Here is a 66,225-nt window from a genome sequence, read left to right as displayed (position 1 = left end):
CTCTGTGTGCTGCCCATTGCCTCCTACGTAGGGTATCCATACATCCCATTTTGGCCAGGACAGTCCCCCTTTTAAGCCCTGTCCTGGATGTCCTGTCTTTTTTGGCAAAACGGGGCATTTGTCGCATATTGCTCTTGCCAACTGCTCATCAGTTGCCAAAGGAAAAAGTGCACACTTTGCCAAAAAGTGGGGTGTGTCCCCAGGGTGGGAGGGCAAGGTGTCGGAGAGTCGGCCCCAGCCCTAGCCCCAGGCGGTGTGGGGTTCAGCCATGCGGTGATGCCAGGCGGGTCAGGCCAGCCCTGCGCTGTGTCCCATTTTTTAACTTTGGGAAATATGGTCACCTTACTCCGATGCCTATTACAGGGCCTCTCCTTTTTCTTTTCCCTTTCTGCCCCCTGCTGGCTGGTGCTCTCTCTCTCGCTTTCCCTCACCCTGAAGCAGGTTTTGTGGAGGCAGCGTGCTGGAAGGAGAAAGACAAAAAGCTGCCTTGCCTCTCTTCGCCCTCGGGCTACTTGGGCTGGTTTTGGTCTTAGCTACACTATAGAATTTTGTTGACAAAAGATATGCCGATGTAACCCACACACCTCCTGGGTGTGGTGCTTTATTCCCCTCTAGTGGCACCTCTAGGGGCTTATGCATTTAGCTCCAGAAGTCCCACGTTCAATCCTGCCTGCCAACGACTGGGGTCTATCTGTGTTACAGTGACATATAGCAACTGTTTAAATTAAACCGCTGTTGAATGTCCACACTACGCTCCTTGTGTCAGCAGAGCACATCCACACTAGGAGCTCGTGCATTCACACAGCGAGCAGGGCACTGTGTGTAGCTATCCCACTGTGCAACTGGCCGTAGGGCGCTTCGGGAAGGGTTTGCAATGCTTCCTGGGGCAGGTACAACGTCCCAGGATGCAGGTTTTTCAATCCCATCATTCCATGGACATCCTACTAGACTGCCAACCGCTTTTCAACTGAAGGGGGTGGGGGAGGAAGAGTGTGTGAACTGGGACAGTGTGTGTGTATGGGGAAGTGTGTATGTGAGACAGACTGTATGCTGGGGGAATGTGTGTGCTGGGGGGGAGGGGCATGCTGTCTCTAAGGTCAGACAGACGCTGGAACAAACCAATCCTGAGGCAGGAGGAGGGGGACACCCCCTCCCCCATCAACCCACCTCAGCTCAGCAGTATCTCCTCTGTGTCCCCCCCTGCAGCAGTGCCTGCCCCTGTGTTCCTGGGGCGGGAGAGCAGGATTCCGAGTCTGGGCTTCCCTCCCCGTTCTCCCACAGACCAATGAGCCGCACCCGCCGCCGGTGGCAATAGTGGATTAGCCACTGGGCCAATGGGGCCCTGCCCAACTGGGAGGCCCTGGAAAAAAAGCCACCACTTGGTGCCCCGCCCACTGGGCAAAGCCCCCGCACCCCTGCTCTGCTCCCCAGCAGAAGTGGTGGGACAGGGGAAGACCCCCCTGCTCCCACCCCACCCCTGGAAGAAGCCTGGCAGAAGCTGTGTGACGGGTGGAAAACCAAATGCCGCTCCCCCCCCCCCCCCCCCCCCCCCCCCCCGTCCCTTGCAGAAGTCATGGGGCAGCAGGAGACGCCCCCCGCCCCCCCCCCCAGCGCCCTGACTTCATCCCCGACACATGCGCTGGGTGGGCGGGAGATGCCCCAGCACCCCATTCCCCGGTCCCCACAGAAGCGCAGGGAGTGGCAGGGAAGCCTTAGCACACGGACCCTTGCTGGGGCCCTGGGCCTGGAGGAGCGCTCACCCCCTGGCTCGGCCCTGGCAGGGCGCAGGGACAGGGTATCTCCAATCTTGGGGCTGGGGAGGCCACGGGGGGGGGGGGGGGAGGGCAAACATCTTTGACCCACCCCTGCCCCTTCTCCGGGACCTCACGCCCCTGCTCACTCCATCCCCCCCTCCCTCCATTGTTTGCTCTCCCCCACCCTCATGTTCAGTGGTTAGGGCAGGGGGTGAGTGTCCAGGTGTGTGTGTGTCGGGGGGGTGAGGATGAGGCATATGGGGGGGGCGAGGGGTTTGGAGTGTGGGAGGGGGCTCTGAGCTGGGGCAGTGGATTGGAGTGCAGGGGGGCGGGGGTGAGGGCTCCAGCAGGGATGCAGGTTCGGGGTGGGGGGCGTGGGGCTGAGTGGTTTGGGGTGCAGGAATAAGCTCCAGGCTGGAACCAAGGAGTTTGGAGTGCAGAAGGGGGCTCAGGGCTGGGGCAGGAGGTTGGGGGTGCAGGCTCTGGGAGAGAATTTGGGTGCAGGAAGGGGTTCTGAGCTGGGGCGGGGGATTGGGGGCACAGGAGAGGGGTACAGGGAGGTATGGGCTCTGGGTTAGGGGCTTGGGGTGGGAACAGCAATGACAGGTTCAGGGTGCAGGAGAGGGCTCTGGGCTGAGGCAGGGGGTTGGGTGCTGCGGGAGGACTCCGGCTAGGGGTTCAGGCTCTGGGGTGGGGCCAGGGATGAGGGAGGCATTTGGGGTGAAGGAGGGGGCCGCCAGGTTCCCTGCAGCCCCTAGGCGGATGGGTGGCTACGGAGGCTTTGTGCGCTGCCCTCAGACCCGCAGGTGCCACTCCTGCAGCTCCCATTAGTTGTGGTTCCTGGCCAGTGGGAGCTGTGGAGCCGGCACACAGGGTGGAGGCAGATGTGCAGCGCCTCCCTGGCCACCGATGCGCCTAGGGACTGCAAGGACCTGGCGACCGCTTCTGGGGGCCACGCAGTGCTAGGGCAGGCAGGGAGCCTGCCTTCGCCCGGGTAGCTGCTGCACCACCGACCGGACTTTTAACGGCCCGGTCGGCGATGCCGAATGCAGCTGCCAGGGTCCCTTTTCGACCGGGCGGTCCCGTCAAAAACCGGACGCCTGGCAACCCTAGGCAGGTGCCTATGTAGTTGGAATGGAGGGCAGCAGCGTTCAAAACAGTGAGCAGAGTGGTGACGGTGGGCATTATGGGATACTGGGGTAGGCCAGTTATGGCTACATAACAAACGGCAACATCTACATTAACACATTGTTGCTTTAACTTTCCAGCAAACAGCCCTATGCCCTCTTGCCGACAAAACTGTAGTGTAGAGAGGGCTTGAGACTGCACTCCACAGCTGATAAGAAGCTCTCAGCAGGGAGACCAAAGAGCAATTTTTCAAGTGCCATGGGGTTCAGCCCATGGGTGCCTGGCCCAATCCCTGCAACTCTGGAATTGCTTCGAAATGGGGCTCAAAGGCTCTCACTTTACATCCAGGCAGAGAAATGTGATTCAGGTTGAATGTAGAGCGTCTCTTCAGTCAGCCAACTATATGCTTAGCTTCCAGGGGTGGGGTTTTGAGGCTGAGTGACGGGCTAACTCCCATTATTACTGTTAGTAATGGCTGAAGGAAGGTTTGAACGGGTGCTCTGAGGGCTGGGTTTTGGTCCGTTTACAACATGCTGGTATCATGGCAAAAACGACTCTCGAAAGTGAACTGGGCATTTGCTACTAAGAGACAAGTGCCTTTCACATTCCTTTACTGGAAAAAGCTCATTCTATCCCTGCCCGAGGCAATCCGTGTTTTTCACTGTTCTTACAAGAAAGGCTTAAAAATTGAGAGAAAAGTGGACTCTCCCCCTTCCGCCTTTTAAAATTGGATACTAGATTCATCTAAATGCAGGCTCCCATGGCTTTTCATGGAGTTACTCCTAGTTCTGGGACCCTGAAGTCCCCGTGCTCTAGGCAAAGAATTTCCACTTAAGCCAAGAGGATTTTTATGCCTGGAACAGTTGCAGGTCTGCGTTTTTGGGGCTTGTTTCCCCACTGCACTAAGCTTTGTATTACAATATCGTTGCAAAAAACGCTACCACCGCAGAATGGTAGAAAATCCACTTTGCACAGATCTGAAAGACAACACAAAGAGCAAGATACAGAGAATCAGGACCTCTGGCAGTGATAAATCCCAGAAATGAGTTAAGAATTTAGCACCGAGCTCAGGTCTGTATCACAAAGGGACTTGCTTGTATTTTCCCCACATTGAGGCCCATTTTCAAATTTGGTCACATGCACATCAGTCTACTTACCTGCTGGTTTAGGACTAAAGCTTAAGTCTTGTTATAGAGGCTCTTTTGAAATAAGGTCTTATATATAGATATAGATAGATATATATATAGAGAGAGAAAAAACAGGTTTAGAGGACAAATAAATGTCCCTTTAATATGCACTTTAAAAAGCCCCTTGTACAGAAACCATTTTCTCCTGTTTTCAGCGGTTCTCAAACTTCATTGCACCACAACCCCCTTCTGACAATAAAAATGACTAAATGACCCCAGGCGGGGGCGTGGAGGAGCAGGGCCAGAACCAGAGCCCTGCTGGCCCTGGCGACGCCGTTAAAATGGGATCAGAACCCACTTTGGGGTCCTGCTCAACAGTTTGAGAACTGCTATGTTATATCATATCTCTGGAGGATAGAAAAGAACCACTTATAAGTCCTAACTCTGTTCCTTCCAATACAGCAACAGAATTATTTTGCTGCTTGGCCAAACATCAAGAGTTTCAGTACAGCCAGACCTTAGCAAGCAGCCCCTCTACCAGTGCCATTTAGGTCCCAGGCATACTGGCCTCAGCCACCGAGACACATCTGGGATTGCCAAACCCTCCTGCACAAAAACACGCCAGCCAAAAGGTATAACATTTGCTTGACAATCATGCCCATTTTACATAAATAGGACACAGCTGGGACTGATTACATGTTCCAGCCCAAGGACACTGTCAATATTTACAATCAGAAAAAGCTGGTCATTAAGAAATATTGTTAAATAAAAAAAATTAAAGCAATAATTCACTCTTCTAAATTCTAAGAGCGACCATATGTCATTTACTGGGAATCATAAATCAGGAGAGTTACTGGCCCACAGTCACTAGGGGTAAAATTCAACCCCGTGCAGAGAGCCAGCACCAAATAAGTTCTCAACATGGGTGCAGTAGGCTTGTGCTGGCCCTTTGCACCAGCCTGAATTTCCGCAGGTGACTATCTGTAGGGAAAACTGCTGTAGGGTCGGATGATGGGAGCAACCACCTATTTAGTGCTCCTCTTAAAACAGGGAAAGATTTCTCATTAGGATCCCACCTGTAGGTTCTTTTTTGCCCTGCTGGACTGTGCTAACACACTAGGAAGAAGCTAGCAAAGACAACTTGGGAGTCCTTAGACAGTCTGCACGGGAAATTTGCCCGGCTGCTGCCCATGCTGTACCTGTTCTCTGGTGAGAGGACTTTGTTCTGTAGGGGCTCTCAAGCCAGCATCACAGTCACCTCTTAAAAATAATTGGTTATAGGCTTCAGCTCTGCAAACTCCTAGACTTCACGGCGCCCCCTTCCCCACACATCTGTAATTGCTCAGGATAATTTGAATGCAAATAACCCGTCTTCCTGTCTACGCTGCTGCAATTACCACAGGTCCGCTCGTGGTTGAAACTGAATTGTGCTGACTTCACGCAGATGGTTAGATAACGCATAAAGGGCTGTGATTAGAGGGCAATGTGACGTGAATGCTGAAATGCAACCATCCAGGAAGCTAACGTACCATTCAACCTGCGCTGTAGCACTTGCAGTTGTGAACGAACAAGGGGTCACCGGAGCTATGTTTTCAGACAGAACATGGCCTCAGGCAGTACCGCAGAACTGAACAGCCCAGGATTTTAGGGGTGTTCACAAACTAAACTGGGATCTGAATTTTGCAAATACCTTTCTTTATAATGGTCTGTCATAGGAAGATCCAGGCAGCACTGAGGCTGGGATGTGCAACAGGGCCTAACAGAGTTAGGCACCCAAATCTGTTCATATTCAATGGAGCTGGTTGCCTAATTCTCAGTCTAAAACTTTAGGGTGCTCAAAAGCCAGATCAGAAGTTTAGGGTTTGATTCAATCTTTAAGCCACTGAAACTCAGTTTGCAATCTCTCCAGCTGCTGCATCCGTTAACTGTCTCGCAGACAAAGCACCTAGGCACTTCTGAAAATCCCCTGGGCTGCCTACCTGCATCTTTGGGTGCCTACATTTCTTTAAAAATCTGGCCCCACATAATTTACCTAAGGTCACAGAGGAGGGCTGTAGCAGAGTAAGGAACTGAACTGTGGTTTTAGACTCCCAAGCTAGTGCTCTCAACCCCTGTTCCACACTTCCTCTCTTAGGGCTGGGGAACACGACCAACCAAAGACTTCTATAGAAATCAACAACCATCAACAGTGTGACCTAGTGGACGCTTTTAGAATAGGTTGGACAAACACCTGCCACGGATGGTCTAGGTTTACTTAGTCCTGCCTCAGCATGGGGGGCTGGACTAGAGGGCCTCTAAAGGTCCCACCCTGTCCTACATTTCTATGCTATATGGTATTTTTTTAAAGAGGTGGCTGGATTATGTATCCTAGCTGAAATGTGGCCCAAGCTGTGAAGGGTCCATACTGTGCAGTACTAGGTGCTAGTGCTCTAACAGTTCCTTAGTCCGGTGCCAATAAACAGTGATTAGCAGCAACAAAATAATGGCAATAATCCGCCCCAAATTATGAAATGGTTTAAATTTTATTTGTGTGTTTCGATACACCATAAAAACTACTGAACAGATGTTCCTTAAACTGTCAAACAAAGAATAATCCACCTTGTCAGTTAGAGATGTTTGTTTAGGCAGGCCCTGCCCTGGATGATTTTTCAGTGAGTTGCAATCCAATGGGGAACATGCTCTTTGAGACCCTGAATACAGAAATTATGGAGAGAGAATTTTAAGGTCCTTATTGATTCTCCCCCGCCGGGGATGTGGTGGGGAGGGAGGGGGCAAGAAAATATTACTTGGGCTCTAACTGCTGATCAGAGACATTGCAACATCCTCATCTAGGATCTGATCCAAAGACTAACTGAAGACAATGGAAAGACTCCCACTGACTTCAATGGGGTGTGCATTAGTCTCCTACTTACCAGGTGGTTACAGTCATACATTTTTAAGCCAATCAAAATGCAGATTTCCCAAGATATGACCTGTGTTCCTTAACGCCTGGTTTTCTAGATGCACACACGGACAGAGTATACGGTTTTAAGATGGGTAGGTCGCTTTCAAAGCTGGATAAGTCCAGACAGGTTCTGCTTCTTTTGATCTGAATTCGACAGCTGTAAGGCACTGCAGTGGTCAATAGGGGTGGGCAAGGATAGCAGACCCGTTCAGTTTAAAGACTTAGTCTGAGATGTAGTCTCTAACGATCTTGTTGGACCATGTTAAAGCACCATACTGAAAGACTTGCTTGGTGGAGCAGCAATGGGCCAATGCTGCAGCAGATGTCCTGTTAGTTTCCCAGTTTCATCTCAGTCCCATTGACGAGCCAAACCAAGCGGAAGCAAAGTGCCAGGAATCCCGTGCCTAGGAGGTCGCCCAGGGCAGTGAGGTAGGGGATGGAGAAGTTGTCTGGATCCAGGGCCTTCCTCCACACCAGTCGCACAATTAGATCAGCCATGTACAGCAGGATTCCCACCTGCCCAGAGAGAAGACAGACCCAGCTGTCAGTGAGTGACAGGCATGCAGCAGGGATACGGTACCTATTGCTAGAATACAGTCATTGTGATGGAGGGATGGAGTTCCTGCCGCCAATTAAGACAATGGGAGATGTAACTGTGAGCAGGATTGGGCCTAAAAAAAATGTAGGGAAAAACAATCAGCCAACCCATAGAAGGTAACTTCTGTAGGCAGAGGTTTTATGCTTCTCTTTTACATTAGCGATTCAGGTCTTGTCTGCCTCGTTTTTCTTGGCAGTCTCCCTGGTCAACTGGAGAACTAGTAGGTTTTTATCACATCGAAGATACCAAGCAAGTGAACCCTGAGTCATTGAAAAGAGAAGTGATTTTTTTAATCTAGACTACTTAAAAATCTGTGTGATTTTTTTCTGTTTTTCATTCACATTTAACTCAAGATCCCGATAACCAGCTGGAGGAAAAGCTTTTGTTAAAGATTAAAGACTGACTTTTTAATTCAATTAAATATTGAGAGTTCTCCCACTCCGTATCTCTCAGTCCTCCAAGGGACATCTCAGTACATCATGGACCACAAGACTGTGCATTTCTAAAGGGAATAAACCAAGCAGAAAAAATACCAAGCGCAAATTCCCTCCCCGCATCATTTCATAGATCATAATGCAACCAAAACGAGCACAAGCCTAGTGTTTTCTTCTCTACTGGGTCCCCTAGAAATCAGCTGTGATGTTGCTGAGGTTGTGTTACGGGTGCTGTAATTTATTGCATGTATTTTCATATTTGGCTCTGACTGTGGGAGTGGTTTTGCCATGGTGCATATGTAGAACTTTTTTTTTTTTTTTTAATTAAAACAACTTCAACTGTGGTGCCAGGGTTGTGGGTCATATAAACACAGGCTGAGGATGGCAAGGCCAAGCCAACTGTTCACACGGGCACAGAATTCACACACAGCTGCAAGCCTGATTGTAAAGGGAAGCAAAAAGAGGAACAAAATCTTTTACCCTGCAAGGTAATGAACTTGTAGAATGGTCAATTTAAAAGGCAAAACCGATCGAACTGGTGGTCTGAGGTTTATGTGTGGCTGTTATTTTTGAATGTGGGACCTCTCGCTATCTCAGGCCTCTTGGTGCTGGGTTTTCTCCTTACTGAATGTAGCTCTGACCCACAAAGTCCAGTTCCCCCACCCCACAGATTTCCACTTTGGCATGTGAAATCAGCCTTGCAGAATTATCATGGATATTTAACCAGCCTAGCACAAAATCTGCTCGCTCCCCTTTGGCTGTGATGACCAGCAATAATGGGGGTGAGGGGGAGCAAACAAACTAGAGACCACTAAATATATTCTATTACTGCTGCAGTGGGACAAAGAGAACTACATGAGCTATGATGTAGCCAACATCTGGCACAGGGATGCTCCTGCCACTAATAATTCCTGGGATTATGGAGACTGGGAGAGGGTGTCAGTGGGAAGTGACCAGAACTAAGGGACAGCGATTGGGCTTTTCATTGCTGGCTGATAGATTCACCCTCCGCTCAGCCGGGCTCTTTTTATTACCTGCAGCAAAGCAGCAGTCAGATAAAACATCACAAAAGTGAAGGTGATGGCTGTGTGCCCGCCCTGCAGGAGGCGAATGGTATACAGGAACACCAGGTGTCCGGGGATAACAAGCAGGAACAGGACGCGGGCTGACTTGGAATTCACCCCTGCAGAGAACACATGGATTAAAATGAATCAGAGCAGGTCATTGCTTGAGGGGGAAAGCAGCATAAAGTTGTACATCTTTCAATGACCACAGACATATTTGTGGATGTTAAATACCACTGCCAGGGGAGTAGGAGAGAGACATGGACTGTTGACAACTCCTTTCTGAATGATACTCAGTTCCTTAATATAACATTAGGGATTATGAGTAACTATCTACTTGTTTTATCCATCCCTCTGGATCCCACTCATATCACCATATGAAGTATTTCTGGGACTGCCCCCAGCAGCTTTTTCTGGCATTAACCTTATAATAAAACCATGTTCTACGTACATACTCAGCTCCATGATTCTCTCCTGATCTCTTGCTTCGCTTCCCACAGCTGTTCCATTCAGCTGTCCTACGCAGCTCCGGTCCCCACTTAGCTCCTGCTATGAATCACTTTGATCCACTTTCCTAGCTCTGACTTTGCCCTATCATCAGTGCACAAACTTCCAGCGGAAAAGCAACATGAGCCAGTCCTCTAAAAGTAACAGACCAGGTTCAGAGTTTGCTTGTGCCAGTGCATCTCCATTGCCCTGATTTTCCCAGCATCAGCGAGATCAGAATCGGCCCCACTATGTGCTACAGTCTGCTACTAATTCATGCACTGGGGTATCTAGGACAGCCCCAGTTACAATGGGCGACTCTCCAGGAGAGTGAATTTGAAGTTTCTTTTCAAATTATTTGTTGCCAGTGACAGATACTCCGGAGGCCAATGTTCCCTGTCCACTCACAGAGCAAGTACCGCACGGGCAGTAGGAACAAGCTTCCCTCAACCTGCCCCTTGCCAAGGTACCTCAACCCTGCCCTGGAGGTTCCACTCTACGGAAGGAAGAGGCGCTCACTCGCCACAACCCATTCGGTCCTTAGCCAACCAGGATGACGGGTTTTGCAATGTGCACACCTGGAGTTCATTGTCTACCTGACGTGAAGAACGTAGTGCATGGATTAGGCCAGTTCTGCCTCATCTTGTAGGGCAGGACTCCAGGCGTGCTCCAGAAGTGCAGGAAAGTGGAGATGCGGCTGGCTTGGATGGCTACCAGATTCCCACCAACACCTGCAAGTGCAAAATGCAACAATCCCATAAGCCTCTCTCCTAGTGGCAGCAAGAAGCACACACGATGCATTGGTCTCTAGGGACTTAGCAGAAGGTTGGCCAACCTGCATCTGCTCAGATGCGCAGTGGGAGTGGTGGTTAAGGAAAGATCAACCCAAACCCATGTGTCATTGTGGTGCTGTTTTATTCACATGCTAGGAACACACAAAAATCACAGCAAGAGGAAAGTTCAGATGAATGTCTCTTTTTGGTGGTTTTATATAAAACATCTCCCCCGGACCTTCTGCTTGCTATGACAAGTCAAACGTTGCATGATCTCCAGCGATGATGTAAGTCCAGCCGGCATGAACTGATCTCTGGGGAACACATGGTGCAAACAGCCGGTGCAAAGGCAGCTGCTGCTCTCAGTTCTGCTTCTCGGAGGGACTTAGCTAGAGAGACTTTATTGTTTAAATCACAAGTGAAACAGACAGTGATCATCCTGTTCATTTGGAGGCACCTGACACACTTATTAAGTGAGAAAGCATCAGATGAGAATGAATCAGCCCTAACCATGTTGGTTAATTAAAAGGCAATTAGTTCCTTCCCAATTGTTTAATTCTGGCAAACATGAAATAACAGCTACATTCTCCATTAGACCACTGACTATATTCTAGTGAGCAATCCTGCATTGCCTATGGGTCTATATGTACACGTGTGTGGTGGAGGGAATGGGATGCACTGGATAAAATAATAATGAGCTAAATCCTGCAGCCTTTACTTGTTTCTTTTCTCAGGCACCCTCTCTCTCTCTCTCTCTCTCTCTCTCTCTGAACATAAGAGCATAAGAACGGCCATACTGAGTCAGACCAAAGGTCCATCTAGCCCAGTATCCTGTCTACCGAGAGTGGCCAATGCCAGGTTCACTCCCTCTGGGGCACCTAACAAGTAATGATCAAGTGATCTCTCTCCTGCCATCCATCTCCACCCTCTGACAAACAGAGGCTAGGGACACCATTCCTTACCCATCCTGGCTAATAGCCATTAGTGGACTTAACCTCCATGAATTTATCCAGTTCTCTGTTAAACCCTATTATAGTCCTAGCCTTCACAACCTTCTCAGGCAAGGAGTTCCACAAGGTGAAAGGTGAAGGTGAAATTTGCCAGAATTAAAACCAAGTAAAGTCTTCAGGACTTGATCCAACAATAATATGACTGAAAGGGTGATATTTGCAAACTGACTCCCCGAAAGGGAACCCTCAAACTGTTCATGGGCACCTTTGCCCATGCAAACAGGGAGTGCACAAAAACAGGGGCACGCTTAATTCTGCAGATGATTTTGGGACAATAAATTTTCGCTCTGAATTAGCAGTCTGTGTTAGCTTTTATGAACTCTGATCAATGGAATAGCTTTGATTTGATTTCCTAATATAGCTTTTTGGCTGATAGCACTGGAAAAAGTTTGTCATAAAAGGTGCGTCTACACTGCAAAGTAAGATCAGGGTTAATAGAACCTGAGTTAGCAGACCTTGGGTTTGTTAATCTAGGGCTTGAACGTCTACACTCATTTGTAACCCCAGGTTAGGAATTGCTGAACCCTGGGTCCCAGCCTGGAGCTCCAACATCTACACTGCATTATGCAGCCCCGAGTCCAACCACCCATTTCCCAGGCCTTGTCTACACTATGTGGGAAAGTTGATCTAAGCTACACAATTTGAATTATGTTAGTAGCATAACTCAAGTTCACGTAGCTTAGATCTACTTACCAGGGGGTCCACACTACGCTATGTCGACGGTTACTCTTCTCGTTCCGGTGGAGTACAGAAGTTGACGGGAGAGTGATCTGCAGTCGATTTAGCGGATCTTTACTAGACCTACTAAAATCGACCACCGTTGCATTGATCGCCACAGCGTTGATTCCCCAGTAAGTGTAGATGAGCCTCCAGACTTCCTAGTACCCTCCCAAAAGATGGCCGCTCTAGCTCTTTGTGTAGCATGGGAAAAGCTGATTGTCCACCAAACTTGACTGTCTGACGGACAAAGAAGGTTGGCCCATGGGACAGTGGAATACTTTTGGTGCACTCCCAGAGCACAAGTCCAGTAGGGCAGCATCTGCACTGCAAAGCAACAGGGTTTGAACCCTGGGTCCCAGCTTGACTCAGGCTTGGACCCGTCACCCCCGTGAGGTCATGGGACCTGGGTCAGTGCGATTAGTGTGTAGTCTGAAGAGGGGTTAGGCTTGAGCCTAAGTTCGAACCCTGGGCTTACACTGCAGGTAGACAGGTTTAGCAAGACATCTTGCGGGTGTTAGAATCACTGCAGCTTAAAGAACCGCTAGATGACAAAATGCTTCGCAGCTGGAACAATGCTGTAATTTCTTAATGAACGTTGGTTTCCTCTAGCATGAGCCTGACTTGCACTAAACATTATATCAGAAATCAACCAATCCAAAAGCCCGGGTTGTTTCCACAGTGAGCTAATCTTGAGCATCACCGTGTATCAGAAGCTTGGACTGATTGCACAGCTCAGAATGTCGATTTGGGATTGGAAGGAAATGGATTTTATTGTGATATTTTTGCAGTGATTTAATGCTCATGAAGCTCAGGGTATGCCCACAGTGCAAATAAAAACCCACAGCTGCCCCTGTGCCAGCTGACTTGGGCTCTTGGGGCTCGACTAAGGGGCTGTTTAATTGCAGTGTAGATGTTCGGGCCAAGGCTGCAGCCCAAGCCCTGGGACCCTCCCACCTCACAGGGACCCAGAGCCTGGACTCCAACCTGAGCCCAAATGTCTACACTGCAATTAAACAGCCCCTTAGTCGAGCCCCAGGAGCCCAAGTCAGCTGCCATGGCCCGTCGCAGGTGTCTAATTGTGGTGTAGACAGACTTACAGCAACCCCCAGATGTAGTAGGCTGGGGTTATGCCGGCTTCCTCCCCACAGCTCTGCCACCTCAGTCACACCTGCGGTACCTCCTGCTATTCCACTCCAGAGCCTCTCCCAATCTGAGGGCATGTCTACACTGCAAGCAGAGGTATGAGTGCAGCTCAGTTTGGCATACTCGCACTAGTTTTAACCTACCTAGCATGGCTCAAAATAGCAGTGATTGGCACAGACCCCAGTGCAGGCTAGGAGCGCGAGTACATGCCCAGGGTTCTGGGCTTGTACAGCCCACGCCACTGCGTCTTCCCTGCTATTTTTAGCCAAACTATCATGATTACAGCTAGGCTGGGTATGCCTACACAAGCTGCAATCACACCTCTGACTGCACTGCAGACATAGCCTGAAACTGCCAATTGTGCTGCAATGTGTGATGTGGATAAAGAAAAACCCAGACGAGACTATCATGTTCTTTGGTAACGTGAACTGGCATGTGAACCCAGCCCTCTGGGGATGAAAGGACAAAAACATAACCCCCCCTCAACCTACCATTAATCACGGGTGTAAAAACCGCCATGCCTTCGAAGTTCGGGTCAGTTACAGTTTTGTCCAAGATCAGCCCACCAATGCTGTTAAAAATGACACAAAATGAAAGCTTATTACCTATCATCTGTCCAGGTGCAGAATACAGAGACTGAGACAAGGACTAACTGTCCTTTTTGTTCTGTGTTAGTACAGCACCTAGCACAATGGGGTTCTGAGCCACCACTGGCATTCCTAAATGCTACCACAATACCAATAATCATGACAGTTATACAGGTTGCATTTGATGCAGCAGATGTGTATGTTTTATGGAAGACATTGGTCCATCAAAGTGTCTCTAACAATGACAGGTCTTGAGACCAGAGAATTTAAAACCATGTGACTATAAATTATCACTGGAATCTCAGACAGGCAGAATTTTTTGGGGGGGACACTGTCCTGGACCTCGGATTAGGTTGACTGTTATCCCTGAAAGAGAAAGAAAGATCTTCACAGGGTGGAGAGTGGGAAGGGTGGTTCCTAGGTTTACCTGCTGATGCTCATTGCAACAATCACCGGCTGCCATCCAGACTTCAGGACTTCAGCAATAGACGGACTTTGCTTGGCAATAGCAACCCAAAGAGGAATCATGATAACAAACACAGCGCAGATCAGAGGCGAAAGGTATTTCACATCTGGCATGGAAAATAAATTCAAAGTTAAATGCGATTTACATGTCTCTAACTCCATAAGATTGTAAAATCTGACAGGACACCACCATTACATTCTGACTGACTGAAAGAAAGGAAGCAGTGCTTGGGACTGAAGTCTTCATGTTTTCCCCCACAGTCCATAATTCACTTGTGAAACTTAACAGCACAGGACAGTACTGAGGCCAAGAGATTAGGAGGATTCAAATCAAGTTAGGTAGCTAAATGAATCAGGATGTCCACGCCGTTTCATTAGATTGGATAGAAATGTATATGGAATATAAACCCTTTTATTTCAGGGATAAGTCAACCACTAACTCGCTGGGGCTAAGAAGAAACTTTTCCTATTGGCAACTTATGCCATAGATAGATATGAGGGGGTATCTCACCCCTTCCTCTGAACCATCTAGCACTGGCTATTGTTGATGCCAGGGCAGTAGACTAGTTGGACAACTGCTGTTTTCTGATGCTCCATACATCAGACAGCTGAGGGGCAGGATTTTTACTTGCTGGTTTACGTTCATTTCTATTAGCCACATTTCCCTTTGGCAGCAGCATAACCTTGAAACGACCTTCAAAAGCGAATGGTACTTAAAAAATGCTGCCCTACAAGAAAACAAACATGAGACAGCACCAGAAACACCTTCAAGCAACGGGACTTGTGCCAGGTCTTTTGATATGCTAATAATTTGTCTACAGGGCTCTCCATCTGCTCTCTGTATTAAATCCAAAGCGGGGCCTGCTGCAACACAGTTTTTGCAGGTATTCTGATATATAAAGTAAGCTCGATATGTGCATTTTTCCAAAGATATTGTCAGGGCCTTAGGTTAGAAATGTAAGACAGCAGCATTAACTTTCGATAAGAGTAATATCTTATCATTATGAAAGCTTTTTTACACAGGGAGGTACTTATCACAGTGCACTTCACCCACCACTGAAATGCAGCCTCTTCTGGGGTGCAAATGGCAGCTGTTTAACAGCGCACAGCACCCCCTCAAGCTAGCCAGGACAGGAAGCAAAGACGCACGATGGGACATCCAACCGAGTCAGATGCTAAATATCCCCTTGTTCTTTTGGGCATTTGACGATTAGCTTATTTTTAAACCCCACACATACAGAATGTTCACGTCTATAACATACAATCCAACGCCCACTGTAATGATTCCCTTTAGAATCTTTGTGTCAGGCCTTTGGAACCAGTTCTGTCACCCTTCCTAGGAGTAGTATCTTACTCAGCAAGCAGTCCACTGATTATTACTTGTTGAGTGAAATACTACTCAGTGCGAGGAAGGGTGGTCTAATCAGCCCCGAAGTATTTAGAACTGGAAGGAGACATGTTGATTTTAAAAGATTATAAAATGCTCTACTGGAACGAGAGCATTATACCTCAGGGGGAAAATGTAACTTTCAAAGGCATGTAACATTCTGGGCCTTCTAGGATTCATCAGTATCCTTAAGGGAATATATTTCTCTGTGATCAAGGCAGGGTCACACGCCCTGTCCCACTTCCCTCTCACCTCCATTGAAATACAGAAGACTTTGGAAAACTGGGAATTATGAAAACCCACCAATTGGGTGATGTCACACTAGTGACTGACGCAATGTAACCAATCCCCTGCCAGAGCACTGCTGAATAAAACTCCACCAGAATTTCCAGCCAGACTACTTGGCTGCAATGATAGTCTCCTAAATTCACAGCTGCTCATTACTGTATTTGTATACTATGGAATAAGGTGATAACATATACCATAATGCAGTCCCTGAGAGATATTACTGGAGATGGAGATGCTGAAGGCCAAGCCCGTTTTGTGTAGGCAGATGCCACGGCATCTTGGGAAACTGCACATTGAATAAATACATTTCTGAAGTATAGGAGAACTAGAACGAAATGACTATTGGACCTCCCCCAACCTCTCTCTCTCTCTGGGATATGGATTCAATTGTTCCCCTATTTGTAGGCATGTGGAATAAATTATTGTAATAGGAAACAGCTGTCTCACTCACCATTTCTGCTCTCAGTTTTCAGTGAAACTTTGGGTTTAGTTGTTATAAACTTTTTATTTTTTTAAAACAACCCAACCCTGAACATTTTCTCTTTCTAGGTCAGGCCCATGGTACTTTGCTTAGTAATTTCCAAACATCAATTAAAGCATAAATCACATTTATCCTCTGCTCCAAAAATGTATTGTGCATTTTCCAGGCTCATGTAGGAGAAGCAGTTCAGGTGCCAAGGTTTTTAGCCAATTTGTCACCTCTAGGATTATGTCTACACAGCAAAGAAAAACCTGTGGCTGGCCTGGGCCAGCCGACTCATGCTTGCAAAGATTGGGCTGTGGGGCTGTTTCATTGCTGTATAGACTCCCTCCCACCTTGCAGGGTCCTAGAGCCTGGGCAAGTCTGAGCCCAGACGTCTATACAGCAGTGAAACAGCCATGCAGCCCGAGCTGGCAGGCATGGATCAGCCATGGGTGTCTAGCTGCTGTGTAGACATACCCCCAGGGCATGGTTAACACAGCAGTCACAGCACCGGCCTAGAGCGGGTCTCTTAGGAGAATATATTCTCTCCCCCATTCCAAGATGATGATAATGCTTTGTGCTCCCACAGGATCTGAGACATCAGCTAAGTCTCACAATAGTTTTATGAGGTGGGGAGCATTATTATTCCCATTTACACGTGGGGGTGCAAAGGCAAAGAGAGCATAAGTGACTTGGCCAGTGTTGCAATGAGTTAGTGACAGAATCCCGGTCTTCTGCTCTAACCACATTATCCACTGAATGGTCCCAAAACCCTTACAATAAACTGGACAGTCATAGGACTTACCCACAAAGCCTCTTCCATCTCTACCTCCACGGCCTATGAGACCACTCCCTGTTGTAATGCTGTGTCCAGTCTAGCTTTAACATTCCCAGGAATGTAGATGCTTCCCTTCCACAACTGAACAGCTCTCCCTATCAGGAGGCTTCCCCGACAGCTGAGCCGCAAGGCCTCTGCTATGTACCTTACCTATGTATTTAAAGAGGGTGCTGCTGATTCCTGCTAGCAGAGAAAGGGTTATCAAATCTCCAAGGCTCGCTGCTATGGGAGTGGCGACGTTGTCTGGATTTATCCCCACCTTCCTCGCACCAATGATCACGCCGATCATCACCAGACCTAGGGGAGACACAGACCAGGGGTTCAGACTCAGAGGATAATGCTGTTTGTTGTGTTGGCACCACTGCTCCACACTGTGCCAAGGGCTGCCCTGGTTCCGGGATGGCCCATGGTGGCTTAAAGTTGCTTTTGCCCATACTTGGATGTTGCACCAAGTGGAGTTTGGTCGCACTCAGGAAATGGGCCCAGTGTTCTCACTGTACTGAAGAACACAGCTCTTCCACGGGCCCATACACAGCAAAGCAAACACCACAGCTCAGTGCAGATGCCACTGAATGACCCAAATGTAGATGCTTTCATCCCTGTCCGATAGTCTCTACTGGCTTGAAGTGGGATCGGGAACAAAGCACATTCATAGATATGCACACAGTAGGTACTCAAGACCAGGCAGCAGAAGCAGGGGACTAGAGTGGTGCCGTTCTCTGGGGTCACATTTAGATTCCACAGCACAAAGGCATTTTCCAGAACAGTATTCTGTATTATTCAGATTTTTTTTTACTTGCTTTTGAAACCCCAAGTGGCATGGGGCTGCCACTGCAGGTCATAAGCCAGCTCCCTGTCCCCAGTGTAAGTATCTTGGCTGGGCATCCGTTTCCCCCAGCGACCCCTGGCTGCCAGAACAGCCGCTTGGGGACCACAGCTCTCTGGGCTGCTCTAATTTACAATGGGCCCAGAAGCTGGGCAGCTTCAAGATCAAGGGGGTATAAAAGCAGCGCCTAGCCACGTGCACTCCCCCGTCCTGAGGTGTGCTAAGCAAAATTCAGCTGCAGTTCAGGATCTGGGGCACAGTCTCCGGCTGGTTAGCGAGGGTGGAATTTTGGCTTATTAATATAAGCTGGTGAGACCAAGACTAAACACCAAAGGCCAGGTGAGCGTCAGACTGTGAGAACAAGAGAGCGCCCTGCTCCAGCAGCCCAAACCGGAACAGAGTGCAGCAAAACGCTTTGGAGAGTCATAGCAGCAACAATAGTTCATTTCACTTTACTTGAGAAAACGAGACCTTGGCAGAGATCAGACAAAACTCTTGTCCGTGGGCAAGTCACCTGACAGACACATTTACCAGCCTGACTCCAGTGTTCTGTGACTGTTTAGGGCAGTAGCTGATCTCCAGCCTCCAAAACAAGCCCAGATCAAATGTCCTTAGAGCTTCCCATGGCATTCTGTCCTCTGCCCCCACCCCAGGCACGATGCTAACCGCTGATGGCATGGTGTTGGGGACACAGGCCAGGAAAGAAGAACACTCTGGCTCAGAAACGTGTGTCTCCTCACAAAGGCCTGCGAGTGCTGAGTCTTCATGCGTGCCTGGAACATACTCCACTCTTCCGAACACCCCCCCCACCCCCAGACAACAGCTCACACACATGCACGCGCTAGCCCCTCCCCTCTAACACGCGCACACAATGCTCCCCCAAAAAGCACATACCCACCCACTATGCCTTCTCCGCATGACACAAATTACCTGGCTCCCCTTTGACGTACAAACATGACCTGTTTCCTTAAGCGCACATGTCCACACAACAGCGACTTGTCACCGTGACTAGGAAAGACCCTAACATTAGCTGAAGGTGTGTCAGCAAAATCCTTCCTTTTTACATCCAGTCAGACCTTTGGGGAAACAGAGGTTAATAAAAGCTGTGAAGTTTTTATAAACTTCTGAGAACTTGTGTAGTGCTCCTCAGCACAAGCACCTCTGTTGTTCTTGGACTCTGGCCTGGGTACATCTGTAGTCTCTGACTTGTCCTCTTCTTAGAAGACTCCATGTGTGCAGAGCTGCTGCATAGGGTTGCCAATTTTAGTTGGACGTATTCCTGGCGGTTTTGTCACATGACATAATCTTTAATTAAAGATTAATCTTTAATTCCTGGAGTCTCCAGGACAATCCTGGAGGGTTGGTAACCCTAGATACACAACAGATTGCTGCCCACTCAGTCACTAATAAGGATGTCACGCTGCCCTCTTGTGGCAGATTCCTACTCTTCCCTTTAACCAGACCCTCCTTACAATGACATCATTGTGGAACGGCCTGCCAAGAACTCAGCTCTGATTATCTTCATCTCACAGATAGAGAAGTGAAGTGATTTGTCCAAGTTCAAAAAGTGAGTCAGAGACGCAGCCAGGAATAGAACTCAAGAGTGCTGACTCCCAGCTCCAGGCTTTAAACACTCGATCATACTAATCTACCCATGACCTTCCATGAGGAAAGGGACAGCTCTGACAGCCACTCCCCATCCCTTGTCAAAAGCATACCGTATTTCCCTAGATCGGCATGCTCCTAGAGAGAAGCGTGTGCGTGAGAGATGCTGTAAAAGAGCAGTGTGCGTAGATGTATAGTACCCTTTATACTTCAGATAACCCAGGGCATTTTGCACGGCGTGGTACCAACTTTACCACACGTCCTGGCAGCAAGGTGATTACAATACCCACTCTGCACTCACACTCAGCTCCGAGTGTTACAGGCTATCTTACTGCAAGATGGAGCACTAGAGCTTTTGGATGGCCACTTTTATGTGTCAATCAGTGATCTGAATTACTGGTTGGATGGAACACCGGGCTTTGGACCTGCTCAACGATCTTCCCTGGGGCCTTCAAAATGATATATGGATTGGCCAACAGGGAGAGACAGGTAGGGGCTCCTCTGAAGGATGGTGCTTTTAACGTAGAGCACCCCTTGGTGCTGCCCTGCAGCGGGAGTGAGCCCCAGCCCTAACTGGTCTGAAGAGAATCCCAGTGGGGGAAGAGTGTCTGAACTTTCAAAGCACTGGAAACACAATGAATTTCTTTTCTTTCTTTAAAACAAATGTGTGTGTGAGTTTATAGTGGATGGATGGTGCCAGATGTTTGAGGACTGGCACTGGGGGCAGAGCAAATGAATGGCCCACTCTTTGGGTGCGGCAGAGGCCACAGAACCCAGAAATCAACAGATCATGGGGAACAAAAATGAACAAACAGGGACGGGGTGCAGGACACAGGCACAAAACAAGGGATTTAAAGGGACATGGAGAGGAGGAGCACAGACAACACCCACCGCTCCAAGAAGGCATTCAAGGAGTCAGTAGACACCACCCTTGAGAATTCTGCGCAGATGTGTGCATGAATGAGGAACCCAAAAAAGGCCCCAAAGTCGCATCCAACGTCCTTCTCTTGGACTGACGGATGGCACCGCCTTGGCCAGTGCCAGGAGGAGGCTGATGAGGAGGTTTTTGGACTTTCCCTGGAGACTGAAGTCTTCTCTTCACAGCACAGGTACAGCGTGGATGAAGCAGGGCAAGCTCCCCCCCCATCACATGCCTCGTCCCCTAACTAGCGATGCTAGGAGAGCACTCTCTCTACAGTGCATTCAGTCCTTGGCCACCCTAGGTGTCAGTTTGTGGTGGTGATTTCAATAATCCAGTAATGTTTTGGGGATGTGGCTACCTGTCCACTGGAAGTTCCACCAAGACCCCAAAATCGTTTCACATCAGCTACTGAACATTGTCCCAGATGGGAAAGGATCAAACAGTTCATGGAGAGCAGGTGTGCATGGAAAGGGCAGTTTCTCACTGGCTCAAGTTACCGGGTGTGGTGGGGTTAACGAGACTCACCTAGGGACAGTGCAGCTATGAATGCTGTTGTCACGCTGCTCGCACAGAGCACTGCGGCCTGATTCAGCTCCACGTGCCCCTTTGAGATCGCTCCCAGGATGACAGCAGCTATGGCAGCCAGCAGCCCCACTACAGTGGCCTGTACCTGTTGGGCAAAAATCAGCTGGTAGGCAGTGTTCCCTGTGGGGTCAGTGACCTTGAACACATACACAGGAGACTGTGATCCCCTTCATCGCCACCAGCATGGCACTAATAAGACATGGGGATAATTCTACCCCACATTCAGGAAACTGCACCCCTGAAAGCCAAACTCCGGCTGACTTCCTCTAAGAGAAAATCCCAATTCCATCAGAACACTCTCTATAGAACATAATGAGCTGGCTAGAGTGTATGTGTTCCATTGCCCTCTACAGGATCCACGGTGTGTCATATGCCTTATATTGTTAATGGAGATTCTCCTTTAGATTAAGTAAAAAGGGCCTGTGCTTCTGAAGCAGGAGGCTCTGAGTTCTGCCCTTGCTGTTGCAATGAAGTTTTGGGTAGGCAGCATAATTATGATGGGATAGGTGACCTCAGATTTGTTACGCTATTTAGGGGCCCTCCTGTAAAGGCTCCATGGGATGCAGGTTCAGAAATCCCAACCAAGTATTTAAAACCCTTACAGAGGCCTGAAAAGTCCAGATGTCAATACAACAGAAGGCATTTACCCATCAGCTGTGGAATCCCCATCTGCAGAAGTGCCACTGATCGCTGTGAGAGGAGACGAGGAAGGGTTGCAGAGGCATAGTGTAGTACAAATGCCACCAGCACAGAAGCACATCCCCTGATCCACCACATACAACCTCTAGGTTAACTGCTGGATTTTAACACATCACTCCTAGAATCAATAGGTTTTTCATAGAGACGGAGTCTGTGCCACTAACAATACATTTCTGACACAGCTGGCAGGAGACGTGAGCTCCACACTCCACCCCAGTACGAATTCCTGAGACTGAACAGCCTGAGAGGGCAGTTTAGCAAAAGAAAGGAGCCTTTTCCAGCTCCAGATGGAGCTGCTTACCTGAATCAGGGCTAAATTGCAGGTGGCCATTTTCCACTGTTCCTGGGTATCATCCATCTGTCCAGTGTTAGCCTGGAAATCAAGAGAGAAAGTGAAAGGCCTGCTGCTCCTGTGGCACTGGCAGCAAGAGGGTTTCACTTGGACCCTCTAGGAGAGAGCAAGCTAAAGTCAGCATGATGACAGATGCTAGCCAGTGTCCCCAGTCTTCCTCACTTCCCCCTTTCTCCTTAATGAGAATCCCCCTGCCCTAGCCTCTGAAGGGCAGCAGAGTTCAGCTCTTGTCTCTTGCAGGGGGGGTAGGATATCAGCAGACACGCTGGGCCAGACTTTCAAAGGCAGGTACCTGAGCTGCGTGCACCGTGTCTGCATGAGCCGATCCCACGCGTGTGCGCCCACCTAGTGCCAACATCCCCGTGCAAGCTCTGCAGGCGCTACAGACGAGTGTGCAAATTCCAGGCTCGCAGCTCAGGCGCCTGCCTTTAAAATGCTGATGTACAGCGTCAGGCGCTCAGGGCTGCCAAGGGACAGGAATACGCTCAGAAAAGCCACATGGTTTAGCCACTTCTTCCAGATACGGGAGGCTGACTGTGGCCTTTGACAGAGCCCATAACCATCTGGGACCATCTCTACTGGTGCTGCTGATGGGAACCACTGGGGTGATTGTGCTGTGCAAACTGAAGAGAAATGACACAATAAAAACAACAACCCACAGTCTTCTTCCCACAAGGGAAAAAAAACACCTTTCAGAATAAGACTCGTGGCAGGAACAGGCTATAGATGCCAAATAGTCTCTTCCATTGTCAGGCTACTCAGATTCCAGTCCAACCCACGTCAGACTCAGCAGAGAACACCTGTCACCTCGCGCACGGAGCACAGCTGGGCCATTTGTTACTATTTATTCCTTACAAACCGTTTTGTGGCCTGGCCTGTCTCAGGGTCATACCCCAAAGCAACAAAAGGACTCCTAAAGGACAGGTCACGCTGCTGCCAGAGGGACTAGATCATGCCATGAGTTGCAGAAGCTACTGAAGGTCTCAAGAAGTCTTGGGGGGACTTACGAACATCCACACGCTGGTCTGCTGGGACAGCTCACTGCCAGGGATGGGAAGAAAGGTTTTGGTATCCATAACAGTCAGCGGCCATAGTGAGGGACATCTCAGTAGTGCAGCTCACAGCTCACCACTGGTAGACACTTTGCGTACAGCCAATATTCTCTTTTGTCTCTCTCAATTTTTGCAACACCCTCCAACGCTGGCAACTGGACACATATGGATGAATCATCCTTTAAGAGCCAACCAGCTGCAGAATAGGGCATGAACCTTATTTAACACTCCCCCCTGCCTGAAACACCTTGTTTCAGCTTAGCAGGGAAGGGGTCTCTGTTTCACACACACATCACAGAGAAGAGGATGGGGTCTTTGTTTCACTCTCTTTCTTGGTCACACACACACACACACACACGCGCGCGCGCAAGTAGGACCTATTGGTCAAAGGATTCCTTCCTGCTCAACCCCACCTCCCCTTACCCCCCAAGCTTTACACTTACAGCCGTAGAGAGTCTGGATGCCAGGGTCATTTCAAGGTTACCCTTCAAGCCAACCAGGGCAGGAACCAGGATAAAAACTTCCGTAATTGTCCGAAACACATCCCAGTGCTAAAAAGGAAGGCAACATGAAGAACGTCAACCTCATCTAATACCATTCTGCCTACTCCTTGTTTTGACCGGATATGGGTTCCCTTCCCACCCCTGACTTCCTGTCCTAAAACATAGGGCATGCACGGTGAACAACTGGCATGCTCCAACCCCAGAGGCAGCTATAATTTGATGGTGGGTGAAACAATTTTTGAGTTTACAAAGTGTTCTCTGATCTCTTGGGCAGATAGTCATTAATAATATCTCATATTTATGTAGTACCTATTATCATTCAGAGTCACAACAGTCAAAACAAAGAGATTTTGAACAGGATATAAAAAATACTTGTGCCTTAGGGCTTAAGATAATCTCTATCTATTAGGAATTAGGATGAGACCTTCCTGGAAGCATCTTCCCACTTTGGGTTTCTGGATACTGAACAGGATGGACTGCAGGTCTAATCCAGTATGGCAATCCCCATATTCCGATGATTGCCTTAGAGTTGAGTTACATGAAGCTGATGTTTCAAACTGTGACGTTTTATACGATCTGAAATCTCAAGTACAGTAGAATCACCAGAGTTTCGAACTGACCAGTCAACCACACACTGCATTTGTAACCAGAAGTATGCAATCAGGCAGTAGCAGAGACCAAAAGAAAGAAAGAAAGAAAAAGAAGCAGATACAGTACTCTGTTAAACGTAAAGTACTAAAAAAAATAAAAGGGAAAGCAGTATTTTTCTTCTGCATAGTAAAGTTTCAAAGCTGTACTAAGTCAATATGCAGTTGTAAACTTTAAAAAGAACAACCAGAATGTTTTGTTTTGTTCAGAGTTCCGAACAACCTCCATTCCCGAGGTGTTCATAACTCTGAGATTCTACTATGGCTTCAATGACTACTGCAGAAATACTGTGAGACTTATTTGAATATACTGCATGGTACCTTCAAAGATAATGCCTGGCCATGCACTGAACTACTGTATGTTCAGGAGGTTAACAGAGTCATGCTGTACCTAGAGGAGATCCTATCAGAGAGAAATGACACACCAGAAAGACTTATCAGAAGTTTCTGAAGTCTGCAGAGCTATTCTGAAACTGATCCAAGATCTGCAGCAAGACCCCTTGTCAATTATTGTGGGAAATCTGATTCTGGGATAAACTGTGAGGTGGACTATCAAAGTTCCTCCTAACGTCGCTTCCAATTGCATTGTTGCCCAATACAGCCAGTTAGGAATACAAGGATCAAATTCAGTCCTGGTGTAAGTGGATGTATCTCCCACTGACACCATCGTACAGAGGTCAGTGGCCTGGCATCTCAGCAGACATTAATCCAGCTGAAGACCCTGGGAGCTGCAGGCGTTCAGCACCTTTGAAAATCAGGCCACAAATAGACCTAATTTAATAAACACCCACAAGTGAGGAAGTGGTGGGCAAAACATCGCTTCTGATTCTTCTGCAGTGATGACCTGGAAAAATAAGCTACAGGATGTTAAGAGCTAACGTGAGAGGGGAAGGCGTACTAGTCATACTACCTGAAAGTCTTTAACTTTTATTTGATTTTGTCAACACCTAATTCAAACAGTTGAAAAACATTTGGGGGGGGGGGGGAAAAAAGGGATCTTTGTTAAAGATTGAAACACCCCTCCACCTCTTTAATTAAGGGCTAAGCAAGCTTCTCTCTAGTACACATTTGATCCTTCCAGTGAGTCTTCCAGAAAAAACAGGAAAGACCAGACTTGATCTTCTTACTATAAAAAAACAGGCATAACTTTACCTCCCGCCACTCCACCTCCCCCAAGCTTGCAGGTTTTATACATAAAAAGGAAGCCAAAAAAGGACAGAAACACAAGAGTTTAATTTCTTTTGCAGGCCAACTTTAAGGAGCATGGTTTTGTCATACCAATATGTTCTTGAGTTTCTATTGTATTCTTCAGATTCCTGTATGGATCTTGCAGGCTTCAAACCACAGTAGGCTAAGTTAATGGAGTGCCTTGTATGACTGGCAATGCTTCGCTTTACATATTGTATCTTTTATATGAATTACTTTGTGGATCCATGGACAATTAATTACAAATGAAAAAAAAGTAAAAAAGAAAAACAATATTCAGGTCACTTCGTTTTTCCCCCATTAGAGAGTCTCATTGGTAACATGCCAGGAATCCAAGGGCAGTATTAATTATTATTATTTGTACTGCAGTAGTGCCTACACTAATGTCGCAAAACTAGGAAGCGAAACTCATGAGAAACCCAAAATAAAACTGACCTCCCTCTTTCACTGTCCAAACTAATCCAAGCAGAAAAAAGTTAAACATAATACATTGCACAAAGCAAATAATTTTATAAAAATCCCTGTCAGTGCTAACAATCTCATGTGCTACTAGCAACAAAAGATGAAGAATACTTCATGCATATGGCCATAATCTGGACAGCATCTCACTGAAGATGAAAGAGAAGCTTTATTCCTGAATTTTCATGCTTGAAATGTAATCCTCCTGGATCAAACTTGATTCCTCACATTAACGGAACATAGTGGGCCAGATACCGACCCGTGGTCTGCAAGGTTTGTGCTTCTCTAGCAGTGCAAAGCCGTCTGCAAGCTGGTTCAACAAGTTGGCTGCGAATTCCTGTGGGATAGGTGGAGATGTCTAGCCAGAGCAGTTCTAAGCCATACTCCACCCGCAGTGCAGGGAGCACATCATGGGCATGACTAGAGCACTAAGCCATTCTGGTTATCCCCAGAGGGAGGAACAGACTCTGGGGGGTTGCTACCAGTCAGGGCATCTTAGAGCAGCCTTGCGGCTACTCATTGGGGATCCATAAAGCTGACTTACCGCCACCTTCCCAGCCCCTCTGGTTGTGTCAAGCACAGCTAAAGATTTGGCCCTCAATACAAATTCTATCTGTTTAAATTAAAGTACAAATAGATTAATTTGCATATATCTCAGATGTGGTATCATTTAACATTCAGAACCCACCACTGTGCCAACGTCAGCCCTGAAATAGGCAGGTGCACAATTCCAGGAAATGTACAATGGGGTGACAGAGTACAGAACAGGTCTCATTGACTCTACAGTCGATTTCAAATTCGAGCGGAGAAGAGTTCATTTCTCCCTTGCCTACACGTTTTAATTCCTCTGTCCCGCTGCTATTACTTAGCTGGTAACCTGGTAAAGCAAATGGGATGCAGTTAAAAAAGCAGTTGCTTTTACTCTTGTTTTTTGCTGGTGTATTAGCCTCTGATTTGGGAGCTGTTCATTTGACTGTATCTGCTTTTCTATAATCTCAAAAGACCCATGGAGTGCATCTGGCAACTTCCTCTCCCAACCTGTTATCACCATGGATCAGCTGATGCTCAGAAGAAACAGTGTGGCCTCTCTCCCTGGCTAAGCTTGCAAAGTGGAATAAAGGAGTTATCTTGAAGAGCAGCCAAAAATAGAAAGCATCGCTTAGTGCAGTTCCCATCCCTATGGCTGCTATAGGAAGCCAAGTAAAACGGAACGCACTTGCAGGCACAATACAGAGGCATTTACTTTCCACCTGCCTTCCTTCTTCCCCTCGCTCATTCACAGCTTGCAAAATATTGGAAGTGACTCCATTGAAATCAGTGGCAAGACTCTCTGGCTATGTCTACACAGCAAGTGGCAGCCCGCAATAGCGAGTCTCAGAGTCATGCTATGGCACTGAAAGTAACTGTGTACACAGTCAGGCACGGGCTCCGAAGCCAAGGGACGGGGTAGGCTTCAGAACCTGAACTGCAACGTGTACACAGCTGTTTTTAGCCCTGTAACACTAGACGCAGCTCTGAGACTCGCTGCCACAAGCCACCACTTGCTGTGTGAATGTACCCTGTTAAGCAACTGCTTGCGGCCCTGTGCTTTTGGGGGTTCCATGCAGATTTATAATCCACGGAGTGGAGTGGCAACTCACCTCTCAATCTTTTGGCAGTAGGAACGGAGAAGGAGGCACGTGCCTCTGCGTATCCCTTTATAGCAAGGTAGGGCCCTGAAAATTATATATAGCCAGTCCCAGTTTCCTGCACAGAGCCACTCCGCTGCTCTTTGGCAAAACAAGAGCAGTGTAAGTAAACCCATGTACACTCACTACACACCATCCACTTCCATTATTGAGATGGTGCTTGTTCGAGAGATGTGAACACACACAGACAAGGGTACATAAGAGGATGCTGGAAAGCACTTTGTTGCAGTAACTGGAAATCCTTTAAAACAGATTTCTGAGAGTCAGACCATCTCCTGCTAAAGGGCGGGGCACAGTGTCAGAGTTATGAGAGCTAGAAAGGGCCGCTGGGGTCCGTGAATCTCAATGTTACCAACTCTCACAATTTCATGGCAAGTCTTGTGATATTTTCCTTAAGACCACAGCTCTTGGGGTCACATGAATACATCAAAATCTCAGCCTGTTTAAAAAGGAAATAAATTTCTAGTCCTCATGGTTATGGAGAAAAGCTAGAAAACATTAATCTTGCTGGCTCAAAGACCAGAACGCAAATAAAAAGCACCCTGAACATATTATTTTTTGAAATCTCATGATTTTTAAGTCATCTCATGATGTTTTAGGGTCCAACTCATGATTTCTGAACGCTTCGGGTTAGAAATTCTGCAATCTATTGCAGAAACGGTCTCCTCTAAGCTATTTTTGATTCTTAGCAGCAATGATGCCTTAACCACCTCCTCTGGGAGTCAATTCCACTGTCCAATGGTTCCTTTTCCTATTAACTTAGAAACTTTCCCCCATTATTTTGCTTAATGCATGGCACCATCCTGTGCAAGTTTCCAAGACCCTAATGTGTAAATAAATTAAGTATATATTAAATACAGAGTCTGGTATTTATATCACATATACAATATGTTGGAATGTGTGCGTCAAGTATGCGTCATATATTTTCTACCTAGACAGATACAAAGGTACAGCAATGTTCTCGAACATGGCCCTGCTTTCCAACAAATCCAGAGGATGCATTCTACATTAAGGGAACGTTTACACTTAAAATACTACAGCTGAGCTGCTACAACACTTCTGTACTCCCTACGCTGACAGGAGAAGCCATCCTGTCGGTGTACATAATCTCCCTCCTTGAGAGGTGGTAGGTAGGTCGACAGAAGAATTTTCCCTAGTGCTTACATAGGGACTTAGGTCGGCTTAAGTGCATCGCTCAGGGGTGTGGATTTTTCGCACCCCTGACCAACGTAGTTAAACCGACTTCATTTTCTAGTGTAGACGAAGCCTATAATTTACCTACTTGACAAGAGCTTGGTGAGGATTAGTATTTTAATGTCTGTATCCTGCTCTGAGAGATAAGGCAGCAGATAAGTAAGTGCTAAGTATTATTATATAGCACAGGGGGAGATGGCTAAGGAGAGGAGCTCCTGTAAGACTAAAAGGTAGGTCTGTGCCTTGGAGCAGAGCACAGGCGGGTTGTTAGGCATAGTACAGCAGCAGTTAGCCATTCTTTCTTTGCTGCTCCTCACATCATAGTCTCTTGAATCAATTCATTCTTTGCACCATTATTGTCCTTGGTCAAGTGACAGGGCAAGACCCCACCCCACCGCCAAAATAAAGCAATGCCCATACTTGGCTCCTGCTGGGGTACAAGTGCCAGAGAATCCTATGAATTCCAGCTTGCTTTTGAGCACCGTAGATAACAGTGGGACACAGTCTGAAAGCAGTGGAAGTTGTGCCAACATTTTGATTTGCAAATCCACCCGCATAAGGTACCCAAACAAGATCAAATTTTGAGTTTCTATTTGTGCCACCAGGACAAAGGAAAGCTAGACGGGCCAGATTCTGATCTCGGGCACAGTAGTGTAAATCCAGCATAACTCCACTGAAGTCAAAGGGAGTGACGATGAATTTACACCCAAGAAAATGAGATCAGAATCTGGCCCAGAAATGTTTAGATTCTAGTCTGATTATTTCTTATTCTGTGCCCATCCCAGAATAGCTGAGTGCCTTCAAGATTAAAGAATAATCAATGAAAATAACCTCTAGTATCCAAGAACTGAAATGATAAACTTGCTTCAAAATGTGAACATGTTAACCACAGCTCTGACCTGGAACTTTCTGGGGGACAGAATGAATATCATACAATAGATGAATATGCTGTAGCATTTGTTTGATCCCAGTACTGTGGCCTGGTGCAGTTTGATACAAGTTGCTCCAAAATGTGTGGCTAGACACAGAATGGGAGGAACTCTTCCTCTACTGTACCTAGGCTACTGTCTGTCCAGCCGCCCATGCCTAAATACAAAGCCAAACACTCTGACTTAAGAAGAACCATTCCTACATATTGACACAAAGATGATGCTCTTTGCCATCGGGTGCTGCCCAGGCTAATCATGCTTATTAGACACACAAATTACAAATGCATATGCAAGGTCACCCAGGCAAATCAGCCCCTTGTTACTAAGCTGCCTGATCACACATACGTACTTGAACAAGATCCATCAACAGGCCAGCAGCCACCATGCCCAAACCAGCCAAGAGGAATGGCACGAAGATCTGGGAGGCAATGGAGAAGGACGTCTCTGGGAGAAATCCATTAGCCGACCTGGTCAGCTTGCAGGTGAAACCTCTCAGTTTCTTCCCATGGAAGCACAGCTCCAGTTGTAGCTGGGTGACCACCATGGTCAAAGGCCGTTAGCCCATATTCAACAGGCAGAGCACGAAAAAAAGCCAGGAGCTCACACACATCGCATGCCCAGCTACTTGCTCCACAGTTTGAAGACACTGCTCCCCAACCTAGCAACGAAGCCACAGTCCTTTAGTTTCCTCTTCTCCTCCTCCCTTCCAGAGAACCACAGCAAACTTATCTTCCCAAATCAGCTTGACTTGGTTAAGCTCAGACTGCGAGGAGCCTCATGGAAGCTCTTTCTCCATGTTACATCCAGAAGAATTTAAAAGAGAAGAAAGGAAGATTGCTGAGATGTTTGTGGATAAATACTGATGATCCCACCCCTGCTCCAGCTTCCCCCAGCTCAGCGAAAACCAGAAAGACCTGCTCCTCAGGCATAAGAGTCCCTGAGCAAAGAGTGACAGGCCATGCAGGAATCCCTCAGTGTTCTCAGAGGCACAGGTGTCCTTTCTCTTCAGGTTACATTTCTTCGCAGAACATGGCTTGCCTTTGATACAATGGTTTAATATATAAGCTGGAGCTGAAGTAGCCCCACCATGTGGGGCATTGAACTTTTCTCACCGTTCCAAGGCCAAGGGGTGGGGCAATTAATATCCAGGTTTTCATTTGGTTTCCCTCAAGGTCGCCGAGAGCAGGAGTCCACGCCTGTTACAACCCCAGCTATTACCCAGCTCCCATCGGGAAAGGCAGCAAAGCTATACTGGCTGTGAGAGAACGTTTGCCTCGCCTGACCCCCTTTTTGCTCCCCCCTCTCCAGTCTCGTCTGTGGTGTACGAGCTCAGGAAGGAATAATCAGCTTATGTCAGCTGTATCTCTGAATGATTGACTTAAAAAAGTTCCACAGAACCAACCAATGAGCTTCGAAGACGAATACCCTTATCTGCTGTCATCACGTCAACTTTCAGCTACCTCTAAAAGACCAAGATAAAAGTCACAGCAGGAGCTTATTTAAGGTAGCTCTATAATCTTACTAGTCCATGGGGAAAAAAGGGAAAAGTTTCCAATAGCTAATATATGCTCTTTCATATAGGGGAGGGATAGCTCAGTGGTTTGAGCAGTGGCCTGCTAAACCTAGGGTTGTGAGCTCAATCCTTGAGGGGGCCACTTAGGGATCTGGGGCAAAAATCAGTACTTGGTCCTGCTAGTGAAGGCAGGGGGCTGGACTTGATGGCCTTTTGGGGTCCCTTCCAGTTCTATGAGATAGGTATATCTCCACTTCCTGTCCTAAAGCTTATTCCTGCATGCTGCTGAATAGCTTTTGCGTTCCACCCCAGAGGTGGCTTCATCTCAGTGCTTCCTGTTTAAAGATACATGGCCAAAGTCACTGGCCTACGCCCATTGACTTCGGTGTGGCTACGCCCATTTATGCTAGTAAATTTGTATCATTCTTGTAGAGATGTGCCTAAATTGTAAAGCTCAAATCCAGATCCAAACTTATCCAAACTTGGGGGTGAGGGTGTTAATGGAACTTGGAAGGTGTTTTGTCAGGGCTCCTCTGTGACAGGATGGATTAATTTAAATCAGCAGACAGGAAGCCTTGGTTTAAATCATCAATTTTAATCATGTTTTGAATTTTTAGTTATTTTCCTGAAGAAAAGTTGATTCTCACTGGTTGATAACTATTAAACCATGTTGATTTGCAACTAAATATAGCCTTTACTCTACATTTGGTGCTTCTTTCTACTAACCAGGAGGGTATACTATAGCTATATACATTATATAGCTTAACGTACAATTATTCAGATTCTTCATTTTTATAATTTTAGAAAATGGCAAATGATTCATTTCTTATTCACTATCTGGTGATTAACTTTTTTACTTGTTATTTGTGTCAAGTCCTATTTGGATGGAAATGTAAATTCAATTAAAATGCTAAAAAACTGCATTTTGCTTGCTTTAATTAAATAAATGTGCTGGAAACACAAGAAAAAAAAAAGCATACCAAAAAGTGTATCAAAACATATTTTGCATTTAAAACTAACCTGTTTATTAAACGAAGGAAGTATTATCTGTAGTTAGTGAATTGAACCGATTATTTCTGATCACTGTGTCCTTCAAGATTTTGGAACTAGTAGATCTCATCCTCTCACACCTAGTTTCTATTTGTAAATTGGAAGAGAAAATAACAAGCTTTCCTGCTTTTTCAACTCCCAATTGGCTTCTTAATTTTGAATGAACTAGTCACTGAACTGAACTAGCTGAATAAACTAAAATGAAGAAAATATTCTCTCTGCAGTCAAAAGCTGGCTTACCACATAACAACTCTGCTCTCAGGTGCTTAGCCAGTGGCTGCCACCAATTCAGTGGCTTTCTTTCTTTCAAAGTTGGCACCAAATATGTACTATTGAACGTAATTTTTTGTATTTAAATGATTTTAATAGATTATAATATTTAAATTTCAAAATTAATTTTAATTTTTTTAAATAAAGTTGTATTTAATTTAAATAATCTGATTTCAATTAAAAAAGTCTGTTTTTTTTAAATCTTCACTTTATACTCATCCTTCTCTGTAATAATTTGGATGGCATGTTAGGGTCTTGGAGTCAAAAGGTTCTATACAAGTTATTTGTAATGAAAGGGGATTTGGACGGCCTGAGGTATTGGAAATTGGATAGTGAGCCTTTCACTGATCAGTTGCTGATTTAAATCCAGCCAGTCAGTAATGATAGAAATTGCTGGCTGTTTGGTGGCCAGTACAAAGAGTCTGCTTGTCTCAGTCCAGTTCCTAGCATTCAAAATCAACATTGAAAAACCCTCATTACTATATTTGGCACTAGCTGGCCTCTGAACAGGCATTCTCAGCAAGGAGATTTAAGGACACATGGGCCACGTAATCTTAACTAATATTTATCCCCAGCACTAAACACACTGGCTGGGAGTGTGAATACTTTCCCCAGCCCTAAATTCACAAACACACACACAATTATCAAGTCTATAGGGTTTGGCTGCACAAGGATCTCCAGGTAAGTGTTACAGGCCACAAAGCAAGAGCCCTGGCTCCAGATTCCTGACTCAGTCCTTTGCTGTTCCCAGAGATGATGCACCAGGAGCAATGCAGGGAGGCAGTATTCTCAAAGCCAGTGGGATTTGAGACTCCATCAATAGCAGCACATGGTGGCTGTCAGGAAGCAAAGAAGGGAGGTCATTTCAAACCTCCCTGCTGGAGGAGAGCTCAAAGGGACAGGAACAGGGGGACTGAACAGAGAAGCTCTCTCCAATGCCTACAAAATGGGTTTTATGACCCAGTCTGCTTCTTCCCACCAACAACTTCAAGGTAATAGGATGAAGCTCTGGTTCCACGCAGAAGTCTGAGGTCAACTGAGTAACGAATGCAGGGCTGGTCCTAGGCAGCAACCTCAGGATTTCAGGGGTTTGTATGCGTGTATGCAGATAATCAATATACACAGTCCTAAAAAGTCACTGTACAGTGTGAATTGCTCGTTCAGAGGCAAAAGCATTAGTATAAGGAAAGTATCAGATTTTTTGAAAGATCCAGGTGCCATAAAGTGACATAATAGCTAGTATGTCCTATATTAAACCTTCGGCAAGCTGGGGTGAATGAGTTTATCACTCTCTGTCACGCTCCATTTCTAAGCAAGCACAATAAAAAGCATTCAACTGGCAAATCGACAGGCAGAAAACATAGTTAACTTAGGCGGCCCATGTTTGCACACTGGCTTTTTTTATTGTACACTTAAGGAACCTCTGACAGAGAGTCATATATCCAGAGCCTCACCCCTTCCAGCACAAACTGTCCCACAAGGTAATATTTTGTTTACACTAAGTTCTTTGGGGCAGGAACCACTTCTGGTTACATGCCTAGACAGCACCTAGCACAGTGGGGCTCTTACCCCTGACCGGGGCCTCTAATGAATAACTTTCAAAAAGAAAATCAGAAGCACTAAGAGGAGCACAGGGAAAGACACAAAATGCCAAAGAACAAGATTTTAAACACATTTTGTTTAGATGTGACTTATCCTTGCTGCAGAATGTAGTAGCACAAGCTGTCCCCAACGGTGTTGTGTATACCATTGTGGCTGGCCACCTTCCTGTCCTCCAAGTTCAAATCACTGGAGGGCAGGGCTGTTAAGCACCAGTGGGGTCTAGGAATAAGAACAGTACAGATACTGCTAGTTCACTGCCAGTTTGGGGCAAATTATTTCATTTTCATTTTTTAATGTATTTATCTCTCTCCCTCTATTTGAACAGCGACAAAAAGGAGAGGGGAGTGTTTATGTCAAGGTGGGCTGGGAGCAGGCAGACCATGAGTGAACAGGGGAGGAGGCCAGAAAGGAGCACCAGGGAAATGCTGAGTTCCTATTCATTCAGCAGAAGCAGCAGCAACAGGTGGTTTGGGATAGGTTAGGCTGGTGAGGAGGCAGAAAAGGGAGGAAGAGTCCAAGCATCAGTGAGTCCATCCGTGCGGGGGTGGCGGGAATGGAAAGAGCCATACATTCACTTGGGCTGTGCACATTGATCAGGCCAAGTGCTAGCACTGCAGCACTTGTCTTTCCACAAAGACTGTGCTGATTTCTTCCCTAATTGGTTAGGAACTCGGCATGAGAGGGAAGGGTACTATGTATTCTTATTCACATGGAATTGTTTGTAATTTCTGTTGGATGGGGGAGTCATTTCACTTCCTGTTCTCAACGACAGAGTGATGTTGCTGTGCAACTGTTTAACAACTGGCACGTGCTTCCCCAGAAGTGACCGCTTTTCAGGAAACACTTCATCTGCCACTGTATACATGATTTGTAAAGCAGTTGTGTGAACATTAGATAAAAGGTAATTTATATTAAACATCAGTTATTAATAAAAAAGGAAAACAATCAAAATAGAGAGAGATTAAAAATTAAAAACCAAACCAAACCCTCTATATGTTAAAACTCCATTAAGGGGGAGACAAAACCAGGATCAGGAAGGACACTAAATTAAGAGGCCCTCTGCTGAGCTACTGACACATAGCATCTTCTGTTCTAGGAGGGTTCTTATAAAAGTGGATAATGTGTGCTGCAGTATCTGGTATCAAGGATACTGTGCCAGTCTTAAGAGGCAATGTCCTTCGCTTCAATGGGTCCTAGTTGATCTCCTTACGCCACAAGAGTAATTGAGGGACTGAAGGGAAATAACTCCAACTTTTTGAAAGTTGTCAATACCAGCATGGGGCTTTCAGTGTCACCATATCAGATAACGAAGGGGCACGCTGACCTGATAGCTTGCTAGTCAAATACACAGGGAGGAAAAAAAGGAATGCAAAGCTGAAAAAGCATTACCCATTAGTAACAACACATTGTGATCTCTTGTTTGTACTACGGATATGAACTGTAACTCTAAATGTAAATGGCCTACAATCAGTTCTTAGTCTAATCAGAACTTAGACTTTAAGTAGTGCCTATCACAGAAAACATGTTACACAGGCTGGAAAGCGACCCAAATCATTCATTAGAAAGCCTTAGAAACAAACATGGAGAGCAACTTGGTGCTCAGCAGGTTGCATTTGGCACTAAAAAGAGCACTAGGGAACTCTGGGGCTTGGAAGCACCATAGTGATGCTTTTAGTCTCCATGGGAGGTGCAGGAGAAGACATTCGACAGGCCTTGCCTAGAGATAGCCAGAGCACTCTGCAGAAGTAGCTGTGTAATGCTGGTTTAAATTTGGGGGTGGGGAAGGAAATTAACATCCAAAATGAAGGGAGACCTTCTCTCCCATATCCACCCAACCTGCTGTAACCCTTTCACTTGTGCATATCCAAGAAGGGAGAAAAGGCAGGACCTCTGACGCCTGGTAACAGCACACCACACACACTCATACCGAGGAGCTTTTCACCCTTACCTGAACATAGTCCAAAACCATCCCAGCCAAGACCATGCCAAGCCCTGCTAACAGGTATGGCAGGAGCACCTGCAGGCCAATTGCAATGGCCGATTCGTCCTGCCGCTTTGCCATGAGCCCTTTCCCCTCGGCTGGCTGCTTCTGCTGTGAGACCAAAGGCACATCCTCTGCTTCCTGGCTGCCAAGTCTGCTGTCTTTGTGTTTACCCTTGCTCTTTGCTTTGTGCCTGGATCGCTCTCCATTTTTCGCCCTGCCCTCCTTCCTCCGCTGCCGAGCTTCCTCCTCCTTCATCGCAAATCAAAGGCTTTCTAAAGATGCAAGACAAGAAACAGGCCAAAGTGAGAGGTGATAAAAGGGAGAATCCCATTAGGTGCTGTTTTCCCCCTGAGAGGTGCCCTTTGTATTCAACCACAGTTACCTCCTTCCCATCAGCTTTAGGGCAAAATGCCACCTACTCCTCCAAGCAGTGACACAGATTACTAGTTGATCCAAGTATTGGTCCTTAGACTTTCATTTAGCCTCTCATTCCAGGCCACTGGTTTTCCCCTCCGTAATCCCATCTCCCCACACTGGCATGGGGTCATGCCACACCTGCTGCCATGCATTCCAGCACTCACTCAGTAAAAGGCCAGGCACTCGCCAAGGAGACTGCAATCCAGTGCTGTGGCCATGGACGTGCCTGTTTCCCACACTCCGTGAGTTTCCCAATGATTATGAGAGGGGGACTCAGAAGTAGGCTCAGCAATTTGTAGGCTCAGGACCTTACCTGGTATAGGAAACAGACATATTATATCCAGTAGGGGGCAGCAGTGCCAATGCTAGCCCATTGGGGGCCCTAGGCAGGAGTATTTTGAGGTCCCCCCCTCCCAACATATACTAATAATTAATATGGGGGCCCTTGACCTACTCAGGGCCCTAAGCAATTGTTTAGTCTGCTTATACCTAGCACCAGCTCTGGGGGGCAATACAGTACAAATGTATATTACAGCAAGTAGTCACTCACTAGCTGATGAGCTGATATTTATTTGACCATGTGTCAGATCTCCATTATACCATTCTTTCACACCTATCCTAATATACAAATATGGGGACCTCAAGGTCAGGGCTGTCCCTAGACATTTGGGTGCCCTACGCAGCTCCCCCGCAGCCTCCCCCCCCCCCCGAGTCTGGGAGGCAGGAGCTGTGGGGGACCACTTTTGGGGGCCCCACAGGCACAGAGTGGCCCAGGGAATTAGCAGGGGGCCGGGAGCAGCCCGCTGCGCTTCCCTCGCGACGGCCCAGCTGTGTCGCTCGAGGGAGGAGGCTCGGGGGAAGGGATCCCCCACTCACCGGCAGTGGCAGGAAGCGGAGTAGCTCAGCCCCAGTCCGCTCCACTCTGCCAGCTCCCAGCCGTGGCGCTCTGCTTCCCGCTGCCGGTGAGAGCCGGGGGTGGTCCTTTCCCCAACCCGAGCGACATGGCTGGGGCCGGGGCAAGGGAAGCGGAGCGGGCTGGGGCTGCGTCTCTCTGCCTCCTGCTGCTGGTGAGTGCAGGGGGATGATCGGGAAGCGGAGCGCTGTGGATGGGAGCTGGAGGAGTAGAGAAAGCTGGGGCCGGGTTGCTCCGCTTCCCGCCGCTGCCGGTGAGTGCGGGATTGCTGGGGGAAGAGGTGGAATGGGGGCGGGCCGAAGGCGGAGGAGGGGGGAAGGGGAAGAGGCAGGGCGGAGGGAGTTGTCTGGGGCCCCACACTCCCCTAGGGATGGCCCTGCCCCTTGATGGGGGGGGCCGGCCGAGGGATAGGGCTGGTCGCCAGGGCTGCCACGTATGCAGCACGCAGCTGCTTAGGGCACCCTGAAAAATGGGGCAATTTGGTGCCCCAAATTTCATGGTGCCCAACGCAGCTGCATATGCTGTGTATGCCTAAGGACGGCCCTGCTCAAGGTCATATCTATCTACAAAGCATCTACCATGATGCCATATTAGTGGCAGATAATAGTGCAAAGTGACATTTATTTAATGGCTCTGTGAAATAGACTGGTCTCAGCCCGGTCCTTGGTCACGTGGCCAGGTCAAAATTGGCACTAACTGGCCCCCATGTTGGCAGGCTCATTATAGAGGCTACGGAGAACTGAATCCCAATCCCACAGGTCTGATCCAGTTCCTGGTCACTGGCTGGCTGATGTTTTGTGATCTGCAGTTCAGAGAGCTGTGGATCGAATGCATGGGATGCAGCAGGCCTCGGACAGATGCATCCTAACCCTCAATTCCTCTAGTCCAGGTAGCACTCAGCTCTCCTCTCAAAAGTCACAGAGTTTAAGGCCAGATGCCTTGGAAGACCAGACCATCTAGTCCAGTGCTGCCCAAACTTTTCCTCTCGTACTCCCCCTTACCAGTAATGGAACGTGTCCGTGCTTCCCCCCTAAACCCCTGGGCCAGGGGCGGAGCAATGGCCAGGAGCGGAGGCCAAGCTGTGCCCAGGGGCCGTGGCTGGGAGTGGGGCTTGGGGCTGTGGCTGGGAGCAGGGACCAGGAGTGGGGGCTTGAGCTGAGGCTGGGAGAGGGGGCTGGGGGCTAGAGCAGAGCGGGACTGGGTAGCACTCCCTCCCCATCCCCCATGGGAGCTAGCCCAGACCCCGCCACACACCCCAGATGTTCCTCCCCCAGTTTGGGGACCACTCTAGTCTGATCCCGTGTATTCCAGGCCACCCCCACCACCCAGCACTCACACTGAACCCATCAAATCAGATTAGACCAAAGCAGCGGTTCTTAACCTGCGGCCCAATCAGCACACAGCTGCAGCCCTTTGACATCCTCAGGTCCATACAGGCAGCATTGGATGCAGCCCACAATAGCAAATAGGTTGAGAACCACTGGCCCAAAGCATGACAGCCCAGAGACAACAGTGGGGAGGAGGGTACCCACGGCTAAGGGATAGGAAATACAGCTGTGGAAAACAGCTGGAGCCAGGGCGCTGGAACAATTTGTGTCGTGGAGATGCTGAGATCCATTGAACCAAACTGTAAACCCTGGATATGATGGAAACCACTTCAAGCCAGGGGGGCGAGAGCCAGCACCCCTTGTTCCAGTGCCCTGGAGCAAGCAGCTGAGGGAGGGAGCACCCTGACCCAGCACTCCCCACCCCCCGTCTCAGGCACTCACCGGCTCTTTGTCCTCGCCTAGCAGGACAGGCCTCTAGCTATCTCCCGCCCCGCGAGGGGGGAGGGGCATCGCGCAGCTGCACAATATGCAAATGAAGGAGGCGAGGGCGCCACATCTGGAGCCGGGCTCCGAGCAGCGGCGGGAGCTGGAGCCCGGGCTGTGCCGCTTTAGAGCCGGAAGCGCCGCGCCGGGGCGAGCGGAAAAGAAAGCGGCAGCAGCGAGGGAAGGCCTGCCCCTGCCCCTCCCCTGCCGAGCGGCGGGCGGTGAGTGACAGGCACGGGGCAAGGGAGGCCCGGTCTCAGCGCCGCGGCCGCAGGCCTCCAGGCAGCTCGCACGTTGCAATTATAGCCCCTGCTTTGCCACGACTGGTGCAAGCTGCGATGGTGCCGCTGGCCCGCCTGCAGCCATCAGTGCAGGCCATGGCACTGGTAGCATCTGCAATGTAGTACAAGCCGTCCCCCACCCCCCCGAACTTCTGCAGCCGGCATTGCAACTTCTGCATTGCCTACTGCTACCCTGCAGTGCTCATCGTCCCCAGACCCCCCTGCCACTGTCCGCAGTGCAGCGCCCAGCCGGGCGTTAGTCCATGCGCTGTCTGCAGTGCACAGCCTCTGGCCCTGCCTCCGCAAAGATGGGTGCATAAATGTCGGTGCTCCAAAAACCATGCCTGGACACCTGAGAAGAGCCCCGATTTTTCAGTTATGCAGCATCCTCAACTTCCACTAACATCAATAGCACCCGCAGGTGCCCAGCACTTCAAAGTCAGGGTGCTTTCATTTAGGTGACAGAGGGCTCAGGAGATCTTCTGTCAGTGTAGTTAATCCACCTCTACCAGAGGCAGTAGCTATGTCAACACTGCCACTGACCTAGCGCTATCTACACCAGGGGTTACGTCAGTATAACTACGTCACTCATAGTGAATCGGCGGGTAGAAATCGACCTCTCGGGGATCGATTTATCGCGTCCCGACGTGACGCGACAATCAATCCCCGAATCGACACTCTTACTCCACCAGCGGAGGTGGGAGTAAGCGCCGTCGACAGGAAGCCGCAGAGGTCGATTTTGCCGCCGTCCTCACAGCGGGGTAAGTCGGCTGCGATACGTCGAATTCAGCTACGCTATTCACGTAGCTGAATTTGCGTATCTTAAATCGACTCCCCCCTGTAGTGTAGATGTAGCCTCAGGAGTGTAGATTTTTCACAGCCCTGAGCAACATAGTTATATTGATATAAGTCTGTAGTGTAGACAGGGCCGATGAGAGGGGGATGAAGCTGGTACAAATTACCAGGGCCCGGCGGTCCAGAAGGGGGCCCGGCTTCTCCCCCCCCCCCCCCCCCCGTCGCCTTACCAGGGCCCAGCGGTCCGGAAAGGGGCCCGGGGTTCGGCTTCCCCCCTCCCCCTAGGCCCTGTTTAGCTGGTCCGCCATTGCTGGGGGGCCCGAAAAAAATTTTTCACCAGGGCCCGAACCTGTTCTCGGCGGCCCTGAGTGTAGACCTGGCCTAAATGTGGAGTTTAGGCATTTACGTTTGAAAAATTTGCCTTAAATGTTTGCCTTAATTGTGACTCAAAACCATAGACTGAGTCCATCGTCAGAACTACGATTAAAACTCCAGGAGTTCTCTTTTCCAAAATCTTATGCTCACACCAGGAGATTTTGCTTCTGATATATTAGCATTATTAGGTGCATCACAAGAGACCGGGCTTTATCTTTCTTTGAAGCATTCTGTCTTGGCCACTGTTGGTGAGAGAACCGCAAACTAAATGGTCTATTTTTCTGCTCTGGTATGGCAGCTATTATTAATTGTTTGTTAATCACTAACAGTGTGCTAGGCCCTGTACAAAACGCAGAGGAGGAGATATGATTCTTGCCTCAAGAAATTTACAGTTGAAGACTCGCATCCTGCAAGTTGTTCAATAGATCCCTGAACCCTTTGGTGCCTCACCGAAGTTAATGGAGGTCTGTGCAGATGCAGAAGGTCCACTCACAGACTGACTTGCAGGGTTAGGGTTTACATAGACAAAACAATTCAGGCCCAGGGTACACTGACTGATCTGTAGAAGCTCTGCAGCTTAAAGCACAGTTAGTATTTGTATTGGTTACGATAGGTGTGCAACAGCTTTTTGACTGTTAACAGTGTGTTCCCAGAAGAAGTGAGTCTTAAGGAGGATTTGAAGGAAAAGGGGGCTTCCCCTGTATATCAGGGGCTGGAAAGGGTTAAAAATCTTGTGTCTTTTTGGCTGTGAAACAAAATGCTTGCTCCTGGCCTTTTTAATGAGAGATAAAGACAAACAGAAAAATAAAAAGTTAAACGTAAAAGGATCTATGTGCATGCAAAAGTCCTACTTGAGGTGAGTAAGGGATGCAGAATGAGTTTCAAAGGAAACAGAGGCATAAGAGAAAAATGGAGAAACATGTAAGGGTTAAAAGACTCACCACAAAATCCCAGCTCCCCAGAAAGCCATCCACAAAACAGGTGAAAACTCAGCAAAATAATGACAACAATTTACAAAACAGCAAGACACAGTGTTTACCCAGTTACTTTGTAATATAAGGGCTTGTGTACACACACACAGAGAGAGAGAGAGAGAGTCATTTACGAGCTGGACCCAGGCCTGTCTTTCCTCACCAGTAACACTTCTCAAGAGACTACCCACGTGCTCTGTCGATTCCTGAAGCTCAGCTGTAAATTGATCAGCATAATGAGAACGACAAGTCTCTCTGTGACTCAGTTCTCTATCCGTGGCATGAGGATAATAGCACTTCCCTACCTCACAGGGGTGCTGTGAGGATAATATAGCCTTTTGTGAGCTGCTCAGATACTACGGTAATGGGGATCATATAAGTACCTAAGATAGATAATAAAAATAGATAGTAGAAAATCTCCATTAAACATAAACTTTGGCCAAGTACAATCAAAAAGGGAACGTGGCAGTTGCTGAAGTTTCTTTCATCCAAAAACATTTCTTCAATCTGTTACTTCAAAGGGGAATTTTTTTCCCCTTAGGACAGTAAAACAGTTGGGTATCAAGAAAAATTACCTGACAGTGAGACCTATCACATTGTGAAAGGAAGTAATCAAAGCCACATTTAAAACTAGACTGGACAAAGCACTGGAAAATATACTGAAGGCAGCAATCGTGTAGCTTAGCCCTTTGGTGGAGAACTAGATGGGATCTAACAGAACTTTTCTCTCCCACAATTCCATGATGGATGTTGTTAAAAGCTAAAACTTTCAGCATTGGCCTGAATGAATGAGAGGCTGCAGTTGTGAAGGGGTGAAAGAAATGTCCTCATTTTTAAAAGTATTTACATACCTCATGTTTAAAGTTTCCTGGGTGAAATCCTGACTTCATTGACTTCAGTGAGAGCAGGTTTTCTCTCCTTGATATTTGTTTCAACCCTCTCTAGAGTCAATGTGCTAGAGATATGTTTTTACTACTCCTGGCATATAAGCACGCAAATCCCATTAAGCATTTTTAATCATGGCACTCATGCAAACTGATTGAAGCATTCAGCTTAAATTTTCAAAATAATTCAGGATTTAGAATCATTACCTCAATGCCAGAACTGTGTTGTATCTGAACGAAGTCCGTCCTGGAGGTTAGGTTGTTATGCTAAAGGTTTCATAAGGACAGAATGGTGTCTCCTGGCCTGGGAGCCCATGGTTTGAACAGGGTAGATTTGAGTGCTGTGAGCCTTTGCAAGTGACAGTAACAAAACCCTGCAGCTGCTTCTGTGCTGGGACCATGCATTACTTCTGAACGTCATTTCTAAAATGATCAGGCTTAAATTTCAGCTCACTGAGCATTATTGTGTGTCTTATCTTCTTCCCAAATGATGCCTCCCTTACAGTGGTCTGAGGAGTTTCTTTTCCCCAGGGGAAGGCTGGGGGATGAGGTGCCAGTTAAAAATAGTGGCCTTGACAAGACATTTTAAGACGTGTAGCTCTTATTATGCTATCAATTTACAGCTGAACCTAAAGAATCTACAGAGCAAGTGGGAAGTCTCTTGAGAAGTTTCACTATGAGGAAAGTCAGAACTGGTTTCAGCAAATCATGACAGCTTCCAGAAATGCTACAACTGTATTATGAATCAATACTATAGGAGACTAGTGTTCTTCTGTGTAAGGGAGTTGTGTGTGGTAGTTTAGATTCTGGGCATAAGGACAAGAAATATATTGTTTGATGGCGGGCAGAGGACTTTATAGGTGCCAAAGTCAGACATCTGTGTGATGGTGTTGACTGCAGCTGACGACAAAGAGATGCAGAGCTGGATATCAGGAGCCAATGGTATCACCACATCTCCAATGAGTTTCATGTATATGTTGAAAAGGGGAACGGGCAACATAGATTCCTACGAGAGTCTATAATGTGGGTCTTGGCATTTGCCAATTATGAATCTCTGGAATCTGAGAAGTATGAGCAGGGCTGTCATAGTGCTGCACCATCTTCTTCAAGGTTTTTTGTGTGCTGATCAGCAACACCCTTCAGCTAACAATATCAAAGGCAGTTTATGTATCCAAGAGGTTTTCCCATTGAAAGAGATGCCCTGCAGGACCTAGAAAGACTCCAGGTGATTGACTCCAGTTTGCTGTGTTGGAGGAGCATATGGAAGCAGCCAGAGCAAGAAAGATGGACTGTTTCAGAGAGGCTCTTCACATCAGCCTGCTAGAGCTCACAACAGTCCCATCTTGCACTGATCAATCTCAAAAAGTCATTGCCACAGTCAGTGCATTCTTCTAAACGCAGACAACACGACTGTGCTGGTGTACAGAGATCACCAAGGAGCAAAGAGCAGACCCCTGCTGAAGAAGGAGACCTTTCTCGTCAAGTAGGGGGAGTTCCACCATCTGTCCATCAAGCTGAAATAAAACCTGAGGGTTAAGCAGAAAACTGATATATACAAGGATCTCAGTAAGTAAACTCTCAGAGGATAGAGTACAGGCAGGGTACACTGCGTATCGGCTTCTATGGAAAACTGAAAAACACAAAAAATTCTGGAGCAGATACAGAGACAGGTGAGACGGGTGGTTTCGGATGCCTTCAGGAGGCATTGGAACTTCCCTCCAGTCTATGCATCCTCTCCGATGCCTCTCATTTGGAGGGTAATAAAGAAAGTCATTTGGGATAGAGCCAAGTTCACCCTCCTAGCTCCCACATGGCCAAGAAGATCATGGTTCATATAAGCTGGCTGGTAGTGGTTGGATTGAGACTTAGTGTGTGTTTATCACAATCCAGTGCAACGTATCTATTGGACTGGCTCCTGTGGGAGCGAGAGCAATCAGAGTTCTACATCATTTGCTCATAGCAGAGCCTGGACAGTGTTCATCTAATGGTGCAAAGACAGGACGCCAATTTGTGCTAAGTTGTTCTCTGTCCCCACCAACCTAGAATTACTGCATGCTGCTTTTCCATAGTCCTACCAGAGTGCGGGTAGCAGCCTTGAGAGCTAAGGAGTTTGAGGATTGTTTCCAGCTAGGATTCCACCCCGTAACATCTCTCTCCTCTGACCTCTTCTATTCTCCCTGCTCCCTCCACAGAGCCTTCACTTAGTGCGTAATAAGCTCTTTATTCCCCCATTCATACTATTCCACTTTTGCTCCTCTCCTGGAAAGTAATTTTCCTGGCAGCTATTACTTTAGCCAGGAGGGGAGAAAGCTATCAGCCCTTTCCTGTATTCTGTTCTGTATTGTTTCCCACCCTGACAAAGGAGGCCCCTTCGGCTCCGCTGTGAAATAATTTTCTTCCCAGGATCACTTCAGGCTCCCATATTACCAAAAACGTTTCTCTCGTTAATCTCTTTTGCCTTAGGCAGTAAAAGTGAAGCCAGCGTTAGCTAGCTAGCCGGAGGCTACTTAAGAGATACCTCAAAAGGCACTTTACAGATAAGATATGTCTTCACGGCAGAATTAACTCAGGTGATCAGCACCCGGGTCTGAGCACCCAGGTTAGCCTAGCTTGCATCTGAGCAGCCACACTGCAAAAACCATACCTGAGTTACTGGGTCCTCACTTCCTCATGTATGTTACTAGGATTTCTGGTGGCCTAGCCTGTGGTTCTTTGTGCTGCACTAAGATGAGCTGTGCTATGATTCTTTCCCAGTGAATTTTGGGAGAATCGGTCTGTCCTTCTGGGAGCACGGGAATTTGTGGGAACATACTGGAGGTCTATCAGCACTTAAGTAATTAGCCTGCATCCTCACTGCAAAGTGGATGGGTTACCAGCCCAGGTGAAAGCAGAATCTAAGCTCTAACCCCACTCAGGCCAGCTAGTCTGGGTTTAAAGCACCAGGAACTTGAGTGTGAGGTTTGTGAGTGGATGGGAGAGAGGTTGGGAAAACACCTGAGTAAGAGCCTGTGTTAACTCTGCAGCGAAGACAGACCTTGGGAGGTGTGAGGCCCCTTTCATTCTTCTGAAAGGTGTAAAGAAAAAGAGCCTGGGGAGGTGGCTAGGTGAGCTGGCAGGAAACCTACCTGGTTTCTGTGAGAATTTCAATAGAATCAACATTTTTTTAAATCTCCTTCCTCTGAAGCATCAGGGATGGCCACGGATGGCGATGGGACATTGGATGGGGGGGCGGGGGGCCCTATGGCTTTGAGGTGTTACTGAGCTTTTTCTGCCTCAGCTTAGCTGGCTGGTTCTTGCTCACATGCTCAGGGTCTAACTGATATCTATACGTAGGGTTAGGAAGGAATTTCCTCCCAGGTCAGATTGGCAGTGACCTTGGGGGTTTTTTTTTTCCCTTTCCTCTGCTGCATTTGGGTGTGGGTCACTTGCCAGGATTATCTGGGTATATCTCACTTATTTCCCTGCCTTTACAGGGGCCTTGGGCACTGGTGCATCTTGGGCCTTCCTGTCCTCTGCCTGTGGCACATAATAGTTCAGTCTCCTGAGGGGTTTAATACTTTGGTCTAATTTCAGTTGTTGGGTTTAGTGTATGGGTGCTGGGTGGTGTTGGTGGCCTGTGATATACAAGAAGTTGAACTAGATGATCTGGGGGGCCCTTCTGGCCTTAAACTCTATGATCCTGTATTTCCATGGAACGTTTAAGTTCTGTCATTTCACCATTTTCCGGTGGAACGCTTTTCAGCGGAAAGTTTCCCCCTGGCTCTGCTCTGAAGTTCCTCACAGCCGTCTCTGTTTTTGACTGACTCAAATGGCTGTATGTCATCAACAAGGTTTGTCACCTCACTGTCACTTTCACAAGAAAGAGAAATTGTGAAATGGACTCTGCGTATACCATAGAAACTGGAAGAGCTGAAAAGGAAGCTTTTATCTGGGTAACTATGTCTGCATCTTAGTGAGCTGCTTGGTTGATCAGGGTTCATTAGAGAAAGAGCCAGACCCAGCACTGAGTAGGTTCCCAGTATTTAATGGTATATCAGACCCTAGGATTCTGTGTAGAGTCATCTGTTGAGATATCTTGTTATCCGGTGCTTGAGTCCTACAAGAAGGAGTAGAGGAATTATTGCTAAATCATGACCAGCATGTGGGCTAGAACAGATGGAACTTGAGACTGGGCCCTAGGAACAGCCAAGTTTGGAGAGAAAGTGTAGGCTGAGGTTTGTGTCTGTGTCACCAACAAGGTCAAAACAGGAAGCGGGTAAAGGTGGATTATGTAGGTATGCTGTCTTCAGAGCAATGTGGCAGCTCCACCTGCTTAAATTGTATTTGTGGTTGAATGGAGCTGGCATGCTGGCTGGCTCAGTTTTCTAGACGTCCCCTTAGAAAATTCTCCCTCCCACCAAAAACAAAATACACTGCAGTGAGCAGGACACTTAAATATTGATCATTATTAGCAACATAGGCCACAGGAATGTGCAGCAACATATATCTGGCTATTGCTTTATATTTCTCATTTCTGATTTTATTTTAGATTTGTAAATTAATTTTAACACAGATAAGGCCCAATACAGGATGATAAGCTCCCTGAGTATTAGTTAAGAAATCCTGTCAATATTGTTTTTACTAATGTAATAATGTACAAAAGACTGTACATCATAAAGCCTATTGTATATCACACATGCATATAATACATTCAGGGCATTAGATTTTAGTGTGATTTCCACCCATTTTGTTGCCCACATGAATTTATTTGCTCTTCTATGATACTCAGGTGAGATGGGAAACTCATACCAACGTGCCACTAGATGGCAGCAGCATAGCGTGACATCATGTTCAATCCCACGCTCAGTGGAATATATTGTCCAGCATGCTTATTTACTGGAAGGCTCATAGTCTTGGGATTCCAAGCCTGTCATTTGTAGGTCAGGGGTTCAAATCTGGCCAAGGTCAGCAGTGGTTAGAAATCTTTACAATCTGACAGCTGTTCAGTGGCCCATGTGAAATGAGTTTGTGGATTTCCATTCCTGTCTCATGGACAGGTGCCCATATGATAATTGGTACTAACTGGCCCCATTGCAATTTGCTAGCAGCATTTGCAGAGAAGCTAAAAGACTGAATGGGCCACAGAGACTAAATTCCCCTCTCACCTCTCTGGCTTGTTCCACAAGGCAAAGGGTTCATCTCTGTGCACAAGCCTTCCCTCTGGAACGACGCCAGAAGAAGAATGCCCTGGCTTTGTTCCTTGTGGGAGAAAACCACTGCCTGAAATGATCTCATTCAGGATAGGGGCACAGAAGATAGGATGGGTGATATGTAGAGTCCGTTAGCAGCTAAACATTAAGATGCTATTAATTTAGTACATGACACTCAGATATTCTAGCAATGGGGCCATTCAATACCATTAAACATGTCAGTAACGTGTGTTGTTGACAGATCAGCATAGCTGCACAGACAGGCTTTACCCAAAGTAGTCCAGCCATAGTGGTGACCTAGCTTTAAAAAAGAAAATGGATCTGAAACCCTTTTCTCATATCGAGAGTCTTCAGGCTTCAAAGATTGTGGGGAGAAGGGTCTTTTTGGATCCCCCGCCCTGGAAGACATTTAGCTGGCCATGCTCCCTACTCACCTCTTTATAATCCCATGTGGGGTTGGAGCAGCTGATACTCTCAGGACACCCCGTGAGATAAGCAATGAGCCTAGCCAGCATGTGACTGTGAAACAGTTCAAGTTTGTGTGTCACATAGCTTGTTCCGTTCAGATTTGAGAAGCATGTTGCTATGCAAATCTCTCTGGGGAGCTGGGCACCTCTCCAGTGCACAGATTTGCCTTGCTGCTAATGAATCAGCCTCTTTTGCTAACTTACCTCCCAAGCTTGTTTACTTGGAAACCAAAAGTTTAAGGAACAGGGCTCTCTCCATGCATAATGACGACCTATTTTAGATAGTCTTCCTCTCTCGGTCATATTTCTGGAGCGGAGGCACAAGTGAGAGTGCCTGTATCCAAGAGGCACTTCCAGGAAACAGTCCCAAACAACATCAGGCCATGTCCACTTTGAGACCTGACATCTCAGGGTGCCAGCACTTCTGCAAAACAGAAAATGTCAGTGAGAGCCTGCGCTGGAATTCATCTGCCTTGTACAAAGGACCCTATGTGGATTCAGACTCTCAGTATACTTTTGTTATTTAGCCATTTCCCTATTTTAGTGAGGAACACAAACAACCTCATATTCCCACACGAGGACTGATCATTCATGACACTGGCACAGCCATGCAAGGGCACAACGAACACGCCGCCCCCAAACCTTCACAGGGCAGGACTGCAAAGGAGATATGGCATCTTGATGGGGAACGCTTGTAAAGGTGAAACTTTCCAGATGCCATCCCATCTACGGGGTGCAGGGTGCTCTCTCAGAACAGCCCATAGAGAAGACAAAAAGAGCTCCCATTTGTGGTTCCCCCATAGGCATCCCTAAGAGAGAACTGGAGACAAAAACACTCAGTGACATTAAGAAAAAAGAAAACCTACCACCACATTTGAAAGGGAGATGGGGCTGAACTAAAACCCCTCACCTCACCAACTCTAAATGTCAGGTTTGGATCCCGTTCTGAAACTTTGGCTTGAGCCATCTCTAGCATAACACTATTCTTAATCAATACATGCAAGGAACATGGGAGTGCGATGACCAGGGCTGGATTAACTCTCCTGTGGGCCCGGGGCTATTAGATTTTGTGGGGCCCCTGTATACAAGTCTTTTTCCTAATTTAAAACAAAATTATCACAATTATGGCATTGAGGCTATTCACGCTATACTAAACTTGCTTTTTATAGCCATTCTGTGGTTACATTTCAGTCCTAAAACACATAGAATATAGTTAAGTTAACTCAAAATAGCCTACTTCTTACCTTAGAACAGCTGTTATATTAGTTTCTCTCTGGGAGGGAGTTTGGGTATAGGAGGGGGCTTCAGCCTGGGGCAGAGTGTTGGGGTGTGAGCTCTCAGAGGGAGTTTGGTGCAGGAGGGAATTCTGACCTGGGGCAGGAGGTTGGGGTGCAGGAGGGGGTGTGAGGTGTAGGCTCAGGTCAGGAGGCGCTTACCACAGGCAGCTCCCAGCCAGCGGCCAATGGGAGCTGCAGGGACGGTGCTGGGGGCGGGGGCAGCGTGCAGAGCCGCCTCTCCCCCTTCTAGGGGCTGCAGAGACGTGCCAGCAGCTGGCTGCTTCCAGGAGTGGCGTGGAGCCATGGCATGCAGGCAGCCTGCCTGAACCCTGCTGCGCCAGGGCCCCCTTTAGCCCAGGGCCCTAGGCTCCAGCCACTAAAGCCCCTGCGTTAATCCAGTCCTGGTGATGACCTGTGTCTATTAGGATTTTCACCATTGATCCATCTAATCTAGTGTCCCCAATAGCTGATGTTTCAAAGTAAAGAGAGAAAGAAATGAACAATATGCCTAGCCATGGAGGGAAGAAATACTATTCAGATTTTATCTAGCATGTTTCACTTTCAAAGTATTTTAGTGATATTAACAAATACATTACATTCAGCTCATAGTCAGTGCTAGCCCATTGGGGTCCCTCAGCAGGAATATTTTTGCACCCCCCAACACATATTAAACAAGTGAATGGGAGTTCCCTTCAGTTGCTCATAGATTCATTGATTCTAGGACTGGAAGGGACCTCGAGAGGTCATCGAGTCCAGTCCCCTGCCCGCATGGCAGGACCAAATACTGTCTAGACCATCCCTGATAGACATTTATCTAACCTACTCTTAAATATCTCCAGAGATGGAGATTCCACAACCTCCCTAGGCAATTTATTCCAGTGTTTAACCACCCTGACAGTTAGGAACTTTTTCCTAATGTCCAACCTAGACCTCCCTTGCTGCAGTTTAAACCCATTGCTTCTTGTTCTATCCTTAGAGGCTAAGGTGAACAAGTTTTCTCCCTCCTCCTTATGACACCCTTTTAAATACTTTTAAACTGCTATCATGTCCCCTCTCAGTCTTCTCTTTTCCAAACTAAACAAACCCAATTCTTTCAGCCTTCCTTCATAGGTCATGTTCTCAAGACCTTTAATCATTCTTGTTGCTCTTCTCTGGACCCTTTCCAATTTCTCCACATCTTTTTTAAAATGCGGTGCCCAGAACTGGACACAATACTCCAGCTGAGGCCTAACCAGAGCAGAGTAGAGCGGAAGAATGACTTCTCGTGTCTTGCTCACAACACACCTGTTAATACATCCCAGAATCATGTTTGCTTTTGCAACAGCATCACACTGTTGACTCATATTTAGGGCTTGGGGCCCTAAGCAATTGCTTAGTCTTCTTATGCCTAGCACCAGCTCTGATTCACCTCATGTGATTAATTAGTTAAAATTCCTTCCTGAGTTGGATATTGCATCATCTGCGGTGTATACATCAGGCATTATTTCTAGACATCCATTAACTGGGCGTTACACACCGTGGAGAGTAAAGGATGCTAGCACCCCGAACTCAGTCTTTCCTGGGCTTCCAGTGGTCTCACATTGCCTTACTATGTAATGGTGTGCGGTGCTGACTGTCTATGCACACAGTAGACCACACAGTGGTAACCATGTGTTTTCAGAGCAGATTTACAAGCTGTTGAGAGGGCTTTAGGAAAGGGGAGAGGGACTCTTTTTGCTGCAACAAAGCAGCTCCAAAGATGGGCAAGGATGGTATCGTTTCTGCTGTTCAGTCCAGTCTGAGAATGATTTCCTATTATAAATACATGGGGCAATGGTTCCGTATCTTTCTACTGCTTTTTTGCACTTGTTAAAATAATCCATCGGTCTAAGGCACTCAGCCCCATGGTATGCTGGGCACCATTAAATACATTTAGAAACACATGATTGCCCTGAAGGAAAACGAACAATGCTGTCTTCCAACCCTCTCCTCCCACAGATTAATGCCTCATACTTAAGAGGAATCGGATCTAGATGTTTATTCCCCAGAGCACATACGTATTAAAGTGATTTTATTAAGTGACTCACAAAATGATTGTTTTGAAGTGTCTTTCCAGTTTGTTAGGCTATTTCCTCGGGCACCTATTTTATCCTTGGGTTTTGGCTGATCTATTTCCTGAACCTTTGCATTTAATTTTAGATTTTGTTGTTGTTTGAAATAAATTGTTCTAATGAATGCTAGGTCTGTCCTGTATTTCACAATCTGTAGTTTTGTGGCAAAAATAGACGTGTTATCCAATTTGATTTTCGAATTATCTGGACTGCATGATTCAGGATTTTGGTTATGAGTGAAAGAGCCTTTCAGCTCCATGTTGCCAGTGCTAGTCTTCCTCAGATCAGTAATGGCTGCACGTTATTACTGTGTGATGATTATTTAGAGGCCTGTGAAATGAATTGTTGGTCTCAGTACAGGAGTCCACAGCCCAGAACCCACCAGCACAGCTGACCTGGCACTAGCTGATGGTGGCAGCAGAGAGGTCAAGGCTTGTCTGGATCATGGAGTCTAAGCATGGATAGAGCCATTATTACAAAGAGGCATTCAAAAATAAAAAGGAAATGATACATAATATGATACGTGGCAGTTAAAGAAATTCAGCATTTGGGTGTCACATTTGCAAAATCAGCTTCTAAAATTGCAGGTTCCGTTTTACTCACCTCCATTTTCACATATCTGAACCTTCCATTCTGTGCATGCAAATTGCATGTGGGTATTATGCAGATGCAGTTTGCACCAGCAAAAACTCAGATGTGAATCATTGCATTTGCAGTTTCAGTGGCCACTTTTGAAATCTTGGAAGGTGCTGAGCTCATCTCAATCCATTGAACTTCCAAGTCCGCACCTCTCAGGATGTGGCTCTAAAATAGGGACAATCAAATCTCAGGGCATAAATTCTTATTGGTTGATTTCACCTTGGTTCAGAAGAGAATTGCGAAGCCCTCCAATTATCGAAGCCCCACAATCGGTACCACCAGCAAATGCCTAATGTCAGAAGGGTTCTGTGCCCTAAGCTCACATGATTTGGCAGAGGGGGGCTACATACATTTACCTGGGTCTGCTCGCTCTGACATCTGAACAAGTGATATGCAGGGGTCTGGCCACTACTCCAGCCTCGGGGCTGAACTAGCAGCTATGGAGCCTGTGCTGCAACTACTCCACTCCCTGGCCCCTGGGTGCGTGCGCGAGTGTATGGATTTCAGTTCCCTTGTACTTCACCCACTAGAAGTATTGTGGACATATGAGCTGTGTAGCACATGAATAATAATAATATTCTATGCTTCTATAGCACTTTCCATCCAAGGATCCCCAAGCAGATCAATTAATGGTGGGATGGCATTTTGGAAAAAAAATAAAATGCAATATAAATGTGTGTTACTGTTATTTTTAGAGAAGGGCAGAATATGGATCCCGATCCAAACTGTCTCAAAGTTCAAGGTTGTTCACGTCCAGAGCTTTAATTTCTTCACATCAATTATTATTAACCGTAACTAGCTATTAACTATCCATTAACTAGCTGTGTCACGAAAACAAGAAACCCCCCCACTTCGTCACATCCTGAGCCTCATAAACCTATCTGACAAAGATCAAAGTTATCACTCCTACAATACAGATAGGGAACTGAGGTACAGAGAAGCTAAGCGACTTGCCTGAGGTTATGCAGCTTGTCATTGGCATGACCGGAAATAGAATCCGAGAGTCCTCCCGCAGCAATTCTTCTGTTCTAACCACTACATACAGCACTCTCTCCCACTGTTCCCATGCAGTCCCTTTTCCGATTTATCTGCTCTCTTTAGGGCCCACTCTTGCTCATGGTTCTGAGCAGTTCGAGATCTACTCATGTGACTAAGGGTTTGAAGAATTGGGCCCTTACTTTGAACACTGTGGCGAAGTTCCTCCTCTATCTTGGTGGGTCCTGCGCTTATTGGCGGATTTTCTTGCCTCAGAGATTCACCATGTGGGTTGGGGAACAGCCCAGCGACCTTCCCCTCTGGAAGAACCCACAGTCCAGGTCAATGGGGAGGTTTGGGGGGAACCCGGGCCCTCCCTCTACTCCGGGTTCCAGCCCAGGGCCCTGTGAACTGCAGCTGTCTATAGCACCTCCTGTAACAGCTGCATGACAGCTACAACTCCCTGGGCTACTTCCCCATGGCCTCCTCCAAACACCTTCCTTAGTCTTACCACAGGACCTTCCTCCTGGTGTCTAGGGTTACCATACGTCCGGTTTTTTCCCGGACATGTCCGGCTTTTCGGCAATCAAACCCCCGTCTGGGGGGAATTGTCAAAAAGCCAAACATGTCCGGGAAAATGCTGGCCGGGCACTTCCCCTCCCTCGGCTGCTCTGCTCCTCCCCTGACTCTTCGGCTCTGTTTAAGAGCTGAGCTGCCCGAGCGCTATGGGCTTCAGGCAGCCCCCTTGCCTCCGGACCCCAGCCGCCGGCCGGGCACTTCCCCTCCCGGGCTCCGGCGGCGCAGGGTCCAGAGGCACAGGGGCTGCCCGAAGCCGGTAGCGCTGGGGCAGCTCGGCTCTTAAACAGAGCCGAAGGGTCAGGGGAGGAGCAGAGCCTCCGGCCGCGGCGGCTTTGCTCCTCCCCGACTCTGTTTAAGAGCCGAGCGCTTCGGGCTTCGGGCAGCCCCCATGCCTCCAGACCCTGTGCCACCGGAGCCCGGGAGGGGAAGTGCCCGGCTGGGGGCGCAGGGTCCAGAGGCATGGGGGCTGCCCGAAGCCGGTAGCGCTCGGGCAGCCCGGCTCTTAAACAGAGCCGAAGAGTCAGGGGAGGAGCAGAGCCTCCGGCTAATGGGCGGGGCCAGGACCCCGTGGAGGGTCCTCTTTTTTTATTTGTTAAGTATGGTAACCCTACTGGTGTCTGATAACGCTTGTGCTCCTCAGTCTTCCAGCAGCACACCCTCTCACTCTCAGCTCCTTACACTCGCATCACAAACTGAAGTGAGCTCCTTTTAAAACCCAGGTGCCCTGATTAGCCTGCCTTAATTGTTTCTAGAAGCTTCTTCTTAATTGGCTCCAGGTGTCCTAATTAGCCTGCCTGTCTGCCTTAACTGGTTCTAGCAGGTTCCTGATTACTTTAGTGCAGCCCCTGCTCTGGTCACTCGGGGAACAGAAAACTACTCATCCAGTGACCAGTATATTTGCCCTCTACCAGACTCCTGTACCCCACTGGTCTGAGTCTGTCACAACACCTAAAGCAATAACTTTAGGCAGCACTTCTAATTGTATTTCATGATTTTCACACTCCCTTTTCCCACCCACAAAGCACTAATTTCCCCTGTTGACTCTCCCATAAATACAGTTTTTTTGTCAGTCCAGAGAGGGTAGGGAGCAAAGACAGAGACAAATGCTCAATGCACAGAGCAGATCTGTTCACTTGGCCTCATTGCCCTCCCCAGAGCTCTGAAAACAATTAGAGGGATCCTCTAATTGGGAAGAGCTAGGTGTCCTGGTCCCCAGCTCACCCACCAGCCTGGCAGGTTGCACACACTACGCTCCCAAGGTTTACAGGCAGGTGTTATTGCTCAGTGCCTGAGGTTGCTCAGTTCAGCTGGGGCCTCGCCAGGCTTTCTGAAGAAAGATGTATTTATTTAGAACTGGCTTATGAGATGGAAAACTGGTTTCTATATTTAACGGGAAGCACCCTCTGCAGATTAACACCAGCAGTATCTTCTTTGGGGACTGCTGCCTTCTTATGGGAAAACGTGTCACTACCCTCTGTGGCCTTTTTAGGCATAGTCCTCCCCAGAGTTGTGATCTGGTAATATACATATTAACCATTTGTTGGTCTTTTTCCCTTTAAAAGCCTTGGACTAAGAATTAAATAGCCTCCTGGGGCACAGGAAGATAGGAATTTTCAGAGCCATTGGAAGATGGTTGTGTAGGATTTGCTGGGAGATTTTTTCATGTTGAGAAACAATCCTTTGAATGAGTATGTGCGTACTCCTCTGTTCGTCAACCTTGGCCATTGTCATAGGCTAAGCGGGCATGGCCACATCACTGCTTGAACGGGAGACCTCCAAGGAACCCCACAATTCTGCAGCAAGAGGTGATTCACTATTACTGGAATCAGTACCGTGCCAGTGCTTCGGTATGGCGTACGGGAGTGCTATGGTGTCGGAGGTACCATCATTTGGACAAAATGTAAACCCACAGCACCTTTTTGTAAGAGTAAAGGTAGCATCCCGCAAACTCCAACCGGGGTGGTTACATTCTATGTACCTACATTTCCACTGCCTGTGCAAATGCATGCAGGCGCTGTCCTCTCTTCTTCTGCTAGCTAAACTCTTGTGTAATGTTGCAGGGCACAACTGTTGTGCCTTTTTATTCCAGAGGCAGGTACATAATTCTTGTATATTCTTTCCAACCTACCCATTTAAGCTTGTTGTGAACATTACTTACTGTTTGAAAAAAGGCATTTGGATCCTTGGATGAAAGGTGCTATAGATGTTTAGACATAATTAATTAGGCCTCACTACACCCTTGTAAGTTAGATGGTATTATCCTTATGTACTATTTAAGGAAACTGGGGCACAAGGAGGTTTAATGACTGGCCTAAGGGTATGTGAATCAGTGGCAGATCCAGGAACAAACTCTCAGCATCCCAGTTCTCCTGCTGTGCCCACAAAACTAATAATTCCCAGAACGTCTCAGGTCCAGTCCCTTCTCCCTTCTAATAACAGCAGTAAAAATATAAGTAAGATCTTTAGGGCTGGGACTGTGTCTTTCTATGTATTAGTACAGCATCCAGCGTAATGGGACCTGATCCTGATTTCGTGACCGGGACGCTATTGCCATATCAATATGAAATAACAGTAAAGCTACATGACATGACAACGTTACCATAGACAGCTATTGTGCAAGGAAATCCTGCATTTGTGTTTGCAAAGTGGACAGCTGTGAGGATCATACTACTCGTTTAATGTGTGCAAATGCTCAGATTATGTATGCAACAGGTACACATGTAGGTTTTGCAAGTTAGATGCCAACATTTGAGAAACCTAGCCTAGTCATCACATTGACTAGCAGGGCCTCAGACAAATATGCATACAAATTCAATTTGTACCGAATTGCCCCAATCATTTCGCAGATTTTGAAAAAGCAAATATTCAGGTTTTACCGATTTTAACACAAATTTTACAAGTGCCAGCACTCGCCAGAGCCAGTTACCCCCACACAGAGTCCCCACAGGACAACTCCACAGAGCAGTCACTGCTGGCTAGTGACTGCTGCTGCATAAGGTGGGAACGAGACGGGCAGGGACCTGGGTGATAGCCCCCACCTGCTTTCCTTGCCAGACAGGGCCCCCTCCTGACCCCTGCCCTTCAGCACAGCCCTGTCTGCTTCCCCTGGGCTGTGAGGGAGTGAGAGAGGCAGCCAGGTCCTGGCAGTTGAGACTGCTCAGCCACTGCTGTGACAGGCCCCAGGGAGTGGAAGGCTCCCACTGCGTCCCTGACAGTACTGGGAACCCCTCACTTTCCACCTTCTGCCCCCCATGAGTACCACGCACCTGCCAGCCGCCCCACCAGCTTAACCCCCATGAGTACCAGAGACCCCACACCCTGACTACTATCCCCTTGGAGTACCAGATGCCACTCATCCTCCTGCCGCCACCCCCCCCCCCCCCCCCCGTGAGTACTGGAACCTCTCAACCCTTCTGGCCCTTCATTTTAGTTTTTTTTAACCTGTTTTCACTCATTTTAAAATTATTTTTTTAAATAAATAAATTCCCAGATTTTTTTTTTTTTAAGCCAGAAACCTAAAGCCAAAGCTTAGAGATCCATCACCTGCACTGGCTTTTCAGAAACCTGCACACTGAATATTAAACAAATCACTGACAGTCCTCTGGCCATAACCAGAGCCTTATTTTCTACTACCAGCAGTGACACGTTTATATTATCTGCAAAGCAGCCAGTTCAGGAACAATGAGGATTTGTAGCTATTAGGACAGGAGACATGCTGAGGTGGCTAATTCAAACTCCTTACTGAAAGCCTTGAACCTGCAGAGAGAGAGAGAGAGAGCTTGACATGTATATGTCCTTGCCAGGCAGCATGGTCTAATGGTTGAAACATGAATCTTGGAGGAAGGAGAGCAAGGTTTTACTCTCAGCTCAGCCACAGAATTGCTGTGTATCCTTGACCAACGTTTAGGCTTTTGGGACAGAGTTTCAAGGATATGTAAGTCCATAAAGATGCAGATAGGCACCTAGTAAGGGTTTCCCAGGAGCCTAGGCAGTTTAGGGGTCTAGGTCCCTTTAGGAGCCTTATCTGCCTAGGCACTTTGGAAAATCCTGCCTATCTGCATCTTTAGGCACCTGAATACTTTTGAAAATCTGGCCCTTTGTGCCTTAGTTTCCCATTCTGTAAAACTTGGCTAACTAAAATTAACCACCCAACATGGGCTACTATAAATCTTAATTTGGGGATGTTTGTAAAGCGTCTTGAGATGCTTACATGGAAGGTGCTATAGAGGTACATATTGTATTTCAGATTTTTATTCCATTAGTAGCATCTTTCTGCCTCAAATAGGATACAAAATAGCTCTGGTATCTTTAAGGAGAGATCTATTTATGTATCTGTGTGCTAAGCAAAAAATCTAAAGTCCTTGGATTGACAGTTAAAGCATACTTCTGAACTGGGTATCTGCACAGATGGGCTAATGGGGGAGAATATGCTTTACACACACCCCCAAAAAATGCAGTACAATAATACAAAAGAAAGAAATTCTTGTGAATAGAACCAGTTCCCTTTTCTGCCTCCTGGAAACTCTGATCTGGCAGTGAGTGTTTAGGAGTAACAAGAGCCATAATAGGTCTGAGACCCTTGTGCTTTCTATATTTGTAATGGTCTGGCCTGTTTGGAAGCAGCTGCATTAGCGGCCGCATGTTATGTCTTGTGATCTGCTCTCTGATAATAAGCATAAAAGGACAGTGACGTTAAGAACTGGCAGAAGCCGTTTTTGGAGTGTGGAGGGGGAGAGGGCAATAGTTTATTGAACTTTTGAAGAATTTGTGCCTTCCCAGGAAACTCTGGCCATGAATCCTCATTGAAACATAATGCTGAGTGAATATTCCTTTAGCTGAATGCCAGATCCTGAAGCTAAAACCCCAATGTGAGACCCATGCAGGTTGAAAAGGATCTGTCTGTCCTTTTATGCTTATTATCAGAGAGCAGGTCACAAGACATAACATGTGGTTTCATCCAGTATCAATTGAGAATTCTTTCAGGATTCTCAGGATCAGCCTGGACCAAAGAGATTGGAGGACAGAAGTGGCTACTGGCTGCTTTTCTAAAAAGGCACAGAGGCACCATAATAGTCCAATCATCGAGAAAGTCACCATCTTGAAAGTAAAAAATAAGGCGCATGGAGATTGTGAACCTGTTTCCCCCAAATTACCTCCCCTTTCCAACTCCACACACACACAAAAATGAAAAATTTCAACCAGCACTATAGTTGTCTGAAAATAGGAGGGACTCCCCCTCCTCCAGAAAAAGTTGTGTCAAAGATGTTTTCCTTTTTTTTTTTAATTTGCATCTACATTTAAAAAAATCCAACCTGCTCTACTTGGAAGATTTAAATGATCTTCAAAATTGTTAACACTTGTGCTGCAAGCAAACTTTTTAAACACAAAACAGAATGGCGCCTCCTTACCTCCCCAAATTAAAAACCTCCGAAGTATTAGAAGGGCTAATTTGTGTCTCGGATAGTTTAGCGGCTCAATATGTAGCAGTTACCAACTCCCAGATGTGTCGGCAGTAAGCCTCCCCCACTTCTATCTTACCATCATTTGAGAGCCTTCGGTGTGTTTCATTGATCATTAATGCATCAGATTAATTATCTACGTTCAACTGCAAAAAAGCAGGGAAGATACATGGAATTGGCTAATTAATAATAACTATCTAGGTAAATACTGACTCATTATCATCCAGCCATCTCTTTAAAGGAACAAACATTACAAGGCAGGTCGTTAGCCTTTTGCTAAAGTGATGGAGTTCAGTTAAACTGAATATTTAGGTAGCTTAAATCAAAACTGAACCCAAATGTCTAATGGAGGAATTCTCCAAATTAAAGCATTGTATATCACCAGGCCCACTTTTACTTCCCATCATTGTTCTTCTTTAGCCACTGACCCTTCTCTAGAGTGTGCTGGCAGCTGAAATAGCTACCAGAGGTTACCTTTCAAACATGGACTTTGCAGAAGTTAGAAACATTGACACAACAAGGCATATAAGCTGATTGTGATGATACATTCAGCAAGGGACAGATGGATATTATGAGTTTGTCTGTCTCTCTTTCACTCTGTCTCTCAAAGTGCAGACAAAGAAGCAGGGACCAAGAGAAGCTATGGGCTTCTGGAGAGATGGCTGGAACTCCAGTTAAGATTGAAAGTGGAAATGAGTTGGCTGATCTCATCCATTCAGTCCACACTACAGAACTACTCTTTTGCACGACTGGTAATGTGAGCTCCAGAGATATCCAGGATCAGAACACAAGGGAGTGCAGCACTCAGAGCTGTTTAAGGAAAGTTTGCCCAGCCTCTGCCCAGACTACAGCCTTATTCCTGCAAGATCATGCATGATCCACAACAGGGTCCCCAAGTCTGTAGGCCAGTGGGTGCCCAGAAAGTTAAGAGCTAAGCATCAATCCTCCATACTTAGCAGTATTAAATCCCAAGTCTCCTGAACGTTTCCTTCCTTCCTCTCAAGACTGCAAGGTTAAAAAATCAACAAGGTGGGGCATGGCCATTACTCTTCTACCTAGGCAGGAGCAGCTTAGTGACCACGCAGCAGCATTCTCACCAATGCAGGAACGGAGTCCCCTGAACCCTTACCCTGCTCCGTACTATTTACCTTGCACTTTTCCAAGCAACATGCTGCACCTACGCGGGATAGGCTCAAGTCCTAGGTCTGATGCCATTGCAATGGTCTGTGCATCGTTTTCATTAGTGCTCACCACAAGGTCACATGTCGCTCATTTCCAGCTACTTACCTCTGTCTTCCATTTCATGTGCATCAAAAGAGAAAAGTGAGAATGATGTCAAAAACTGGATGGGGGCAGGGGCTCCAATGTGAGCCAGCATGGCTGCTGTGTGCCAGTGCCCTTTGGCTGTAGGGGAAGCGCTGGATTTCAGAATCAGTAGCTGGGGTTACAGTGAACGTCATTGCACTGAAATGAGATGTGTAACTCTGCAGTTAGAGCGTGAAACTGCCTCAGGGCAGCCACTGCTCCTCAGCTGGTGCGGTGTTAAATCTCAGGTCCTTATGTTATTGACTGGGCAGCAATAGTGACACAGTTTTGGTAGGCGAATAAGGGCCATATTATGGTTGGCCACAGTGCAGGTACAGAAAGGAATTGTGGGGTGTCAAGAAGTGTCGCTGTCTTTGTAACCCATGAAGGGGCCACACATCATCACAATCCCTGCTCAAGGAGACAATCCTGGCTCACCCATTAGGCTAGGAAATTTCCAGGTTTGCTAAATAAACTGTCTAGAGCCAAGCATAGCGGTGGCTGGTTCTATGCAAGCTCCCTGACTTGGAACTTCTCAGCTGCAACACGCAAAGCTAATCTACTTCTGGGTTTTCTCAAGCAGAGAATAATTGTGTGTTGCTGGTTGGTTAGAAGCATAAATGCCTTCCAAAGAGTGGAGTTCATCTCAGGTTTCCAGAGATGAAAGACTTGTATGCTAACCTCTTCCAGCAACTAACCAAATCATTATCAACTGCTGCTGCACTCCCTTAGTAGACCTACAGTTTCTAAACCCTCAAATACTTTAACAAATGGATGTCCCCTTGGCAGGTCACTTTGTGGGGAGGAATGTGATGCAGAAGACCACCAAGTGTTGCTAAGGATCTGAGAATATGCCCCAGCCGAAGGTGGCTTGAGGATAGCATTTTCACTTAGCTTTGTCTGCTTGGAAAACCCTTAGGAAATGTTACCGCCTGTAAAATTAAAATAGGATCAAGCTGCAAAATTCAGTTCTGAATTTTGAACATCCCAAAGTTTAAGTGCAAAATCCTGGCTCTATTGATATCAATGGCAAAACTCCCATTGCCTTTTGCGGGGTCCGGATTTCACCCCATGAGTAGTCAGACCTGGGGTTTGAATTTCTTTATAAATGTAGGGACTATTCGCAAAATTTGGATCCCAATCTAGGTTCAGATTCCAAACACCACCTATGTTTGGAGGTGATCAGAGCTGGAGTTTCAGTCCTGGTGCATTTCTACTAAAATAAAAGCCAGAATGATGGTAAATATTTTATTTTGTTGCATCTGTTTTGTCTTGTGCTCGAAGCGCTTTGCCTGAGTGCCCGGGGGTGTCAATTTTTCATCACAACTATCCTCATCATGGAGAATTCTCCATCACTAGACATCTTTAAATAAAGACTGTCTAAAAGCTATGCTAGATGCTATAGAACAGGGGTAGGCAACCTATGGCACGTGTGCCGAAGGCGGCACGCGAGCAGATTTTCAGTGGCACTCACACTGCCCGGGTCCTGGCCACCGGTCCGGGGGGCTCTGCATTTTAATTTAATTTTAAATGAAGCTTCTTAAACATTTTAAAAACCTTATTTACTTTACATACAACAACAGTTTAGTTATATATTATAGACTTATAGAAAGAGACCTTCTAAAAACGTTAAAATGTATTACTAGCCACACGAAACCTTAAATCAGAGTGAATAAATGAAGACTCCGCACCCCACTTCTGAAAGGTTGCCGACCCCTGCTAAAGAAGTTATGCTCTGATGCAGGAATTACTGGGGGAGGTTCTATGGCCTGTATTAGGTAGGCAGTCAGACTAGATGGTCGTAATGGTCCCTTCTAGCCTCAAAAGCAAATAGCCTATCAAAGTCTTTACTAAGTTCTATTATTGAAAGATCCAATCTCCATTATATGTCACTGCCTCTTTTCCAACACAAGGGGCCCATTCTTTCTTCCATGATAGAAGAAACATAAAATCTAGGCAAGCCCATGAAAGGGGTAGAAGGCAGATACCAAAATGCACTTCATTATCAAAAGAGAATTGTTGGGTTTTTTTTTCAATTCTGGTTGAAATGAATCTATTCAGCATTAGTATCAGCTAGGAGCTAATCTGGCTTCCTGTATAGCTGCGACCTAGTGGGCATGTTGGGTTGATCTGGCTAAGTGATAGAGGAAGCTTGCCATGTACATCAGGCCTGCAGCTGCTGTTTATAATAAGGCACGTCCTATATATCAAAATGAACTCTCTGTGGACACAGTCATGAGTTTTACTGGCAGATTACAAGGCATTCGAGTTCAGGGGCATTCACAGACCATCTTGAAACAGAGGGAAGCCTATACGGAATTGCTTATGTCTGAATGTGCTGCACACATTCCTGACAACGGTGGGTTAGGCTCCTTTATTTCCCCTTGCACTCCATCAGAAAGACCCTCGTATTGGCTACCCATGCTCTGGCTGAGGAAGGTGGGATGATTCTAACCATGCGGCTCCTGGGGCTGGCCAAAAGTGCTCATTGCCCCACAGGGCAAGGCACTCCCTCCCACACACTGCCTGTGCAGTTCTTCCAGCCCCTGCCAACCTGGAAGTTTGGGACTGAGATTAGGGTCTGAATTTGGTTTCCTCACATGGCAGCACATACTACTTTGCTTGTATAGAGTACCCTCCATCCAGGATCTCAAAGCACATAGCAAACATTAACAAATTAAGTTCCACAACACCCCTATAAAGGGAGGTAATTGTTCTCCTCATTTAGAGGGAAACTAAGGCACAGAGAACATGACAAGAACAAATTGTGTCAAACCAACCTAATAGCTTTTTTTGACAGGGTAACAAGCCTTGTGGATGGGGGGAGGAGTGGTAGACGTGGTATATCTTGACTTTATTAAGGCTTCTGATACTGTCTCGCATGACCTTCTCATAAACAAACTAGGGAAATACAACCTAGATGGAGCTACTATAAGGTGGGTGCATAACTGGTTGGAAAACCATTCCCAGAGAGTAATTATCAGTGGTTCACAGTCAAGCTGGAAGGGCATAATGAGTGGAGTCCTGCAGGGATCAGTTCTGGGTCTGGTTCTGTTCAATATCTTCATCAATGATTTAGATAATGGCATAGAGAGTACACTTATAAAGTTTGCGGATGATACCAAGCTGGGAGGGGTTGCAAGTGCTTTGGAGGATAGGATTAAAATTCAGACTGATCTGGAGAAATGGTCTGAAGTAAATAGGATGGAATTCAATAAGGACAAATGCAAAGTACTCCACTTAGAAAGGAACAATCAATTGCACACAAACAAAATGGGAAATGACTGCCTAGGAAGGAGTACTGCAGAAAAGGATCTGGGGGTCATAGTGCCTCACAAGCTAAATATGAGCCAAGAGTGTAACATGGTTGCAAAAAATGGGATGTATTAGCAAGAGTGTTGTAAGCAAGACTCAAGAAGTAGTTCTTCCGCTCTACTCTGTGCTGATAAGGCCTCAGCTGGAGTATTGCGTCCGGTTTTGGGCACCACATTTCAGGAGAAATGTGGATGAATTGGAGAAAATCCAGAGGAGAGCAACAAAAATTATTAAATGTCTAGAAAACGATCTATGAGGAAAGATTGAAAAAAATTGGAATGTTTAGTCTGGAGAAGAGAAGATGGGAAAGGGGGGGCATGATAACAGTTTTCAAGTACATAATAGGTTGTTACAAGGAGGAGGGAGGTTTTCATTAACCTTTGAGGATAGGATAAGAAACAATGGTCTTAAACTGCAGCAAGGGATATTTAGGTTGGATATTAGGAAAAACTTCCTGTCAGGGTAGTTAAGCACTGGAATAAATTGCCTAGGGAGTTTGTGAAATCTCCATCATTGGAGGTTTTTAGGAGCAGGTTAGACAAACATCTGTCAAGGATGGAGATAACACTTAGCCCTGCCATGAGTGCAGGGCATTGGATTAGAAGACCTCTCGAGGTTCCTTTCTGTCTTATGATGCTATGAAGTTAAGTGACTTGCCCAAGGTCACATAGGCTGTCTGTGGCACAGCCAGGAATAAAACCCAAATCACCTGGTTCCTAGACCTGTATCTTAACCGCAAAACCATCCTTCTTCCCCTTCACTGATGCTTTCACAGGTCCAATAATTCAGTATTTTAGTGTAGAAACACAAAATGCCAAAGAGTGACACTCAGTCCTCATGCGTCTGATGAAGTGGGTATTCACCCATGAAAGCTTATGCTCCGATACATCTGTTAGTCTTAAAGGTGCCACAGGACTCTCTGTTGCTTTTTACTCAGTCCTCAGTGGTTCAGGAGCCAAATTAGCAATCAACATTACTCATAAAAGCCACAATACATACATAAGAACGGATATATTGGGTCAGACCAAAGGTCCATCTAGCCCAGTATCCTATCTTCCAACAGTGCTTCAGAGGGAACAAACAGGTTATCATCAAGTGATCCATCCCCTGTCACCCGTTCCCAGCTTCTGGCAAACAGAGGCTAGGGACACCATCCCTGCCCATCCTGGCTAATAGCCGTTGAGGACCTATCCTCCATGAATTTACCAAGTTCTTTTTTGAACCCTGCTATAGTCTTGGCCTTCACAACATCCTCTGGCAGAGTTCCACAGGTTGACAGTAGTGTGAACTCGTTTCATTTACTATAGTACTATATATTCATATTTAAACAGTATGACAGGGAGATATTTAGTTTATATTTTTCTCACAGCAAAATCACTGACCGAGTATTATTATTTTATCAACTACAATTGGTTAATAACATAGTAAACGCATCCTGATTGGTTAATGACTTAGATTGGTGAATAATTAAATCACACCGTGTTTTAATATCATGTGCTGCTCCTGCAAAGAGCTGCAGGAGACACATTAAAGAGCCACTTGCAGCTTGTGAGTCTCAGGGTGAGTATCACTGTGCTACGGTAATTCCATTTATGCTGCTATGCTTCAAACCTTTATCAAAGAATTACTAACACCTGTATAGTATGCTTTACCATAATGTAACGTATATAACCATCAGAGCAGCTGGAGATCTAAAGAAGACAATCTGCAGATGGAAACGAAACCATGGGATAAGCATATTTCCCCATGTTAATCCTTTAGCTTTTGGCAACTAGTTGGGAAAACATTTGCCTTTTGCTACTGTATCCGTAGAATAGAATTAAATTTGGACACTAAGTACAAAAGCCTCCAGAGTTTTTTGGGAGTAAATAAAGAGCTGCTGTACATTCTGGGATCTCCAGATTGCCTATCTAAGAATCAGATGAGTAACGGATACTGGCGTCCCCAAACCCCTGCTTTCAGAGTATTCTACCGAGTATCTTCACAGAGCCCTCTGAAGCATTCCCAGAATTTACAAACCCAAAATTCAGATCCAAAAATCCCTGATTCTGGGGAAATTTGAGATCTGGATCCACATTCCCATCTGTAGAAACGTCCTAGCTAGCATGCTGCAGGCTGACTGTATATGCTGAATCACTAATGAGCATGAAATAAGGTACTTAAAAGTGCTGAGTTAATAACGTTTCCA

General features: G+C 46.8%; 1 protein-coding gene across 6 annotated transcripts; it reads right to left on the bottom strand.

The window, feature by feature from the left end:
* Positions 1-6,512: 6,512 nt before the first annotated feature.
* On the bottom strand, positions 6,513-43,090 carry SLC41A3 (solute carrier family 41 member 3). 6 transcript variants are annotated; one of them, XM_054034293.1, is made up of 12 exons: positions 42,950-43,090; positions 36,877-37,025; positions 36,260-36,567; positions 23,694-23,801; positions 22,148-22,219; positions 21,088-21,232; positions 17,360-17,506; positions 14,196-14,340; positions 13,673-13,752; positions 10,132-10,266; positions 9,020-9,168; positions 6,513-7,469 (listed from the first exon to the last, which is right to left on the bottom strand). In XM_054034293.1, the coding sequence occupies exons 3-12, from the start codon at positions 36,548-36,550 to the stop codon at positions 7,284-7,286; spliced, it is 1,458 nt and encodes a 485-aa protein (XP_053890268.1). In that variant the 5' UTR covers positions 36,551-36,567; positions 36,877-37,025; positions 42,950-43,090; the 3' UTR covers positions 6,513-7,283. The 6 variants fall into 6 exon arrangements, with proteins under 6 accessions (XP_053890268.1, XP_053890267.1, XP_053890269.1 ...); XM_054034292.1 differs by lacking the exon at positions 42,950-43,090 and adding an exon at positions 39,395-39,607; XM_054034294.1 differs by lacking the exon at positions 36,877-37,025.
* Between the last annotated feature and the right edge of the window lie 23,135 nt (positions 43,091-66,225).

The sequence above is a fragment of the Malaclemys terrapin genome, chromosome 7 (genome assembly GCF_027887155.1).
Source record: "Malaclemys terrapin pileata isolate rMalTer1 chromosome 7, rMalTer1.hap1, whole genome shotgun sequence".
Taxonomy (NCBI): Eukaryota; Metazoa; Chordata; order Testudines; family Emydidae; genus Malaclemys; species Malaclemys terrapin.
The sequence above is the reverse complement of the archived record's forward strand: the minus strand, read 5'-3'. Positions and strand labels throughout refer to the sequence as shown.

Coding starts and splice junctions, on each gene's coding strand:
- SLC41A3 (XM_054034293.1), bottom strand. CDS start 36,550: ATGAAGGAGGAGGAAGCTCGGCAGCGGAGGAAGGAGGGCAGGGCGAAA. Junction 17,507..21,087: donor CATAGCTGCACTGTCCCTAG/GTGAGTCTCGTT, acceptor TGTCTCCCCTAG/GTCTGGTGATGATCGGCGTG. Junction 9,169..10,131: donor CACTACGTTCTTCACGTCAG/GTAGACAATGAA, acceptor TGTTCTCTGCAG/GGGTGAATTCCAAGTCAGCC.